General features: G+C 42.6%; 1 long non-coding RNA gene across 1 annotated transcript; it reads right to left on the bottom strand.

Annotated features, from left to right (window-relative positions):
• Nucleotides 1-39,077: 39,077 nt before the first annotated feature.
• On the bottom strand, nucleotides 39,078-48,638 carry LOC119708406. Its single transcript, XR_005259069.1, has 3 exons — nucleotides 48,452-48,638; nucleotides 41,289-41,407; nucleotides 39,078-39,332 (listed from the first exon to the last, which is right to left on the bottom strand). It is a non-coding gene; the product is annotated as an uncharacterized LOC119708406 (long non-coding RNA).
• Between the last annotated feature and the right edge of the window lie 23,451 nt (nucleotides 48,639-72,089).

Genomic DNA, 72,089 nt, shown 5'->3' with positions numbered 1-72,089 from the left:
GAACAAATGTACTCCCATACTAGTCATTGTGAAGAAAATTAACTCTACTTCAGCCAAAACCAGTATGTGTGGTCATAGCCTCTACACTAGCCCCAATGAGGATGTAGAAGCCCCACCACATTCCAGGCCTGAGTTGGCCCCTGGCACACATCTGGGGAGAGGGTGGCATGGTGTGAGTGCAATGGCTATACACCACTCAGCTCTGCATATCTAGTCCATCCCTCACTGCCTCAGGCTGTGTGTGGGATGTGTAAACAGATTCAAAAGGTCACATTGGAAAGATATCTAAAACATGAGCAAGTACACCCAAGAAAAAAGTTTTTTTTCTTTCTCTTCACTACTGTCAGCTGGTTCAAAGCGTTGCCAGTGCCTTTGCTGTGCAACTTTTTACTGTCCTCACCCAAAACACAGTGAAGAAAACATGCAGTGTTCCCTGGTACCTCTGCACTGCAGGAGCCATTCCCTCCAAACAAAAGCAAATTGTTCAGCAGAAATGTGGGACTACATAGCACCATGCATCTTGTTTCTATACTGACTTCTGCAATTCCAACAGAAAGCTCACACGTGGGATTATTGAATCATCACAAACCACACAGTTTGGCACAAAGAAACTCTCAGAATTGAATGGCAAGTCCTCAAATCTCTTTACATCAGCCAGCCTGGGCATAAACAGAGTCAAGACAGCCATCTGGATTCAGCCTTTGAGGAGGGCAAAGTGCTCAGCCTGTCTGCTGGCTGCAAGGCTCAGTAACTTCTGACTCCATCCTGGATTGGCACAATGCCTGATTATGAAAAATCAGCTTGAGGAAAGCTTGTCAGCTGAGGAAAAAGATTTGCACATTTTTTTGCATTTGCAGTCGATGGAGAACAAAAAGTTGAACAAACTGAATTCTTCTCTCTTCTGGATGGTGAACACACGGACATAGTAAAGAATTTTACATAGGAATAACCAGCAAATATGGATGCTACTACTTCTGATCACCTTCCTTTTTCTTATTGAAAGGAAGAAACTCATAATTTTCATCATCAACATTATTCATTGCATGTACCTCAGTCAGAAATCTCCAATCACATCTGAAGCCCTACAGAATGAAGTCTCAGCTACACATAATATTTAATACTTATTGATACATTATACTACATATTCTGAATGGCACCAATCACTTCAGTTTAACTCAAATTAAGCAAACCCCATTGGCCTTGGGGACTATGCCTTCACACATTAATGTGAGACTGCAAGTAAGAAATGATGATGTTCTTGTTCTTATGCGCAGCTTAGAACACTACAGAGTAAAACAGACCTTTTGCAAGCTCCTTCAGAACTGACTGTTCACTAGAAACATTCCCACCCATAAGCCTGTGCAGAGTATCAAGCCCATAAGGCTGTGCAGAGTTTATTGTGACAGAGGACAATGTCTGCAAATATCTTGAAAATAATTTTTTGCTGTATGATTTTTTCATGCCTGTCATGAGCTGTGGTAGGACAGCAGTCAGTCCAGATACTGTTATTAAAAAACAGAAAATAAAATAAAATAAAATAATATTTCTCATTTTTCAGACTGTGTTGCTTAGTTTCATTTTATATTTCTAGCCCACAGAAGGCTTACAGGAAATTTCAGCTGGTAAAATGTAAATTTACCGTAATTGTGTAGTAGTACCAGATGCAGCTGACCACAAGTTATGTGCTTTAGAAAAAAAAGTGTTTGCACTAACAGGGTAATAAATGACAGGAAACAAAATTGCCTGATGCTAGCACAGGTTTTTGAGACTGTGAGTCTCAGAAAAAAATGTGTACCGTAGCTCCAAAGGACACCAAACATTCTGCTGAAATTCCCACAAGGAGGAAGACATACGGTAGAAAAAGTTAAAACTGCAGAGAAAAATTAAGCTTTTGTTTTGTTACCCTATAGCATGCCTCTCTTAGGGCTGGTGGAACTACTGGCACAGAGAGCTAAAAGTTCAACCAGGGGCATTCCTGCTTTCCGGTAGGGCAAAGAGGTGTTTTTCCGTGTGAGGCCTCATACAAAAACCACAAGCTGAGCTCTTAGAGCTAAAAAAGCTCTATTTTCTAACTTCAGGCTCAGACACCAACACTGGGTGCAAGTATTACAGAGCTCTTCTTTGCTCTTTGGGAGAAGATCAGGCTTTGAGCATACCAGGTTGTCCCTGAAGCTGAAGATCTCATTGTTCTGCTGTGGAAACACTGCCAGTGCCATAGCTGGCTGGTGTCCTCCTCCAAGTGGCAGAGGACAAGCAGCACTATTGAGTCATCATGATTCTGCTTTCATGAATCCCTCTTTCATCCTTAATTGCACTGCGCGTGGAATCTCTGATGGCTCTTCATGCTGTTTTATCCCCTCCTCACATCATCTTCTGTGTCTAAAGCTATCTGTCTTCATGCACCAAATCACCCATTACTCATCCGTAAAACTCACTAGTTTGCTTACTTCAGCAGTCTTGTCTTCAGGACCTCAATAAAAAATACTTAGGAATTTCATGATAACAATATTTATGAAGGCAAATACTACTAATTCAGTTTGCAGTGTAAAAAAGACCCCAACAAACCCACACCACACAAATACCCATACTCCCCAATGGAATTGATAATAGATGTCACAAGACTGACCCAAGCAACTGTATTTGGGGATCAGCCTGTCCCCGCCTTTCCACACCCACCTTTGAAGGGAAAGGAATTTTTGTGGCTAAGTGCAACAGGAGATGACCAGGGAATTCAGTCACTGTCCTGCAGGATATAACCCCTTCAAATGACTTCCAAACTAATCACTGAAAGGTTTCATCTCAGGTTCTTGGTCAGGCAGAACACCTGATCCAACTGGATGACACCAGCAAGCATGGAGATGAGGGGTTTGGGGACAAACTACTATGAAGCTTTCAGCCAAAGGCAACCACGAGGTGCCAGCAGCTGCCTCATGCAGCCCTACTGCAGACTATGAGAATCTAAACTCTCAGAAAATCCCAGTAGTCTGTTTTGGTTACTTGTACCAAAGGTACCAGCAATTCATCCCATCACCTTCTGGAAAACAGGATTTCATAACAATCATATCTTCACCTTTTCAGGTGGCATCCAGTTCATCTGCTTACCAAATTTTTTGAAGCATTGGAGCATTTTTCCACTGGCTTTGTGGAAAACATAGCCATAATAAGCTGAGGAACAGCAGCAGGCTTGACCATGGCAAAACATGAAGATGAATGACATGATGACTTTAGGGAGTGGATATCTGATCAGCTGAGGCAGCACAAGGTGCATATGACAGACTAGACATTAGGGCCTGCAGGAGCTCAGAACACACTAGACAAAGTGCCAGGGCAGGTGACAATTTTTCTAGCTTGTTAAGATGGCTTAATTTTAAGTTCCTCCTCAGGAAAACATACCATAAAATTGTATAAATGTGAGACTAACTACAGCTACCACTTGATCACAGGAACAGGCTTTGCTGGTCAAAGGGGACGAGAAATGCTAAGGGTGATATTTTTCCCTCCTTTGAAAGTGAGCTCAGCATTCCTGTCTCCTAAATACCTGAAGAGATCTAAATGTAAATATATAAAATCCCTATAATGTAAAAGATAAAAAACTCCCCAAACCCTTTTGAGACAGCTCATATACTCAAAAAGAATTGGAGCGCAATTACTTTGCTTTTGACCATTTTTTAAATGGTCAAATAGTCATACCAGCAACTGAGCTTATTCCTTGTGGTAGAGCATTGTACCAGGTAATATAATGTGTATATACACATAATAGTTATACTTCATTGGAGCAAAGTAGCTCAGCTGCATATGAAGAATAATTTTTCAAGCACAGGAGGAAACTTCCTGTGTTCTTTGGCTACTTTGGATGGGCAAGTAAACTGCAGAAGGAAAACCTCATCTAGTATCTTCAAGTAGAGTTTCAAGTTACAATACAGGAATGTGTTTATCAAAAAGAGAAAAAAAAAAACCCCAAGACTTTGTCTCCAGTAACTTTTGTGTCAGTAAGTGTATGTGCTAATTAACCACAAAAAGGCATCTAGAACAGCTACTTAGGTTTGCTGAGCATTATATAAGGTTTGATATCTCTGTTAAACATTCCAGGGACCAGTCCAGTATCTCCAGATTTCAGTGAATCACATTCCCTTTACTTCTGTAAACTTTGAATCATGGTCAGAGTGAAGATACAACAGGGACGTTAAGATAGTAAAATGGAAAAGAACGGACTCCTTATGCTTAAATTTAAAAATTTTGTAACTTGTGTCACTGACATAGGAGATCATAAACTCCATGCCTACACTCAGAAATTGCTTCTCTCCAGTCAAGTAAAACAATACCTTTTTGGACTATCTGATATATTCATGTTAGAGTATCACTTCTACGAGAGGAATATCTATTGTAGTGAAAAAAAATGTAAATAAAATCTTAACAGCACAAACCCTGCCAGACAAATAAAGACTTCTAGTGTATTTCTCAGATTATTGCCAGTGTTTCATAATACTTTTTCAATAATTTCCCATAATGCCTTCCTTGCAGAGAAATGTGTAAAGTATGCAAACGCCACTTTTGTCAGGCACTCAGCTCCTTCAGCCTCCTTTAAACCTGATTTAAAACTCCTCAGCTGATTTTGCAGCATGCAAAACCACAACAGACTAATAGGAAATTGTCTAAAAGTCGTTGTGGATGACTACAGGCTCAATCAACTCTTGCATAAGTCAGGCAATTTCAACAGGAAAGGCAAGCATTTGAAGCCTACCTTTTTTTTAGAGAAAGGTGTGAAGATTCTTGTAGAGAGTATAATAAGTTCATAGTTCATCCCTGAAAGAGGAAGTGTTTGACTGTCTTATTCAAGGAATCTAAAAGTGTGGTTGATTTTACTGCCAATTCTTTCAAGGTGAACCATATAAAATCCCACAGACTTTTGACCATTTTTTACCAGATGTTAAATCTTGAGTACCTTACACATCAGATTTTCTTCAACAGACATGCTCAGGAAATAAAACCTTCTCATTCAGATGCTGCAGTTTGATTTGCCAGGTTTCCCAACATTTTACAGGAGATGGTAGGGGATATTATCTCTGTCTTTAGCAGGAGAATTGAAAAGAGAAAAGTATAAAATAATTGGCAAAAGGCATAGAGGAAAACACAGAAGAGGTCATGAGGCTTGCTGATGTTACCGCCATCAAAATAAATACTGATAATATTTTTATTAGCCTTCTTTAGTTTTTTTCCCTCGTTCACATTTCTATATTAATGAAAACCAGACCCTCTACCAGAATAGCAAAAGAAAATTAATTGCCCAGGATACCAGGTGTGTAGTATCATTAAACAAATTTGCTCCATATTATTTTTAATAAACTCAATTTCAAATTAAGTGAAGAACCTTCCATGCAGAAAGTCTATTGATTGCAGCCCCCTTGCCATGGACAGGGACATATTTCACTAGATCAGGTTGCTCAAACCTCTATCCAATCTGGTCTTGGGCAGTTTCAGGGATGGAGTACCCATGATTTGGCTGGGCAACCTGTTCCAGTGCCTCCCCACATTCACAGCAAAGAATTTTTTCCTAATTACTAATATAAGAGGTCTGCTATTTTTCAGTTTGAAGCCATTATGCCTTGTCCTGTCACTACAGGCCTTTGTAACAAGCCTCTCTCCATCTTTCTTGTGGGCCACCTTCAGGTACTGGAAGGCCACAATTAGATGACTCCAAAACCTTGTCTTTTTCAGGCTGAACAAACCAAACTCTCTCAGCCTTGCCTCACAGGACAGGTGCTCCATCCCTCTTATCATCTTGATGGCCTCCTCTGGACTATTTCCAACAGGTTGATGTCCTTCCTGTGCTGGAGACCCCAGAGCTGGATGCAGATCTCCAGGTGGGGTCTCACCAGAGCAGAGCAGAGCAGAGGGGCAGAATCCCCTCCCTTGCCCTGCTAGCCACACTGCTTTGGATGCAGCCCAGGACACCATGAGGTTAATTGAAAGAAACCCCTAAACACCAACATAAAAAAAAACCCCAATAAAACCTTCCATCCGGCTTTTTAGCTCCCTCTTTAGGAGAGAAAAGGAAAGCTGGAAAAGTATCCCACCTGCTACTTTCGTTTTAAGCTCTCTGGCTCCTCCAGAAGGAAAATGAGTGAAGAGATATCTTCCTGCTGCCAGGTGTAATGTATTTCCTTCTGTAAAATTCCACAAAGCTTTGGGGGACATTTTTCTCATATGATTTTATACAGGGCATCTTAGGGAAGAACAACATAGATTAAAATCTGCATTTGAACTGCTAAAGACAAGAAGAGCAGAGGCAAATTGATCTAGCAATGTGCGAAAAAGCTTTGAAGGAACAGTTTCAAAGCCATTGTGGAGTCTTGCAAGTTCAAAGCTTGGGTGTGCAGAGAGGGCCAAGCACAGGCAGGTTTAAAATGAGCAACCATACTTTCCTTCAGAAACCCAAAATTTGTGCAACACTGTGGGATGAAAAATATTTCCTTCTGCAACTTTCCCATGTTTCTACTTTGTGTTTTGTCAAGTTCTAACAATAGCAGAGGAATAAGCAAGAAGCTGAATCAAGCTGAGGACAAAAAGCAGGGGCTTTGCCTTCCATGGCAATTCTGCTATGTTGGGACATCTATTCCTTCTTTACTGTAAAATAAAACCCACTGAAAAGTGTGAAAACCTTCTGGTTTTCCTTTGGTATGCTTTTTTTGTAGAGCTGCTCAGGAGCAGAAAGAACATGCTCTTAACATGAAATGGGGTGCTTGCTTCCTGTGGTTATGTATTTCTCTTTGTTGAGAAGACCAGCAAAGTAATTTATACCTCTGTGGCTGCAACAGGTCATGTTTGACTGAGGTGTTTCCTTGAAAACTGCTTTGTTTCAGCTTACTCATCATCTGTTTCACTGAAAACTAGCTCCTGCTTCATCATCATAATAAAATTATTCTCCATAAATTCAAAGGCTTTGGACCAAACCTGCCCTCAGGTTAGCAGATGCAGAAATCATCTTTGCAGAAAGACAGTAGTTTACTGCAAAGTACAAACCACCTAGATAGTTCCTGTTGTAGTCTCCATCAACACCTTTATTTTCATTAGTTTTAAATTACTCTCCCTGAATTCTCCTGTTTTAATAGGGGCAGGATGTGTCCTGTAGACAGCACAGCCTACAAATATTTTGTACAACCTTTTATTCTGGAGGCATCTTGTGTGCAAGAGGTGCAGTCATTGCCTGAATATTCCCTTCTGACTCTGATGGTGTTATTGCACCAAGAATCAAAAACTATGTAAAGTCAGCTGAAATTAATGGCTATTTGTGCCTCCGAGTGGATATGTGAGATGTGTGAGAATTGGATCCTGTCAGGCAAGATCGCAATAGCAAAAAGGCTCTCAGTACATTCATGATTATGTAGGTAAATACTTTTGGACTCACTCAGTTACAGAGATGACTGTTTTGCAGCCTTGTTGTCATGGTTTGACGCTGGCCCAATGCCAGTGCCCCCATGAAAACCCATCTTCCCTGGTGTCTGCTGTGAGATGTGATCAGAGACAGAGCAAAGCAGGCCTCCACTTGCAAACAAAAGGAAAAAAAACTTTATTATCACACAATTACAATAAAATTAACACACAGAGCAGAATGGAAACCTTTCAAACATTTCTCCTCCCCCCACTCAATTTCTCATAGAATAACACAAAACCTTAGTTCTTTATCCAGTCCATCACTCTTCAAATAATCAACACAGTCCATCTCCACCCTTCCAACAATCGCCTCTCATTTCATCAAGGAGAGAAGGAGCCCTCCTTGTGCCACCACAGGTAAATCCCCATCACTCAGCAACTACACGTCGTGACTTCTTCCTTCCATGTTCAGTGCTCTCACCACTGCACATGGACCAGAGCTGCTTTTAGGGTTTCCCCTTTCAAGGATGCCTTGCCCAGTTCCAGAAGAGAACGACAGTCTCTCACCTTTTCGGGACACCAGTCCCCCCCAATATTTCACCCCCTGGGGCCGAGGGGTCTCACCAGCACTTCATCACCTGTCGTCTCCACTCGCATCACTCCTTTGGCGCCGCCTCCCCCTAAAATGCAGTCTCTGTATTACAGGAGAGGTTCTATCCATAGCTATACAAGAAAGGTCCAGCCAAAAGCCACTCCATCATCTCCTCCACCTAGGATTCTCTCAACTTCTCTCAATCGCTCTTCACTTACACAGCTTTCATCACACCTGCACATTTCTTCTTATCCGTTTCTCTCTCCTTCAACTCCCGGAGGATCAGCATTTGCCAGGTTTCCACCGTCCCACAGAAGGGTTAAAATCACAGTCTCTGCTCATTTCGAACTCCCACACTAGCTCTCCGCTGGGCACGCTTCCCATTGCCCCCCTACTTGTCTTCCTCGGCCAGGCCGGTACTATCAAGTTCAAGATAGCACTGGCACCTCTCTCTCACTCTCTCTCTCTCCTGAGGAAGGGGGGGCTGCCCGCTGCCTCTCTGAGTTCCTTCCATCTCTGTGGGGAACTCACTCTTGACTGAACCATCGCCTCCCGTCCTCTGCCAAGGCTCCGGCCTACCTCCCTCGGCCGCATGGCTTTCCCCCTCCCCCGCCCAGCCTGAAGCTGGGCAGGGGAGGTCTGAACTCTCCTCCGACCGGAACCAAAAAAGAGGACGATCCCCTGGGAGCTCCTTGCTTTTAATCCCTGTGTTCTCAGAGGCGGATCCATATCCTCAATGGTCAAACCAGGTGCCAATATCCACATCTGGGCACCTATTGGTTTGACCACTACCACCTCCCAAAAACTCATTTCCTCTCAAACCACGACACTTGTATATACAGAATTGCCACTCCTAAAAAAGGTCACAGATTTTGCAGTGAGTTTACAAAGCCTCACGCCTTGCTTTACATGAATTTATCTTGACGTGCCTGAATCTTCATTTTCATTTGCTTATACAGAATTTTTTTCTGATCATGGAGTAACACGCACCACAAGTTTTTATTTGCCTCAGTTTTCAATGGCAACTGAGGTTCAACACACTTTGAGCCTCTGAATCTCAAGGCATGAACTGGGACAATGAAGACTTGCCCATGGAAAGAGAAGATCATGTTTGAGACCATCTGGGGAACTTGAAGAGGTGCATCCCAGAGTCCCAAGTGAACTGGCAGATTTAGCACTTAAGCTGCTTTTTCACTGTATTTGAAAAGTCACAGCAGTCAGGGAAAGTCCATACTCAGGAAACATCATATCCATGCTTTTGAGAGGGTGAAAATAACAACCCTGGGAAATATCAGACAGTCAGCCTCACCTCTGTGCTCAGAAACATCATGGAACAGATACTCCCGGAAGATATGTCAAGGCATATAGGTGACAAGGAGGCAATTAAACACAGCCAAGTGGCTTCAACAGGAGCAAACCATGTTGTCAGTGAACAAGGAAAGAGCTACTAATGTCACCTATACGGACTTCTGTAAAGTCCTTGGCGTGGTCCCACACATTCTTGCTGTTAAACTGGAGACATTTGGGTTTGAGGGATGAACTATTTGATGGATAAGAAATTGTTTGGATCGTCACACCCAAAGAGTTGCAGTCAATGGCTCAGTGTCCAAATGGAGCCCTACAGGTGGTCTTCCTCAGGACAGTATTTTGGGATGGTCATGATTCAATATCTTTATTTATGACAGAGACAGTGGAATTGAGAACAGCACCAGCAAGTCTGTAGATGACACCATGCGGAAGAAAAAGCCATTGACATTGGCACTGTATTTCTCCCTGCAACACACTTGGGTGGTGGATAACTTGGCACATCCCTCCCCATTCTCCAGAGTACAACCATCAATATTAGGACCCGGGGGGCAGTGGAAGGCTGAGCACAACACCTAAGAAAGAGGTAATAGCCCGGATGTGTGTGTAGGAATTTTAAGTGCATAGTTTCTTATTGCATCTTTTTCTCCGTAACAGAATTCTTTATTTACTTTTTATCTCTTTTCCCATAATAATTATATCTGTGCTAATACTGATGCCCTGATTACACTGTTAAGATTTCAATTACGTTAACAATAAATGCCATCTTTACACATAAAATGAATTTCCTGTTTTCCCATAGCATGTTGTCAAGCATGACTAGCCCACCTGGTTTGCTGCAGAAGGACTACTGCAGGAGCCTGCACTAACTCCTTTTAGCTCAGGGGAGCCATTAGTCAGGGCATAACCTAAAAGTAATATGATGTAGTGCACTAATACTGCCTGTTACAGATAATGCCGTGTTTATGAACACATTCAGTGCAGGTATCTCAGTGTGAAGCTGCCATGCCAGCAGTAGGCTGAGCTCTGGAAGCAGGAGCCCAAGCTGAGACAAGAGGCTGTGAGCTGCTAACCCTTTGCAGAGCAAAGGGCATGGGAGCCCGTGGTGCAGCCAGGGGATAGGACACTCAGAGGCACAGCAGGAGCTGAGGATCTTTTTTTCCCTGAGATTCAGGCGGGTATAAAAGCCCAGTGGTTCCTCTGTTTGGGTCCCCTCCTTGGAGGCACCTAGCTCAACCTGTTATTTTGTCATTTAATTATTGCACCATGATTAAGTTATTTTAAGGAGCTGGATGTCTGAGACTCTGCTATGGGAAACCTGTGGTCAAGTTGGTAAGGACGCTGGGTGTGGCTGTGTGAGGGTAGGGGGGAGGTGTAGCTGTGGAGGGGCTCTTGTCCCAGCTTGGGTGGTGCGAGAGTGACTGCCAGAGTGGCTTCTGGATGGTTTGACTGGGGAGTTTCCTTAGCATGGAGAATGACAAATATTTCTTAAATACTTCTATTTGATGTAGAAGTCCTTAAATCCTTTGAAAATTGTGGACTAATTTGTGGGTGAGGTATAACCTGGACATGGAAAATAAGTTTGGACTAGGAAGAAGAGAAATGGTAAACCTTCATGGTGTTTATTGGTGGAACTAGTGGGTGGATAGATGTTAGAAATCGTGTCTGTCAGTAAGTAGTATTTCGGTAGTGAAGATACCAAACCCATGGCAAACTCAACTATGAGCTGTTGAAAGCAAGTGTTGAAAGCAGATGTGCTTTCCCATATGACTCAAACTCATTATTACCCATATGACTCAAATCATTATTACCTGATTCTGAATAAGAGGAAAAGGAGATTGTTTGGTTGATATTTCTTCCTTTTTCATCAAAACCCCCTGCTGAGTTGCGAGCTGGTCTGTGCAGCTCTCCCCTGCCATTGATTCTGTGGGGCGGGATTAGAGGCTTTGGTAGCCACAGGCCCACCCCTCATGATAACCAAGCACAAGATCTGAGGAAGGAGGGAGGCACCAGAAGCCTCTCTGCTGGGCCGCAAGCAGTGAGATGATGTGCTGGATGAGTAACCATCCCCTTACCCCCTGATCTCAGCATGGCTGGGTCTGGCCTGGCTCCTTCTGGCCCAGTGCAAAGCTGATGCCTGGAGCAGCCATTTCCCCATCCTTGCCTCTGACACAAGGCATCCTGCCAGAGCCCAGCACTGCTTCCAGTTCTTTTATTTGCTGCTGCACCACTGAGGCCATCTGACACACACATGGAAATAAACAAAAAAGTCCTCAAAACTGTTCTGTAATGTAGATAGAAAATAATTAATCAGAACAGAAAGCCAAGCACAGGACAATGCAAAACAAATAGAAGTACTAAAAAACCACATTTCTGAGCTGCCTGTGCCACTCTCCCCAAAACAGAACCCAGCCTTGGCTGGCTGCAGCAGAACTGATGACAAGGGTCCTGTCATGTTGGAGTCTACTCAGTTTTCTTAGTGGTGATAAAACTACAAAGAGAGAAATGGGTTATAGTCATCACTTATCATGAGATTTGGAGTGTTCAGCACGATGTAAATCTGAGGAGCAGTTCCTCAGAGACAGGACCAGCCTTGAGCCAAGAGCACTTGGAAATGGAGCTGCTTGCCTTGTCTAAGACTGGAGGGCAGAACAACCTACAGGTATCCTCACTCTGTGTCTGTGAATGAGGAGACAGCATGGAAGGAGTGGGTGGCAGGGAAGTTGGCAGATTTCTAGTGGACATCTCACAGATGCTATTGGAATCTCCTCTGTGTTCTGCAGATTTGCAGAAGCTGAATAACTTCCTCAAATAATTTTAACTTGAAAATTTGAAACACTTCTGCTGAAACTGCTTGTTTCTGTTTGTCTGTTTCCCGCAAACTCAGACTATCAGCTGGGAGAAATTTTTATTCTTGAGCTATGTCCTATCTCGGAAAATCTGGAAACAAGTGTACAGGAAAAATCCTGCTGCTATCTTTTGAGCAGCAGCCAGGAGAAATCTGCTTAACTGGTGTGTGAGGATGGTGCATCTCCAGTCCTAGCGCCTGCAGAAGAGCTCTGAGAAGATGCATGTATGGCTGGCTTAGAGCTGGAAGGACCAAGAGGTTGCAGAACGCTTGGTGGGGAGAAAGGCTCATCAGAGCTTTTAGCTACTAAAATGGAAGTCTCCTAAAGTGAAAGAAACAGCAATTTCTTGACCATTTGTAAACCACAGTTTCTTGAAGTGTTTATGCCATGTCTATAGTTTTTCTAGCTCTCAGAGCAGCAGGAGTGAGGAATCCTGCCACGTAATGCACCCAGTACTAGGGCTCATTTGACAGAGAAGCACAAAAGCTGTTAGAAAGGTCAACAGGTTTTGTTAACACCGACAGAGCCAGGGCTTTTTTCCCCTCTAACATTTCTTTGGAAGTGATTAAATAGTTTTTGGTGAACTAAGAAAAAATAATCACCCTGGATTGGACTCCTAACATGAAATACTCAAGCGTCTAACAGGGTTATAAACACTAAAAAAAAATCTTCCACTGGGGAGAGTCCAGCCAAGTCCAGCCATGCAAACATTAGATAGTATGACCTGCCCTGCCTTAAGCATGGCACATTTTTTGCATGTTATTCCTGCATTTTTAAATGTAAAAATGTAAAGAGATTTTAAACATATTACTTTACTGGGAGCAGGAACTTCATGGCAACCAATCTGTTTGGCATTCAAACTGACTTTTTATTTAAAATAAAAAGAAAATAAGGATGGAAGAGGTAGGGAGGGAATTCAGATTTAAACTGCTTGTCAGAGTAATTTATAGTTTTAAGATGCTTCAGCTCTGTTGCAACGTGGATAAGAAATAACTTTAATACTAAAGGACAAATGATAAAATAAATACAAATATTAAAATATGAAATATAATACCATAACACAAGCTATAAATATGATGTTGCTTCCCATCGTTGACATGGAGCTTTGTGATAACCATTTTCTGGTGAGGCAATTGGGAAAAGACTAGTGTAGTTCCCCAAATAGGAGGAAAACAGTCTGGAAACTAGCTACTGATATCAGAAGGTGCCTGGAGATAAGTGCAGTGCAAATGATGATCTCTCTATAGCAAGAACTATGGCTGCATATAACTGGAAATGTTGACTGAACTGAAAAATTTGTTCAAGTCAAACCCCTCCATACCTTAATAAAATCAGAGATAAGTTACTTTCTTAGAAATCTGCAATATTGTACTTCAATGTAAAACTTTTCAGAAATGTTGAGGAATGTTTTCTATATCCCAACAAGCTGTTAATGAGGCTTTGTTTCTAGTTCGAGCTTCAATCATCTCCCTGACCACTATGAAATAGCTAGAGGGTATGAGCAGAAGCCAGCTTAAAAAGTCCAGACTTCTTCCTCTGCCCAGAATTTAATCTTGTTTTATTCAGGATATAAATATTAAATTTTTTTGGTCAAAAGTTAAAGTTTGGTGTTTTATAGATTGCTTTAAAACCATATTTGCATATTCTTCAGTATTTCATTCTGGTACAGGATGAGTTTACCGTCAAGAACAGTACTGCTAAAATGTTTGATGAGACAACATATGAAGTCAGTTATCTAAAGAAATGTGGTGTTCATGTATAATACTTTCAAAATAGAAGTGCTTTACATAAACCAAAATACTGCCAATCTTGGAGCACTTTTGTCTGATTAAAAATGTGTGGCTAATTCCCCCTGGGTGAAATGCTGTTTAGAGCTGAGATTGTTGCTGAATGAAATACAGAAATTCCAGCACAGTATGGAAGCAAAATGTTGGATTTGCTGTTAAGCAAATGTTATGCAGCATTTTTAGCTTTAAGATCTTGCTAACGTTCTTCTCTCTATGATATAAAACATCTTTCAGAGGTGACCTTTTGCTTCAGCAAATGCTCCCCAGCTGAAATCAACTTTCAGCTAACTAAAACCTAAATATTGATTTTACATCCAGCCATCGAGAAAAATACATCAGGGAGTTTTTAGACATTCATCTGGACAGATACGATGAGTGGGATTCATTATATTGTGTTTTAGCAGATTAAAAGGTTGCTAATGTTCAAAACCTTCTTGACATTTCTATCTTGAAAAGCAGGACTAAAGACTAAGACCTTCATCTCCATCTTCTAGTGGGAGAAGAATTTCTGTACCAGACCTGTGTGGTGTGACTGACTCAAACCAGTAGTCCTTACAACCCCTCCGCTCTGCAGTGAGGCGTCTGAGGGTTCTGTGCCACCAGAGCCATTGAATTTATCCTTGTCCCTCTCCCCATCCTGTCCAGCATGTGCAACCACCCCATGACACAGAGACAAACAGTCCTGTGTAGTCATCCCTGATCCAGGCAGGTAATTGGACTACATGATTGCTGCAGGTCCCTTTCGACTTTTTAACTTGGCAGTTAAGCAGTCTTGCCATAAATATGTGTGGTGTTTGTACATACATATGCACATATATATACACACACCTGAAGTAAGAGCCTCATGTACATCACAGCATACTAAGCATATTTCTAAAAGAAATTTAACCTAACCACAAAATTCCTAGCCCAGCTATTTCTGTGTTTTTAGCAAGGCTGAGGGACTCCATCCTACCCTCACTCTGCCTCTACCCCTGTGGCTGCCAGCTCCATTGCTGGGTACTGATTTTAGAGCTGGCTTTCACAGTGGCACTACACTCTCAACAGGTGTCCTCTGGGTGGATGTAACTTGGAAGGAACTCAAGGAAAGCAAGCACTGGAGGGAGTAATTTTTTTTCCTGCAGTTTTGGGTGGTGGGTGAGTGAGCTGGCATCGGGGAGCACCATGACCCAGAGATGTAGGGAGGAGAAGGAGGTGGTTGTAGGGGCAGAGGGGAGGAATGCACTATTCAGTTTGGGCCCTGTAGTGAGGAGGGAGTGGATGCCTTCTATGTTCTCTCACAAGAGGAGAAGCTTGCGGTGTTTCACGTGCTGGAAAGGTGTCAAGATCTGTAGTGGGAACTCATTGTCTTAAGGTTTGTCCCATTTGAATTACACCAGTTGTTGAATGTTCCAGTCCTGTTTGACACCTTTATTAATGATCTAGACATGGGGATTGAGTGTACCTTCAGTAAATTTGTGATGACACTAGGTTTGGTGGGAGTGTTGATCTGCTGGAGGATAGGAAGGTCCTGTAGAACAGAGACCTGGAAAGACTCCATCAATGGGCTGAGGATGACTCCATGAGGCTCAATAAGGCCAAGTGCCAGATCCTGCCCTTGGGTAGCAATACCTGTAGCACTACAGGCTGGGGGAAGAGTGGCTTTAGAGCTGTTAAGCACAAAGGGACTTGGGGGTGCTGGTTGACAGCTGGCTCAATACGAGCCAACAGTGTGCTTGGGTGGCCAAGAAAGCCAAAGGCCTCTTGACCTGGATCAAGAATAGTGTGGCCAGCAAGACTAGGGCAGTGGTCATTCCCCTGTACTCAACACTGGTGAGGCCACACCTCAAGTGCTTTGTTTGTTCCAGGTCCTGCACTTTAAAAAGAACAATGAGGTTCTGGAGCATGTCTAGCAAAGGGCAGCAATGCTCGTGAAAGGTCTAGAAAACAGGTCTTATGAGGAATGGCTGACAGAGCTGAGTTTGTTTAGTCTCAGGAAAAGGAGGCTCAGAGGGACCTCATCCCTCTCTACAACTCCCTGGAAGGAGGTGGGGGTTGGTCTCTGGGAGCTACTGTGAAAAGTTGCCACTACTTCTCTCACACTCACACAGAGGGCACCATCACAAGGCATGCACCCAGTGCCACTGCCAGCACCTCTGGGACCTGGGAGACTGCAGCTGTGCAGGATTCAATTAGAGCCCTCTGATCCTGTATTTTGGAGCTTTTCGGTATTTGTCTGTGAAACAGGATAGGTACAGTACCAAGTGATGTGCTTAGTCCCGCATGAAAAATCCGTGGACTAGCAATAAGTACACCAATTTCCTGTGTGTTTATCCACAGGGAAACAGAAATACGAGCCCAAGAGCAGTTCTAAAGGCTTTTCTAAGAAAGACAGCGTCTGTGCTAAAGAAAGTTGTGTTAGTGAAATGTCAGAGGCCAACTCGTATATATTCATTCATTCAGAGGCTGTTCTCTTTATCTAATACAGTGAGGTTTAGCATCAAGACTTAAAAGGTAACTGTGTGCCACGGAACCATGCAGTGCTGCCAGCTTCTGGCTGATGGATAGCATTGTCCTCCTTTGGGGAACAGCAGCCTGTGTCAGCTGCGTGCTGCAGTGTAGCCAGCTAAAAGCTCCTCGTGGTTTCCACTGGGATAAAGCAGCTTTTACTGCACTCTGTTTTAAAAGTGGTATTCCTGATAATGCCATTCACGTCTAAATCATATCTCAAAACATTTTCAGGTATTTGCAGGAACAGCACTGAATAATGCTTCTCCAAGGAGCGTTAAAATATATATGTATTTGTCAGAGAAAGGAAATCCGGTAGCAGCCAATAAAAATTAAAACTAGTAAAATTTAGAGAATAAGGGAAGCCAGAGAGATGTCTATACAACAAAAAAGAGATAAGTATTAATATGAAATCAGGCAATGTAGCTGATGGAATAGTAAAGAGTTTGCAAATTAGAAAGAGAAGGAAAATCTCAGCAAATATTTCTGACATATTTTAATAGGAAAGAGATGGTGCACTTGACTATATCAATATGATGAAGCATTTTCCAGGCCATAAATACCATGGGAGCAAAAAGCAGGTGTCTGAACAAACATCTGTGCCCCTGACAACATTTTTTGAGAAATATTGTAATACTCTAGTGAATTACAATTGGGCAGCAGTAAAGTGTCAATATTGTGCTAATACTGAAAAAAAGCAGAGATGGACATATGACATAACTGGCTGGTAGCTTTTCCTCTGCAAAATAATTTAAAAGTCCCTAAGGGAGTCAACAAACAAGCCTTAAAAATGAGAATATGATAAATTCCTGTCAGTTATGGAGAACAGATCCTATTAAGCAAACCAAAGTTTTTTACTTAGTATAAGTTTCTATTTAAACTTCTTAAAATAGCTCAATAATATGCTAGTAAATCTCACTGAGTGGAAAGGGAACTGACTTAAAATATGATTGTCTGCAAGGAATGTTCTTTTAAAGGAGATGCAAAAGCAGTCTTATGCCCAGGCTAGTATTTAAACTAAATAATACAGGCAGCCATTAATAGAGCTGGTTTTAATAATGGAGGCCTATTTAAGACAGATACATTTTAATACAGTCAGTGTAAAGTTTTATATCTAAATTAAGGAATTCAGACCAGAAAAATGACTGATTGTTGGAAAGGGATAACTAAAGCCAAACAAGTCCTCAGAGTGAAAGTTCAGCATAAATTTCTAGTGAGATAGTATGGAGAGAAAAATCAAATGACAGTTCTCAGATTTTCTAAATGTAAAATTAGTAAGAAAATGAAAGGAAGTGGTTTTACTTCCAGATGAGGGGTTGATAAGAATTAATATGGTGACTGCAATTTTGGTATTGGTAAAGTGAAAAGAATCATGACAAATACTCAAAATATCAAGCGAACATCTTTGAGGGAGAGAATCAGAATACAAAATCTGCTTAGATTTTCAGAGCGAAATTGAGAAGTGACTCTATAAAGATTAGTAAGAAACTTGTCAGGGGGAAAAACAGGACCATTAAAGACTTTCTTACACAGAAGAAAGTCAAGTGAGACAGACCAGTGGTTTATCTTGTTTTACAGCCTTTGAATACATGAGTTTCAATCTTCTGTGGTAGAATCTGTTCTTTTTCATTGCAGCTACTTTTTGTCCAGTCACGCATCTACTCTTAGGTCCTTAGATTCCTGTACAATTAGTGGTTAAGTATCCATAACAGAGTATGAATTTCCCTTCTTAGAGAAAGGAAACCTTCTTATCACTACAGTAGGTTGCTCTGCAATGTAGAACATTGTCATTTCATTGTGCATTCGTTGTTGGATTCAGCATAAACTCATCTATGCTGTGCAAGGCCAACACTGCTTGTGAATCATGGCCTTGTGCACTTTGATGTTGCATAGAGCAGAGCTGTCTCCAAATGATGCCATGGGATTTGGAAAACTCTTCTAAGGCAGCACAATCAAAATGACTGACCAGCCCTCACGGGCAGAGCAGCCAGATATATGATATCTGTATACCACAGGAACATCCTGATGCTATGGAATTGACAATCCTTTCCCTGTTGAGAAACCATAAGTGCATGTCTGAAAATGACTGGTGATTTGGGCAGGTGTAGAAAACATGTCTTATGAGGAATGACTGATGGAGCTGGGTTTGTTTAGTCTCAAGAACAGGAGGCTCAGAGGTACCTCAACTCCCTGAAAGGAGGTGGGGGTGGTTTCTTCTGCTGTGGCTGTGCCTGCAATGAGAGGACCAGAGGAAATGGCCTTAAGCTGTGTAAGGGGAGATTCAGATCAGACGTTAGGAAATTTTTTTCACTGTTTGAGTGGTCAGGGATTAGAACAGGCTACCCAGGGAGGTGATGGAGTCACCATCCCTGAAGGTGTTTCAAGAGGTGTCTGGATCTGGCTCTAGGTGATGGTTTAGGGGTTACAGTGGTAGTGCTGGGTGGATTGCTGGCCCTAATGATCTTAAAGATCTCTTCCAGCCTTGATGATTCTGTGATTCCTAACTTATGAACCTTTTGTTATATCTTTTCTTCCCTATCCAGTTGAGTAGGGACATGACAGAATGGCTTTGCACTTGGCATCCAGCTGGGGTCAAACCACCACATTTCTCTGGCAAGGAAAGTTCTCCAATTGCATTACTAAGCATTCAGTCTTGGCAGACTGGCAGTTGATTGGATTATAGATTGACTAAAATGTAAACTAGCATGTTGTTCTTTTGAATTTTTTCTTTTCTTTTGAGTTTACTAATAATCATCCAGTTGAGCACCTACTTCTTTTGCTTGAAAATTCACCTAATTTACACAAGTACTCTCAAAAGTGGTGATACCGTGCTGTTCACAGAAACATGAGATGAAGAGCATGAACTAAATTTGAACTTCTTCCATCAGTGGCTTTCCATTTTTTATGAAGTACTGTTAAGACTAGGATTCTGTCTCAAATGATTAGGTGACAACTGTAGCGAAAAGATGCCTTTAATCTGAATTCCAAAACAAAACTTTGCTCTTCTTCCTGCCTGAGAACCAGACCATTTTGTTGTTGGATTCAGCTAGAGCTCCAACGATCTTGAAACACAAAATGCAGCTTGTGGTGTCCTCCTTGCTTTAGAGCTCCTCATGAGACCCTGGGAAAAGTATCTTCACTGATTCCTACTCATCTCTGAGGGCTACCTGAATGACACAGCCCTAATTTCCAAGTGATCATCAGGTCAAGCCACATCTTTCTCAAAGACTGAATTAGAGTGCAGGTGCCACCACAACAGCTGTGCTGCTCTGCTCCACAGCAGAGCACAGAAACTCTGCACTAAGTGCATGAAAGTTATGAAAGCATCATTTTGGATAAAAAACTTATAGAGCAAATGGAATGAAACATGTCTGTACCACTTTAGATAAAGGGTATGATGTAATTTTAAAACTTACATCAAAAGATTAGTTTTCAAAAAGGAAACAAACAACAAAGCACCCAAAAATGCTGAGAGGTGAAGGGGTTGCAATAAAAACTTTTTTAAAAAGTTGATACTCCTTTGCACACACAGGCACCCATTTCCTAAATTGAAGTTGCAGAGATCCCATGTGTTGGGTGTCCAAGTGTTTGCTATCTATTTTTAATCTGAAAATATTCAGATATGGTCATATGGAGGATAAAACCCTGAGACAGACGGAAGAGAGAGATACTGTACTTACACAGGACATGGTTTAGTGAAGTGTGGTTATTTGTTTCTAAAAAAATAATACTTGACCTAGTTTAATTAAATGTGGGTTGTGCTTCAACATTTGAAAATTGGTTACTAAGAAATTACATTGCTTAAAAAAACCACTATAAACCAATAATTTCTGTGTTTTGAGTCTCAAAGTAATAAAATAGATGAAGTCAGTTAAACATGTGTATTGTATTTCCTTAAAAGTAGCAGTGCTGAAAATGCAGGTAGTTTAATATTGCAGTTTAACCAGAATGTGTTGTTTATATGTTACTCATATCAAGAAAGGGAATGCCTCTATAAAGTAGGTAGCATTTGAACATGGTTTCATTCTTCATGGGTAAATTCTCCTTTCATACCTACTGCAGCTGGTGAAAGAAAGTGGTGATTTAGGTCTTTATATTATTAAACTCAAATTTAAATTTATGCTTATGTACAGATTTAGCTTACACCTTTAGTTAGTCCTTTAGGAACACATGCTGATGCATGCATGTGACTTCTACCGTGGGATCTAGCTATTACTGGTCTCAAGACACAACCCTAAAGTGAAAACCCAGCATCTTTTGACCATTACCAGTGTGGGTCAGGTGTTAATTAACAATGGCTCTACATCTGTTGCCGTGCTGTCAATGATAAGTTGTAAGCAGCAACAGGGTGTTTTGGTGGTCTTTATTAAGAGGAGTACTAAATTAGTCTCTTCATGAGCTCTTTCCCTCTAAGCAGTGACATGAAAAGTGAGTCTTGGCTCTGAGGAAGAATATGGAAGAACATTGGGATGTTTCTGAACCTGTTAAAGCAACACCAATTGACTGTTAACTACTGATCAGCTCTCCCTGTCTCTGCACTGATTACCAGAAAAAGGCCAGATTTCATAACAGCTGCACTATTTCTTTCTTGAAGTCACAGGACCCTTGTTTCAAACACAGGTAATTGCAGACTTTGTAGGCAACAGGGGCACATAATGCAGGTAAGGCATCAATTTGGGAAAAAGAAATGAGGATAACTGGATAAGCATATGAACAACACTGGGTCCACAGCCCAACAGGGTTGTTACTATCACTCAGATGTTTTCCTCTAGGGATTTCCATTCCTGAGTAGTAGAAAGGGTGAAAAGCATATGTATTGGTACAGCTATGGCAGACACTGGAACCATTTGTGAGTATTTGGCCGGTGCATTTTCAAAAAAAATTACTGGTCCCTGGATCCATTTACCTGTGGACATTGACTCAACAATTTGCTACTGTTGGGATGGCAGCAAGTCCTGCTTGTCTGCAGAGTCCTCCTGATTTTTTATTATTTCTTTTTGGAGCAACCTCATGTTTAATAATGTTCTCAAAACACAACTGTTCTCATCAACTAAATGGATTGGCTGGATGCTAAGCTACATGTTCTCTGAGTTCTTATAGAGCTTTCTACCACACCTTGGCACTGATTTTTGAAGTCAAAGTTGATAAAATAATTTTTTTTCAAAAGTTAGTAAGCCGCAAGTGGCAATTGTATGCCCAGAATCTCATGTCACTTAACACTGGCACAGGAAAAACGTGCTGGAAAAAGTGAGCTATTGATGGGACTTGTTGCCACACAATGAGAAGGAAAATTCCCTACTTGGCAGACATTTCAAAATGATTGGCCTTTTTTGATTTTATATAATAGTAAACTTGAAATTATAGACTTGAAATTACAGCAATTTTAACTGATTTTGAGAAAACAAAACCAATGTTTACCAGGAAGTCCTAAACATATCTTATAAAAAATAATGGGGTCTTAAGGGTATATAATATTTGTAAGCATGTAGCTATGGATAAAGCATCCAGGCCTAAGTCATCATTCTCATGCTAGTCTGATGTGACTTTATGAGGTAATTCTTATGAATTAAACTTGCTTTGACATTAAAGCTCCATCAAGGAGTTCTGGTCCAATTTTATGAAAGTTTGAGTATTATCTCTTTGAAGAATGCTCAATGAGATGATGAATCTCAGAGAATTTGTTTTGTGGTGATAAGACTTGCTCCCTCAGAGAATAAGGGAGGACTCCTCAGGTCTCTTCAGGTCTTCTCCCTTTCCATCCCCATCCTGAAATATTTGAAGGATCAGGGAGATTTTCCAAAAAAAGAAATAAAAGGTCTACTTCTTTTTGCTCATGGTCAGGCCCACCCAAACAAGAGCAAGAAGAAATGGCAAGACTCTTTCAAACACATCAGACTCCTTCTCTGGAAATTTAAGGTTGTTGTTTACTGCCTCATATTCATCACTTTCTCTAAATGCCTTCACATATCACTTAATTCTGAATCATTACATTTAGAACACTTTGTGAGTTCCTTTCCTAGAGTTACTCTTTTATAACTGTAAACTAACTCTGTACCCTCCATCAAACCAGTGAGTCTTCTTAGCACTAGTTGTATTTTCCCTTTCCATACTTACTAAACAGAGATCCTGCCACTAGAAGCAAGAATGTCAAATCTCTTATCTACCATAGCAAATGCAATTTGAAACCCCACTTTATATGTGGGTGGAATGAGAAACTTTTCTGTAAGTCTGCAGTACACTAATAAAGCTTAAGAGTAAAGCTCTTTTAAGGTGAAATCCAAATGCAGTTTCAAGATAAGAATCTCCTAAGTGAGATAAGACTGCCACAAAATACATGCTGGTATTAGATCAAAAGTATTGCTTACTCATTTCTGGAAGTTTAATTCTAATCACAGACACAAAAGACACTTTCCTGTGTGTCTCTCTACAGAAAGAACAGAGGGTGAGGTGTGTTTGTAATCGGCAGGTTTTGGAAGGTGTGGAGCTATATACGTGTCTGAATAACCTGATGAGAATAGCTGTCTTTGGTCATCTTAAATAACCTCTAGTTCATAATCAATTAACTTCCCAGTGATACTCATGCACCACTTGTTTTACTGTCCTCTCCATTTCTTAAGGTCTATTAACAAACCTAAACACTAGGATGTCTGCACTTGCATGAGTTTCTGTATCTGTGCATGTTATAGTTTTCTTTTTAATCCCTACTAGGTGCATTTAGCTAGACTGCTATTTTAAAATTTTCATATTGTTTTTAGAAGCTCAAAGAGAAATTTTATTTGTTGCAAGAGAATAATGTTTTGCAGAGGTGTAAAGATGGTAACTCTGCAGTGGTGGCTTTGTTGTACAGAGCTTCTGGATGTGTAAAATCATAGAATCATCAAGGCTGGAGGAGACCTTTAAGATCAACAGGTCCAACAATCCATCCAGCACTCCCACTGTAACCCCTAGACCACTAAACCATCATCCAGAGCCAGATCCAGACACCCCTTGAAACACCTTCAGGGATGGTGACCCCACCACCTCCCTGGGCAGCCTATTCCAATGCCTGACCACTCAAACAGTGAAAAATTTTTCCTAATGTCTGATCTGAATCTCCCCTTACACAGCTTAAGGCCATTTCCTCTGGTCCTCTCACTGCAGGCATGAGAGAGAGCATTGAGTTCTTGACTATGGAAGTTTTTTGCTCCTAGGCAAATACAAGTAACTGTCTACATCAGGGTTGTTTGGCCTTTAAACAGATGCTGACAAAGTTACTCCACAGTTTTCTGTAGTTACTTGAAAACCTGCTCTTTTCTCCCAAAAAACACTGTATGTATTTCCTCACACAAGAAGAGATGTGACTTCTGAGCAAACACCACTCAGATGGCTCACAAGTCACCTGAAATATAAAGAGATAGTGTAGCACAAAAGACGATGTCTCTCTCTGGGAAAATCTAACTCGTGTTGCACGTTTCAAACTTACTTAATTAAGAATGTGCTCAAAGGTACAGAGGTGCAAAATTCAATTTTGATGTAACACAATTAATTGCATTATACCATCTCCATTTCCTCCTTTGCTGCCATGATAAATACACCTTATGTCCTGAGAGTGGTTGTTCTGCCAGTGGTACAATACATGAGCAAAATAAATGATGGTTCACCAAATAACATCACTGTCTGCCTGGGTGGTGACCAGTGGCTCCTGTGCCAGCCAGATTCCTTCAGTTCTAGTGTACAACAAACTTCACAAGGCAGGGCTTGCTATTGCATGCTAAGACTTTGCTGACTTTTCTTTTTTAATTAGCACTGACAGCAGAACTTTTTGAAATTTTTAAAAGAAAGGGATTAGCCTCCTGTGAAACACAGATTATTTCCTCTCTTGTTAATATGCACTGCCCTCTTGTGATAAAATATATTTTTTGTGTTCTCTCAATGTTCTGTTCTCATTTTCACTTTTTGTAGTTTCCTGCTTTTTTATTTTTCTGGTTTGGGTTCCTCCTCCAGTCCCCAGAGCTTTCTTTGAGGCTTTTTTCCTATGGCAGAAATAATTTATTGTAACATTAGAAGGATGAAAGGAAAACCTTGAAAGAAAAAGCTTGATCAAAATATTCTTAGCCAATATTTCACTCTTTCAATTAATTTAACTACACTCTTAATTTAACTACACAATTAATATCTTCCCAGGTTATTTTACTGAACATACAAGAATCAGACAGATATGTAGGCTGCAAATACTGTAGTGGAAAATGTAGACTGGAAAGGATGAGGAAAATACATAGCAGTTCATTGCAAAGGCAGTCTTGGAAGAAAGAGGTCCAGTGTGCAGAGGTGTTCTTAATTGCATGATTGCTGTCCTAACAACCTGAAGAAATGGCAAGGGAGAGCTACTTACTGCTGGAAACCTGATCTCAAAAACCAAACAGGGGAAAAGGTTGCTTCCCAAAGCTAAGCAGGCAGGTAAAGCCACCTACTTGAATACGATGGATGAAAGGCCATCACGGCCTGGGAAGGGAGGGAGGAGGCAAAACCCTTCAGAAGCAGGAGAAAAGGCAGCATGACACGCTACCCCTGGAGCTGAGGGGATGGCACAGAGGAAAGCCCAAAGAGACACCTTTCAGTTAAGTGCTGGTTGGAAAAAGTTGCCTCCTCCTGTGTTTTGCACATCAAAGATACCCAACCATAATCCTCCTGTCCTCTGTATGGAAACAGTGCACAGGGACTGTGGATGATTCCTACCTGCTTACTGTGCTGTCTTAGACACACAGGTATAAATGAATTTGTAGAATTAGCTACCAGATCAGTGGGAAATCTTCCTACACAGCTCCACAGAGGAATGGGAAAAAATAGTATGTGGTACTGTGATTAAAGACACTATGTGTGATGTGCTGAAGAGAGAAGAAGGGACAGGCTTTGAGAGCATAGACCTGACAGAAAACCTAAACCCTGGCCTTTTCTAATATCTGATTGATGGACTTCACAACCTTTAAGTATTTCTGGGATTCCTTTGATGCAAAAACTTCTTTTATATGAGAACTCTCCCTAAGCTCATTCAAGCCACAAGCTCAATTTTCATTCTGTACTGCAAATCACAAGACAGCAGAACTTGCCAAAGAAAAACTGGTTCTTTACTTTACAATGGCAAAGCAGGGAATATTTTTCGTGAGCTTATTTTCATATGAACAAGTAACGTTAACCAAAACATCTAAGAACACAGATCCCAAGGCAAGCATCACACCCAGAAAAATAACAGTTAACTCTAACAGTAATTCTCTGAGGGGAAGCATCAGGTTATCACAAATGGAGATCCAGCTGGCTGCCATCAAGAATAAACAAAGAATCCTGTGAAAATCTCCATGTCTCCATGCTTGGAGACTGTGTGCTTGGCTGCTTAGTTTAAACCAACTTCAAAGCTAGGTGAGTGTATCTGTCCAGCTCATGGCCTTAGATGCTGAAGGGCTCAAAATACATTGGTCAGTGTCAAGGAGTATGGAAAGGAGCAGCAACCTTACGCATTTCAGTGCTGTCTGAAATGTGTTCTAGCAATCAGCCTGAGCTACAGGCTGGGAAGGTGAGCATGAACTTCTGGGAAAATGGCTGTGCACAGCACTGCACTTCGACTCCAGGAGCACCTGGAGTTAGCTGACCACATTCAGTCGTATTTTTCTCATCAGGTTTTCTTTTCATTGAAGCATTTCTCCTGCCTCTTTTCTGCATTTCTTGGACAAGATCCTCTCAAGGTGTTTGCAGGATTCACTGTTTGGAAACTCCTTATCATAAGTGCTGAGAAAAATGTGGAAGAGACCTGCACAGCAATTACTTGAGGATATCATATGCCACAGTCTGCGTATTTCCATCCCTCCTACTAGCTGTTACCTTAGGGCTTGTTCAGGACCAGAGCATTCTAACTGTGCTGAGGAATGTACTGAAGATGAGCCTGGGAGATCTGCTATGTGCTTGGCCCCTTGAATCTTTGACATTTTGGGATTCGATGTCCTTGTAGATGTGAACACAGATCTACTAGGTTAATGACATAAGGTGGGAAGAGCTAAAGAACATAAGAGAAAGAGGCAGCCAACACCCCTTGAGCTATAAAGACCTAACAGTGAATAAATGACAAATGTTGTGGAGTTTCACTCCAATAAAACATTCAAGAAATACTTGAACTGTGTGTTAACTTTGTACTTTTGAATCTGTAGAACTGCCCCAGAATGGCCATGAGAAAAATCTCGCTCCAGAAATTCCTGTTCTTTCCTGCTTTCATCAGTGTAGATAGTCTTTCTGTGGTATTTTGGCACATCAGCAGTTTACTGTGAAGTGAATGATTCCTGCTTTTGCTCCAAATCCTCAGTAAAGCTGAATTGAAGCAAGATGAAAATAGCTAGTTTTCCTCCCTAATTTTCAAGGCACGTTGTAAAATAAAACACTCAAACTGGTGAAAGCTCAAAATCTCATTCCTGTGAGGTTCTCTAAATGGGAGAAAAACAAGACATAAACAAGAATTTCTCATTCAGGAAGACACACGTCTGGGCAGCTGGCCACCAGAAACATCATCAGTACAAGGAGTGCAAGAAGCACCCACACCTCTCCCAGTTTGCTCAGTTTTTGGACTGCCACTGGCCTTGTCTCACCTGCTGCCTCCCAAACTCACTGCAAGAGGGGCAGATTTGGCTGGCAGCCAAATCTCTGTGCTGGGGACCTGAACAGTGGGGCTGGCTTTCCCACAGACCCTGGGGTGTTCCATGTTCCCCTGCCCATACACAGTGCCCACACACATCAAGCTGCTTCCTGTCCCCAAAGCCTGGGCATGACATGCTGTCATGGGGAAGAGAGCTTGGGAGAGTTTGGCCACGCCACCTCAGAAACTGCCCCTGGGTGTGCAGTGGAGCAGGCAGTGCTTCTATTTTAATTTCTCTGACAGCTTATAAAACAAAGCTGCATATTTGGGCAGAAATAAATTCAAGAGAAAATTCCCAATTAGCCCCATCAGAGGCTGCTTGTGATGTGAAAGCAGCCTGGAAACATAGAAGTAGTCCAGTCATCTCCCTTAACACATCTGTTTGCAAGACTCCTGGTAGCTTTTTTCCGTGCCAATATTAGCACTACCTGGGTATTGCTACAATCAGCAAAGAGTTTGTGACTGATGAAATGGGAAAATACCATTTCCTTCTCTAGAGTGAACTAGGAAACACTAATTTATTCCCCATTAATTCTTGATGGCTTTGCAGGAAAGCATGTCTCTTAAGAGCTCAGCTGAGTTCATTATCCTGAGCAGACCTGCAGTGAGGCAGGGCTGCCTAGTGCCAAGCACAGACCTGCCCCAATTACCCTGGCAGATGTCACCTCACAAGAGGAGCTGGGCAATGATCATGGCCCTGCACAGGGCACAGGTGCTTTTGTGGGTCAGTTAGAAATTCACAAAGCACAGCTAAATAAGTGAGGCAGCAGGATTGAGTAAATGAGAATCTCATGACAAAATCACCCAGTCATTTGGCAGCTCAGTGAATAAAAATAATGAAAAGTCCTCATCCAAAAGCACAGAAAGAACATCCTGGCTTCAATTCAAGTTTTGGTTCTAGTTTCCAGAAACACTCTAGCTAAAACATTTGGACAGACATCTGGAAGTTGGGGGAGCTGGTGACTCTTTACTGCTCTTACTGGTTTTGCTGGCGGGGCACAAGCCCTGTGACCCTGGGCACTTGCTTGTGTGCATTGGTGCTCAGAAAGGGCAGCTTGCATTCATTCCAACATCTGAACTCAGTCCTCTCTTAAATCCCTCCTTCACTGAACCATGACACATGCCTGGGGTGGGGTATGGTGGGGTGGGGTGAACTGCTGCCCTCCAGGGGCTGTTCCCACCTGTGTCTCAGTGTGCTGGATCTTGCTCCCCCATCAGTGCTGGGTACTTTTACAGAGCTCTTCCACTCAACATTTACCTGCTGCACTTCTGGTCTGTGCTTTCTCTTCTCTCCAACACAAGGCAACAGATCCACCATGCATGGGAGCATCACATCTGCTCAAGCGATGCTCCTTTTTTTCCCCTACAAACACTGTTTTCCTTCCTTGCTTCTCTACAGACCACACCCAGAGCACTGGTGCCTTTGAAGAACAGCAGGGATTGCCATTAGGCAGCAGTCCATGTCTGTGCAGCTCCCATGTGCAACCCAGGTATTGCCTGAACATTGACCTGCGGGCAGCTTCAGCCAAACGTGCAGGCAGGGGCTGGCCCTGGAATTGTGCCTGCTGCAGGGCAGGCAGATCAGATGCCAGTGCTGTGTGCAGGGGTCAGTTGTGACCGTTGGGAATGCCAGTGTCCTCCCAGACTACTATGCTATGCTGCGGGGGAGTGTTGGCATCCTTGTGCCGTGAAGGGTGACATGGAGGCAGCAGTGACATGGAGGTGACATGGAGGCAGCAGTGTGGGTGATGGTTCCCTGCCCTGCTTGCTGTCATGTGACTGGTGACTGCCCACACCACCTCAGCCCACTGCTTTCCTCCAGGTTGCACAAAATGTTGGGTTTGACCCGCACAGGCTCCCTGTGCTGCCCACTGGTGCACGGACAAAGTGCATGTCACGGGGTGAGTCACTGCATGGAGTTTCTAGCAAAACTTTTTTTGTGGTTGGGTGTATGATGAGACTAACACAGTCCTGGGGTTTTTCTGATGGAGTCCCCTCCCTGGATTTGTGGGCAGAGGGATGCACATATTTCCCACCACACCCTCCTCTCTGGCCGCCTCTGCCCTCCCTTGTCACAGGCTCCACGGCATTTGCATTGGCCTTTCCACCAGCCCCAGGGTGCAGAGAGTGAAAAATATTCCTTGAGACAGCCTTTCCTTTGCACACTGCAGTGTGCCCTCTGGAGACATATGATCTTCTCTGAAGCATTTTTCTTCTCTCATGACGAGAAGAGGCGGAGTGACGTGTGGGGTTGCTCACACCTCTTCCGTCATCTTTCCATTTTTTAACATTGCATGTGTTTCCTGGGCTTGCCGGCATTTTCCTATGAGTAAGCTGTTACCACACACACCCAACGTTTTCTGCTGGTGCCCAGAGTGGAAAAGGGGCACTGACACGTAACACATGAGTACAGTGGCAGGAAGGTGTGAGAGATGGTTTCTAAAAGCTGTGGTGAACTAACTTGCAAACTTTGTATGCCCAAAGCAAGAGGATAAAAGTGAGAAACCCCTGCTGGCCCCAGTTCAGTCTTACCAGTACTGCATCACGTCGGTGCTCTATTCCTATAAATACCTGTGTCAAATCATGAGCTGCGCTTACCTCATCATTACCTGTTATCTTCTACTTGTTAACCACTTCAAATGTCACATGTTTCTTACACAGTAAAAAGCCATGGGCAATCTTTTTTAAAAATAGATGCCCACAGTCAATCTAGGAGCATGTGTTGAGGGCACTGTACAGCTTTTAGTGTCCACTTTCACATGGACATAGTTTACACTGCGATGACCTTTTTTCTGCTTGTTCTGCTAGAAATACATGGACTTCAATAAGGATAAACTAGCACCATTAATAAAAAGTGAAATGAGCAGAGCTGCTTTAATTTCAACTATATTTACACATTTTATTGAAACCTGCAGGATTAAAAATTCTCCCCTAATACATCAGGGAAAAAAAACCCCATACCTTTCAAATACAAAGAGTAACAATCTATGAGTACCCATGCCATCATTTCAAACAAGAAAAAAAAATTTCAAACAAAACCCAACAGTAACAACAAACTGGGTAAATAAATAGATCCATTTGTGCACCAGGTGCTCTTACCAAGCAGTGATGATGACCCAAAGGTAGCTCAGTTGCTGTCAAGCATTGTCATCATATGTGCAATCAGCAAGAATTTCCATGCAAAGCCCTATTCAAGACCAGATTTGGCTGACCTCAGGCACTGTCAGAGGCACACAGATTACCTGCTAGGCAAAAAAACTGTCAGGTTCCATCAGGAGCTGATGAGCCTGGCTTTTGCAGCCCTATGCATCAGGGCAGATTCTCTCCTAGGTGCTGCAGTGGAGAACTTCCAGGCTCCATAAGTGTTAGGGTGTCTCATGGCTCTTTAGTTCTGGATAAAGACACCAATAAACAGTAATCAGGGTAGAAGTGGCTTTCCACTACTTTTAATTGAGGCCATGTAGCAACAAAAAATATTTTAAGGAAAGTAGTACAGTCTCCTTCTGCATATGAAAGTCATCAAAGACTGCACTGCTACACCTCCATTCACATGCTGCTAAAGGGTTGTTGCCCCTCAAGACTGTGGGAGGAAAAAAGGAAAATATCAGAACAGAAAGTCTTAGAGGCACGATATAATAATTTATATTGTATTTAAACTTGAATTTTGGACAGAAATAAGCCATCAAAATAAGGCTTCTGTAATGGTTTTGCAAACAATGACTATATCAACCACTTCTTGGATCATGAATGAAACATGGCCTATAAATCAGATAGGTGTGTGACGAATCCTTGAGGAAACAGCAGTATCTTCAGTGGCTACATTCAGGTTAAGAGAGCATGAAAAAAACCCCAAAAAACAGGAGGAAGGACAGGGGTGTTTTGCACTCTTGATGTCCATGGGCTTCTGTTGTGGCTGTTGCTTTTCCAGACTGAGGAAGCTCTGAGGCTTTAGCTCTCCATCAGCGGAAGCTTCTCCTTATCGTTGTAGAGGATGCTTCCAGCCATCCTTTTTATTTTTCTTTCTGGTGTTAGATGACATAACCAGAGCTGCAAAAAGATTTTGAGGTATGCATACACCGTGGACTTATTCACAGGTTAAATGATGAGCCTCTTTTTGTGCTCTGCAGTTTCTTAACAACTCCTACCATTTAATTTGCCTTTTAACAGCTTCTGAGTGTTGACAGATATTTTTAGAGAACTTTCCACAGTGATGACAAAGCTACTTTCCTGAGCGGTAGCAAGGAAGGCCTGTCATTTCATACGGCTTTTTTTGTCCTAAGTATGCTGTTCAGTGCTTATCAGCCTTTTTTTATTGCTTATCAGCTTTTTCATTTATTGCCCTGTCACTCAACACCACAAAGTAGTTTTGCAGGTCTCCAAAGTCAGCTTCAGGTTTAAGTATCCTGAATAATTTAGTGTCATCTGCAGTTTTTGTCACCCACTCCACCCAGATCAGTTCACATTTCAGAAATGATGTAATAAATATCTACAGGGTCCCACAGATAGGGCCATTTCTCAGTGGTCTTTCATTAGGAAAAGTAACCACTCTACCTCCTGCCCCCAGTTTCTGAAGTTCTGGGTGACCAATTTTTAGCCCTGTGTCTGGGTTTTGAGGGCAGTGTCTGGGTTGCCTTTATTGCGCGGCATGCCCCAGCTCATAGGGGGTCCTGCTGGCATGGTGAAATAGCTAACTTTGATTTTTCAGGCAGCTCAAAAGGCCCATGGTTCTGTTTGAACTGGGCATGGTGGGTATGACTGCAGACATGTGCCTTTAAAAAGCCAGGCTGCCTGCTGCACAGCTCTCCCATGGCTGGAAGCTCACTCATGCTCCGTCACGGAGATGTATGCGCGCTCGTGCACGTGTTGGAGCGAGCAGCGTGCAGAGCCACTGATTTGATTTCATACCGAGGTCTTGAGCACTGGAAACATACCTGATCCAAAGTGTCAGGCTGCTTGTTTAAGCAGCAGATTTGCCTGAGTCAGTACAGCCGGCTTGAGTCTTTCATGCACAGCTAAGCAGTTTCTTCTGGTTGCAAATCAATTCTGCTCCCCTTCAGTAGGAACTGGTGATTTCTATCATTTGTTCTCAGGGCCATGGAGAAGTTGTAGGCTTTTTTTTTGTGTGTTTGTTTTCTTCTGTTTGATTCATTGTTAGTCGGTTTCTCAGGAAGATGCCTACAAAAATGACGACTTGCATTTTGAGTTAGTAGCACTTCTGTTTGCCTTTCATTTTGTAAAAAACAGACTTTCTTTGCAAAACATGGGGAAAAACTGTATAAAAAAACAGGAAGTGCCTTCAGACCGCTCACCAAAGCATCACCAGGCAGCAAGGTACCAAGGTACTTGTGAGGTATTTCCATCCATTCAAGGCTTTTCCAAACACTGCATGTCCAGCCTGGTTTTGGTAATTGGGCCAGTTGTGGATTTAGTGTCCTGTCAGCACACTGGGGTAGAGCACAGCACATCCTGCTGGGGTGTCTCCTGCTGGTGGTCCACAGGTGACTGCAAGATCTCCACGCAGGCAGGGAGCTGAGGACACAAGTGTGTGCTGCTAATTCAAGGCTGTGAGAGCTTTATGGATACACTTAGTCTGGGCTGGAAGGGGAGCAGCCCTCCCATGGCATCCTGGAAATAAAGCAGAGGGCCCTTGCACGGGGTTGGAAGATGGTTACTGCTGGGTGGTAGCTCCTGGGCTCACTGCAGTTTACCCCCTCGCTCAGTGTGTGCACAGATGCTTCTCTGTAATGATGCCCTTTGGGCCTCATTTGGTGAGGTGTTTTCACCTCCTCTGACTTCAGGGCCAAGCACCTCTGGAAAAACAAATCATGCATAATATTTTGGCTGTCTTACAGATGATGTAAAATGTGTTTTTACCTCATCATATGGAAAACTTCACTCCTGTTCTCCATCTTTCCTCACTGACATGTCCTGATCACCATACCCTGAGAGAAGAACTTGTGTGCCCCTGGGAGTACACAAACAGCTCTTGCTCCACACAGCTCCACAGGGAGAGCATCTCATAGAGCACAGGTCTGCTACACTGCTTATATTTCCTTTAGGAGAAAAAAAATACTGTTGTTGGAGACTCCCTTTATCTTTTGTTTTATACTTTCATTTTGACAAAGGAATTGGGAATGATATATGCAGCACTGGTGGATAAGTTAAAGCAGGAGCTGAAACATTAGCTGAGATGAGGTTCCACTGATAGGCAACTGAAAATAAGCATCCTGACAGATGGTGCCAATTGATTTAACTGCAGCTGTAGTGCTTAACAGGGTAGAAAATGCAAGGAAAAATCTAATGGGAGGCCTGCCCTAGTTAAATCAGCCTCTTATTTAACTTACCACTAGTAATCACTGTTAATAAATTCCAATTAAACCAATGGTGGAAAGAATTATCTGTTTTGTTAAGATTTCCAAGCAAAGCTAGTAAAGCCGTGGGCCTTAAAAATTAAGCATATATATATATATATATAATATATATATATAAAAATAAGTGCACACACATATATATACTGATATGTAATAGATATCAGTATGTTATGTATTTAACATACATATAGCATCTACCATGCATAATTTATATTGCCATTATTGTATTATCAACATGCATTGATGAATAGAGATAGATTTAATTTGTATTGATTTAAATGTCCGTAGACATAAAAGTCTATAAAAAATGCAAGAGAAAGAAACATTGCTCGTTCAAACTATGTGGATGGAAAGAACAGAAAAGATGGTGGAGGAAAGGAGAAAAGGTGGGAAGAGGCTAGAGAGAGCTGAGGTGAAAGCCTGGCATAGATCCTTGCAGCTTCTCTTCAGCCTCTGGAAATGATAACACAAAGCTGTTTTCCTCTCTATGCTTCCCTGCTGAAGTCCTCTTTCTGTTGAAGCATGAGTTCAGATCTTTCTGGTCAGATTCAAGGTCTCTGTTGGAGGTTTCCAAGGCTTCCTGGGCTGCAGCAGTCCCTCCAATGTCAGACACTGCCCCTCCAAGCTGCTATTCGGTCCTGCTCACAGCTGTGCTGTGATGCATCCTTGAAGGTTGTAGATGGATCATGGCTGGGAGGTGCTGTGAAATTGAGTTACCTTCAGTGATGCCACAAAGGGACAGGGTTTTCATCCCGTTGTGCCACAGTGCCAGCCCTGGACCTCCACTGCCCTTCTGGGCACAAGCCCAGAGAGGACAGAGCCATTGTCCCTTCAGCAGCCACTGTGTCTCCATTATGCAGTCCAAGGCATAGAGACCTCCAACAGCACAGGACTCCATCACTTTGCTTTACACTGGGATGCATCTTGCCTTGATGATCCCACTACAGACCATCTGATGGTAGTTTCACATAGGTTAGCAAGCTCACATGTGTAGCCATTTGAAAGCCTGGTTCATTTATCCATAGTTCATTCAAGAATGCTCTTTGCTGGAAGGTTATACATTAGCAGCTCTCTACAATTAGCCCAACTTGGCCAGCCACTAATTCACTCTTAATATCAAGCTCCCAGGTTAGAGGAACTAAAAATATTTTTTCTTTTAGGCAGCTTTGCCCTTCTACACACACAGCAGTTTTTCTATTTGAGCCTGTGATCATGCAAGAAAGATTTCTGATTTCCTGTGAAAATCATATTAATGGAGTAAACTGGGGGGGGAAACAACCTTCTCACCATGTCATTGGCTTCAATATTTACACACTACTGTTGCCAACTAGCAAGAACAGAGCACAGAGAACAAAACCCACACATGATTGCTCTGGCTTGTGGCATTTCCATAGGAACACTGCAAGAGGTGATCTGAAAAGCAAGCAATGAGAGCAGAGCCTGGCTCACGAGTGTTTCTGCATGGAGCACACTGGTCTCCTGTGAACAGCAATCCAGTGCCTCTGCTTTGAGTTTTCAGGGGTAAAGCTCCCCAGCCGCTCATAATGTCAGGAAGCTGCAACGGAAGTCTAGGGTAAAAATGATTGTTGTTATTAATGGACTGATTTCTATGGCACCCAAAGGGAATCTGATCGCTGTGTGTCCAGCAGCCCTCCCAAGCAGATGCATTTCAGAGGATGATCCATCACCTGCAACACATGACAGAGTTTGCTTTAACCTACATCTACCACTGCTATTGCTTAAAAAAGGAACCTATTTAAAAATAATAAAAGATAGAAATTTCCCTCTGTGCACAGAGAATTTTCCCCACTGCACACCGTGCAGTGTGCTTTTGCCTTCAGAAAATATCGCCTGCTGGACAGTCGCTTCTCCTTGTGGTGAGAGAACATGGGGTCCTGATGAGGGGTCATGACCTAAGGGTTAGTCTAGAGAGTGTGACCACAGGGTCATAGGATTTCACAGTACTCGAGAACCTGGAGGCCTCTTCCTCTTAATCGTCTGCTTAGTTACAGTTACCACAAATACCACAAAATCACCAATATGCCTATGATTAATAATGCAAATATGAATGAACATATATATATTTATATATGTCTCATGCTCTTACGTATTACTAGCATCAATCAATTACAGTCTCAATCAATAGGATGCTATCAATCAATGATGGCATGAATTAGTAGTGTAGTACTATCAATGACAAGCACAACCAAGTGGTGCTGTATTCTTACCTATTACCACAACTTGTCACTAGAAAACAATGAGCATATATACTGATATATCTAACATCAGTAGGAAGCGAATTAGATTTCAGAAGGAAATATCAAAAGGGGAGGGACGAATCAATTAGAGGTGGGGACTACACCCCCAGCTATCCCCAAAAGAGGGGATAACAGACTGAACTGAAAGCAAAACAGAGATACTTTCTTCCTGGGGTCAGCCAGGGGTCAGCAAGACATCTGTGGTGATAGCCCAAGATCCTGTAGAAAGTTTGTGTGGGGTTCTAGCAGAAAGCTCGGAGTGACACAGGACCTCAGTTTTGGATAAAATAAACAGAGTTTTTAAATAATATACAGACATAAGAGGGCATAGAACATCCTTCTTCATGCAGTCAATAAATGCTGCTAATGTCTGATTTCACCTGTAACAGCCAACACATTATGCTGTTTTCTGCTCTTTCAGAGCAATTTTATTTTCCCAGACTGTTTTCCACTGTATTTTCCCAGACTGTTTTTCTCAGGTGATAAGCTGGTTTTACCCTCATTTTTTCTGCTTATTTACAAAATTTCAGGACGTCTTTGGTGCCTAGGCACCTGCACTTTTCGAAGGTGTTTCTAGTTCACAAGCCCTATCCTTAGAGGGGATCCCATTCTTCAGCAGTGCCAGGCTGGCTGTCCTTCCTTTGTCAGTACTTTTCAGCAGATGATTTCTTCTCTTCAGTAATTTTCCCCTTCTAACCAGGCCATGTTTATGACTGATCACATTACAGGGCTGGGCTGGGAGAAGATCGAAATGCTTACCAGGCTGTGAGGTACCTGCCGAGCAAGCTGCATGTGGGATAAGAAATATCCCGAGCCATTTCACACCAGCAGCACTACTGGTGAGGCCTGGTGACCAGCATCACGCCCCCTGATACCCAACTCCTCTGTAGTGGGTTTCTCTTCTCTTCCAAGCCCCTGTGCTTCAAAAAGATCCTGCCCTCCCTTCAAATCTGGATGAAATTCACCATGAGTGCTAAAATTACTGTGAGAACAAAAATGATAAACTGACCAATGGGATAGATGCAAACTTTGTTTCCCTAGGAAAGTGAACCTAGGAACAGAGGGGCAGCTATGTCTGACATGCTTAATGGTGGAAAAAAGTCTTTAATTTTAAAATTGCAGTGATGTCAAAAATACAGCACTCTGTAATTGAGGCTTCCCTAAATTTCAACAAGCCACATCAGCATTTTGTTCTGTGCTTTTTTTCTCATGATTGTAATGTTCCTAGTGGAATGTAGTGAGTTCTGTGTGCTCCAAGAAGCCAAAAGAGAGAAAAACTTGGGGCTTTAGGAAAAGAGTTTCACCCTCCACTCCTGGGCCCATTGCAGGTTTTACTTATCCTCACTCTGTCCTCTCTGTGCTTCTCTGAGCTCAAAATTGTCACCAGATCTGATGCTCAGTGCAAATAAACCACATTTCTCCATAAGAGATTTGTGTAGGAACCAGGACAGGCTCTATGTATGCTTCCTGAATGGAGAGCATGGGAATGTGTTGTTTTCTCAGCTCACCAGCAAATGCAGCCAGGCTTTGTGTGAGAAGATCATAATTGACTTTTGGATACAGATTAGGAGTAAAATAGCTCCTTTAAAAAAAGGGGACAACCGGAATGAAGAGTTGGTGAGGGATGTCCTAGGCAAAGTGCACCCAAGTGACACTTAGGCAATGCAAGTTATACACATCTCTGATCTGAGGAACTGAAGATTAGCCTACAGAGATGGTCAACTTATGTTTAGTCAATAAATAATGGCAATGATAAATAATTTTTTGCTTTTAATTCCATACAAAAAGTCTTTTCTGTCTGCAGACCAGTATGCTGGCACATCTTAAGCAACCATGGTGCTTACCTCAAGCAGCCAGAGGAAGTGAGCTGGGTTTTCTTGCCCTTGCCTTTACCTCAAAACATTTCACACCTTCTCAAACACGTCTGCCCAGAGCTGCTGAGGGTGAGCGAGAGGGCATCACTCACACAGGGCAGACTGCAGAAGCACACGCTGGCCCAGGTTTGGGTAAAATCTATAGTGAATGCAAACATCTGAAAATTGCCTGTGGGCTAGGCAGCCCAAATTATGGGGACAAACCCACACTTTGCATGTGAACAGGATGAACTGGACATTGAAGTCCGTCCCTGAGTCTGAACACCTAAGGCACTCAGGCTGCTCTTCCCATGGTCACCCCAGTGCTGCAGTAGCACAGGGCAGGGAGCTGTGAAGTCAGAGGTTGCAGAATGTGCAGCATTTTATTTGAGATTTCTCCCCCTAGCTGGCTCTGTTTAGTGTGCACAGAGGCAAATTTGCCTGTGTTCAGGCAAATTTTGGGGATTGTATGTGCTGGGGAACAGCTGGAAAACCAGTGATTTATAGTAAATGGACATGGTAGCTCTCAAAGGAAAACATATCTCTCCTCTGAGTATGTGCTATGGATTTCTGCAAGTTAAAAAGCAACACCTGTCTTGGAGACCACCCAGTCTCCTACAACCAGCACTAAAGGAGACTGCATCCAACAGAGCCCATCTCCCTGCTCGCACCCATGCTGGTTTTAAGGTACTGGTTTTTTTCTGGACTGTTCAGGCTTGGGCTGTCAGATGTGCAGCCCTTATCAAAATTTTGTGGTGCTCTTGGTAGGGCTTTCAAAAGGATGATACACAGAAAACCTTACAAATATTTAAAAAATGACTTGGAGTGATTTTTATGGGGTTTCCAGTTCCTAAAAATATTTTGCACGGGTTTGCTATAAATGACTTTGGGGGATTTTACTCTGACAACTTCCAGTGAGATTTATTCTTTGCAAAGGGCAGACCAAAAAATTTCCCGTGAAAGCATTGTTTTTGAAGATAAACTGGAACTTTATTTAAATAAAATCTTCCAAAAAATACATCTTTTCTTTTAAAATTGCTGTTTTTCCTTGAAACAGTGATGCTAGAAAGCCCCCACATTTTCAGCAGTTTTTGGTGAGGAAGAGTCGTTGCCAGCTGCTAAAAAAACAAATAGCTTTTTAACATTTTGAATGGAGTTTTCATCAAAAGGCAATATTTTCTACAGAAAATTCTAATTAAAGTGATGTTCATTTTTTTGTCAGACCTGTCTGCAGAAACTCTCTCTTTCCTGTATCTCACAATCTCTATATTCCCCAGCTGGGAGAGCGTGTTAGAAAGCCCCAGCCAGCACTTTGCAGAGACCCAGCCTTTGCACAGGATTATTCAAGGTGAAGCCTGGCACAGACCTGACAGTTTGTGGTTTTCGTGTGAATTAGCAGCCTCACTAAACAACACCTGTGACTTCAACAATCTACCTCATCTCCTTGAAGGCTTTTCTGCTAAATGAAGTTTTTATCAGGGTTATCCTTCTGGTCAACTCCAATATAAAACAATCACAGAAATGAACCTCTGCAAACATACAGTGCACAATTTCCTTTCATATCTTTATTGTAGTTTATTGCAATTTGCATGCATTTTGTATCAAAAATTATTTTGCTGTTAGTGTCACATGTTGCTCATATTTAACAACAATGCAACCATTGCCAAATCTCTGTGCCCAGCTCAGCAGACTTCCACATTTCTGCCACAAATTAACTGGATGGTAGAATGTATTTTGAAGCTTACAAGGTGGAGATACTTCCCCAGGCATTTGTTGGCATGAGTCATGTTTCTCATGGAAAAGCGCTGTATATAGGAAATAATGAAGAGATGAGGATTCAATTAATATTGAATTTTTGAAAATGCCACTGCTAATGTTAATACAAACAGTATCATTAAGGTCTGGTAGGATCAAAAGGAGACCTGCCTCTTGGAAACACTCCCGACCCCAGGACTGCTACGGAGTTAATAGTCTATAATAGAATCTATTCATGCTCCTAGATTAGTCTGTCAAAGACAATTAATCAAAATACAATAAGCTTTTCTTCCCAAAATAGAAACGTATACACAATTAATGGGATAGTTGTATCACTGAAATTTTACAGGAGTTTTCTTCTTGTATTTTGCTGAAGTTACAGGTTGAGGCCAGGGACATAAGGTCAAATTTATGAAGTGTGAAAGGCCACTTGAAGGAAAAGCCAGAAATACACTTTTATATGAACTTACTTAAAACCATATACAACCAAATACTGATACTTACAGAGGCTGCATTATTTATACACTTTTCATCCTTTGGAATGTGTTTGACAAATGCAGTAAACAGGCAGGGGTGTCTTCTGCCATCATTGAAACACGTGTAATCTCATTGACTTTATTGACACTGTATCAATATCGTTGAGGACAGAGTTTGCACCATTCAGCAATCTCATTTTTGAAGGTAATTGGAAGCATCTCTGAATTGAAGGAAAGGGCTTTTTTTACTAGAATCTATTTTTGATACAAAAGTATTACTTCATAGTCTGTAGCTGGTCTTGCTATTGTTTCCTTTCTTATGCAAAGCAAATTTATAGGCACTTTTTATGAAAAGGAACTACAATGGAGTCAATTTTATAGCAAGAAATTTTAGAGATAAATATTTCTTTCACTGCTGACTCAGAGATGGTATCAACCCATTGGCAGTTAACTTACACAGAATTGATAAAGAAGAGTTTTACCTCACCCTCTCTTAAAAGATCAGGTGAATGTAAATCACTTATTTGATCACATTTACACCTAATCATGCTTGATTCATTTAACTGGAAAAGACCCCAAAGGCAGGAGTCATTCTGTGGGATGGTGCAGCATGGCTGTGCCTCCCTCCCTGGCACTGAGTAAGCAGTTCCATCCTCCTCAGGGTCCCTGCATGGTGGCAGTGCCAGATGTGTGGCTTGGAGCTGGAAACAAATGCTGCTCCGTGTCCCACAGGCAGCTCCATTGCCCGGCGTTTCTCCTCCACCTTGTGTTGCTCCCAACCTGTGATCTTCTATGGGGCATGCCTTGAAAGCCTGAAATTTACTTTTTGATTTTGTAGTGAAAATGAATGTTTAAATGTCAGGAACCCTTTGGACTGAAAATCATAGATTCTGGCTCTCTGTGGCAGAGAAGTTGGGCTATGAACATAAATGGGCCATGCGCCAGTTTCTGCACTGACGCACATGCCAATAAATTATATGACTGGAGCATGCTTTTGCAGATGATTTTACATTTAGTTATAGTCCCAGAAATTCATGTTCATTGTCTGAGGGCTTTGGGACGTAAAGACAGGACTATAATAGAGGGTTTGATCCTGCCAAATTTTTAAGTATGCCTTTTCCTTTTCAAAGGTGCTGCCTTTCCACAGGCTTAACATTTTTTTGCTGCTGGTTCTCTGATGACAGGAAGTCTTACTGCCTCTGAATACCTGTCACTGCCATGCAAAGCCATTGGCCATGCAGTTAAATCTTCCCTCTGCCTTTTCTTACCCAGCAGGGAAGCACAATGGGAGAGGCTTGGAGACAGTACAAAATTGTAGTTGAGGCATTTGTTTCTCATTATATTTGCCTTTCCCAGGAATACAAGTGGCAGCTTGCCATGAATTAGGTCTGCTCAATAATTCAGCGCCCGAATAATCAGAAGACAGCAGTCAGAGCTATGATGGATAATGGCCGGATGTCACATGTCACTGTTGGGTCTCCCCAGTCTATCACCAGCCGCTGTGACCATCAATCACGGTATTCCACTTACCTGCCTACCTCCACTGACAAGCTTGCATTGAAGTGATGGTTAATTTCCTGTCAGTAGGTCCTCCATGACCTGGGTTCTGCAGAGATGTGCCATTCAGCTCTTCTTAGGCAAGAGCTGACCTAAGGCAAGGTAGGAGTGCTGGGTTAAACTTTCTAAGTTGCAGAAAATGCAACTTCTTTGTAAGCTGAGGAACTTGGCCAAAACTTAACAAAGCTCTGTTGTCTTGATAATAGATAAAGTTGTTGTACTCTCTGAAAATATCACTGTGTTTGTAAGAGTCAGACTTGGTCTCCGGTGGTCTTCAAAATCCATATCACCCCAGTCACAGCACTTCCTAAGTCAGGATTCCCACTCTGGGAAAAGAGATTTTTCAGATCATGAAACTACAAGTAACTGGCTTAAGAAATATACAAGCTTTTGTTATCTTAAACCTCCTGCTTTTGTTGTGCATGCTTTCTCATTTTACTTCTTAAGGAAAAGAGAACACAACCTTCAAAGTTGATGAGTGAAGATGCACAGCCAAGTGTATCCTCGAACTCTTTTTAAATGAGCATGGTGGTGGTGGGATGACTTTGGGTGCTAAGGGCACCAGGCTCTGGTGCCTGGATGTTCAATACCCAGCTCCCGTCAGTGGCACTTTCTTCCTAGGATCAGCAAGATCCCCGTGAGTTTGCTTGCTAACAACTTGTGTGCTACAGTGGATACTTTCTGACTCCCAAGCCTGACATATCTCATATTTGAATGTCCTGAAGAGATTCTTTTGGATTGTCTGCCCAAAACCACCACTGGGAAACTGCTTGATGAAGGTCAGTTTTAGACGTTTCCAAAACCAAAGGATGACAATGTTAAACCACTCTGAGTCACACAGACCTATTTCAAGAACCTATATTGATGTTGTCTGTGGTGATTTCTTCAGTGCAGGTTTTAATTTTAATCTCTCATAGGCTTTATGGAATAGGAGTTGAACAGGTGTCCTAAGAAGACTCACACGTTTGGCTGTTAGTTGGGCCAGCTGAAAATAGGAATTCTATCTTGCAAAACATTTTGAGATGTTAACAGTTATTTTAGTCACACTTATGATTGAAAGGCTGTTGAAATTTTTCAGAAAAAAATCAGGGAAAAGAGAGTAAGTGTTTATTAAGGCATTTACTCACCTGGCAAGGGGAGTCACACTCAAGTGATGCTTAGTCTTGTGCATTAAGAACATCAGTCTCATTATCAGTCTCTTTCTCCATATAATCAGAAATATAACTCAGAAATATAATTCTTTCTCCTAGGAAGAAAGCACCATTGATGGGAGCTGGGTATTGAACCCCAAGATGTTACTAACAAAAGTCGGTAAAAATACTGTCGTATTTCCTTGAATAGTTTTGGTTTCAATGGAACAGCATTTTTTGGTGCAAAACATTTAATTGAAAAGTTCCTATCCAGCTCCTGTGTTTACATCCTCTTCAAGCATTACAGGCTTCTGGGCAGTCAATTGGATGAAAACAATGCTAGCTATAATTTTATTTTGTCTTTGAGTTTATTCAAGTTAAAAAACCCAGTTGCATATGACATTAATTATATATTTTATGTATTTGGTCTCATTCTGAACAACAAGCCATAGCTTGGTTGTTTACATAGGTTTTTTTTAAAAAAAACTTGCTTCATCTGGACTGTTAGTGAGCAAAAATCTACTTTGCTTTCCTTTTCCTGCATTTTAAATCAATGAAAACAAAACCAAACAGAAAATGCTCTGAGAAGCACTGTGATGAAATAAAATAGAAGAAGGTGCTGTTAATGCAGGGTATTTGTATGCGACAGTGGAAGAGGAATTCCTGCCTATATTGTTCCATGTAGAGCGTACAAGTGACAAGTGCTGTGACTCACATGGGTGCAACATCTGCCTGGACATTTTGGTGTGCCACCAGGCACTGCCTGGCTCAGCAGTGCACAGGGAGGAGTGACACTGCCCCACAGCTTCACTCTTCCCAGTGCCCACCTCCTGTACTGGCACTGTGGGTTACTGGCACCAGCATGGGCTGTGGGTGCTGAGACTTCCTCACTTCAGCCATCTGCAGGGACTTGGGCTTTCTGGCACTGCTGGATCTTGAGCCACACTCCTCTTATTGCCTGAGAAACTACAGGGGGCACTGGCAGCACATCCTTGGAAGCATGTTTGCATGCAGCTTTTAATAAGATTGTCAGGAAAAAAGGAGGTGTCTTGGTAAGGCTGCATGAGGTTGGAAAAAAACTGGAGATTTGATGGTTGTCCATTGATCCATCACTTTTATAAATGTGCTAAAAAGATGGTAACTTGACTGAAACTCACCAATCCCATTCATGTTTACACCCACTCCCTGGTGCTAGAGTTTAACCCAGCATTTAGCTGAAATCTTTCAGGAATGCAAATATTCAACAGCTTCCTTACTCTTGACTGGCCATCTCCTTATATTCTTGAGCTTTTATTTTTCTTCTAAAATATTCTGACTGTAACACCTTTTTTTCCTAGTATTTCATTGAATGAAAATATGACTAAGTAGAGTGAGAGGAGAGCCCAAGAATTATATCTTTCTTCTGACCAGCCCTGAGCAGATCCTCCTACTGTTGTTTCTTCTTTGTCTTGGGAAATTCCCCTTTAGGGGGAATGCTGGGTGTAGACATTTTCAGAAAATGCTGTCAGCACAACTCCTGCAGAGCTGCAGGAGGAAGGGAGGGGACCGGGGGAGTGTGGTAGGGGCCCAAGCATTTTTGGTAAAACAGTCAAAGCATAGAGTTGCAGTATCAGCGGTGAGATGTTTGTCAACTACAGGAAAAATGTTTCCATTTCCTACCACAGGTCACAACACTTAATAGCATCATTGACATGAACGCCACTAAAGGCCACAGCAGCCCGGTATGCAATGCTTGTCTGGGATCATCTGCAACAAACCCCACTCACCTGGACCAGCAGGAAGGCCCAGAACTCAATGAGCAAGATTCTTGAACAGGACAGAAGAGGAGAACTTCCCGATTGAGCAGAAAGGATGCAGGGACAAAAATGCTGAGCTGCAGGCTGAGACGAGTGCTGTGGGGGATGGCTCTCTCACCACACACCAGTATGAGCAGGTGCAGCAAAGCCTTCTTGTGAAGACTGGCTGTGTTAGCTGCCACACAGCTGCCTTATGTAAGATTCAGCTCAGAGCTGGAGCACCTACGCTGAAGTGTTTGCACAGAGATGTCAACACCTGAGCTCTAAGGACATTTCTCACGTTGCTTGAGATGCTACAGGAAATCTGAGACACCTACAAGGAGGTGGCAGATGCAACACAGGACCTCCCAGTACAGCACATCGAGACCTGAAATAACCTCCTGAAGCATCCAGTTTGGCACTCAGCAACTGGGCCATGTCCAAGGTTATTTAACTTCCCAATACAGTCAAGGGACTCTAGGAAATAATTTGGTTTGCCAAGAACTAGACTCCTAATGTCATGGCCAGGCTGACTGTACTGATAAGGTTTCCATTACAGGGACCATAGGTACCCAGCTGACATGAAGATAACTAAATGTAGATATTCTAGTCTTCCAGTCCTCAATCAAGAAAATAAAAATAAAAGATCTGTGCATGTCAAAAGCACACTGCCACCTCAAGCTAAGCTCTTGCTAGTAGCCTGATCTACAGCAGCAAGGCCAAAAATGTCCTGATGTTAACTACAGTTGCTGGTGACTCCATTGTCCCTCAACAGGCAGGTTGCTACCAGAGTATTTAAAAGTCAAATCAAAGGATAATCAAGGGAAATTAACTCTCTGCAAACAATAGACCTGGGCTGGTCTTCTTGAATGGGCTGAACTAGTCTTTTTTCAGTATGCCCCAAGCACTGCATGAGGAGTTGGATAAAAGAGATTAATTTTGAGCGGCTGTAGACCTCCTCCAACAGGACCAGGTTCCAGTGAGCCATCTGAGTGTGTCACAAAGGGGCTCAGTACTGCTCCTAATCCACTTCTTGTGCTGATTGAAGAAAGCATCTGATTGATGATCTGGGACCCTATCCATGGCTTGTTGGCCAAAGCACGTCTCACTCCAGATATGTTTTGTGCACACCAACCCTATCACTAAGGTATTTTCTGAAGGACTACTCCCTCCTCTAAGCCTAGGGCTTCTGAACATGATGACTTCCTTCCACCTTAGAAACTAGATTGTATCCTACTGATACCCTCATTTTTGCTCAGCTGCTTCTCACCTTTTCACCCCTACATGCTTGCCCAGGAGCTGCAGTCTGAACCAGCGCAGTGTCTTTGAAACAAGGCTCTGTTTTGGAAGAAGAAGAGAGGATGGAGTACAAGTTGTTCCAGGAAGCAAGCATAGGCTTGGTTTGAGTCTGCAATGGCAAAAAGCTAGTTCCCTCTGAAATAATAAAAGGGTATTTTAAAGAAACTCGTCTTGGCAGGGCTGTAAGCTGATTTATGAAGGCAGGTGTCAAGTGGCTGTGAAACTGCTGGAGCCATGGCAAAGCATATTTTATTGTTGCTTTTGTGGTTTTGTATCTTTTTCTAAAAATCCCCAAACCAGTCTAAGCAGAAGTACTGTGCTAATAGGGAGTTTAAACGGATTTGAGGGAGTTCAAGATTTCTGTGTAATTCCAAGGCGTGACAAGCCAGAAAACTTGCCAGTTTTATATACTGACTCTGAAAACCAGTATAAAGTTCAGCAAACAGTGAATGTTCTCAGCAAAGGAGATGAAAAATCCATTGTTAAGAAGTTGCTGCACCTGCTGCAGTGATATGTTTTCCTTAAAATGTTCTTATGTTGGCTGGGCCCATGACTTATGCACATGAAGAGCGGTCACGGTGCCTCTTTCTAAATGTTTGCATGGGGTAATGGAGGTTTCTGTGATTCAGGCAGGGAAAACTGACTGTGTTACATTTCCAAATGATGCCTGAGCCCCCTTTGCCAAGGTGAAAACAATTCTGCAAAGAGTAGGGCAACACAGCAACCAGTCTTAATGTCAGCAATGCCACCTTGTTTATTTATTCTAGATAGAGGCTGTTTACATTTTATGCTACTATAACACACATGCTTCCCTATAGGTGCTCTGCATGTGTTGGGCATAAATATGATGCTCTCACCACAGATTCTGCATTCCTTGGGTGTGTTTACAGCCACATCTGTGCCCTTCTCCAGGCAGGTCAGACCTGTGAGCCAGTGGCAGACAAGTAAAGCTGCTGTTAGTGCACACTGGGGCAGTTCCCTGTGAGGCTGTGCCATGCCAAGGGGGGCATCCAGTCCTGTGCTGGCAGGCAGAGATGCTCTGGCTGGGCTTGTATGTAACCTTGGGTAAAAGGAATCTGGTTGCATGTGCTATCCTTCCTTCAAATTCCCCATGAACCAGCATGAGAAAATGAAATCTAAGGTGTATTTTGAGAACGGGGAGCCCTTGGAGGGGAGCTGTGTAAGCAGCTGACAGTCACCTGCCTTTGTCCTGCTCACATGGAGTGCAGAGATGTCTGCCAGGAAACACTGCCCAGGGCAGGGTAGTTCAGCCTGCCTGCTAGCTGAGAGGGAATGAAGGGAGGGGATGTGGGGTGAGGTGAGCTGACCTGCTGCAGGAGGACATTTCTGGCCTTGCTGCCGTCCTGCTGTGCAGTTACAGGTTCTACCCACCCCCACGTTGGGAAGTAAAACTGGCAACTTGTGACTTTGTAGGAGTATTTCTTAAAGAGGGCTGTTGCTCCTGCCCTAGCAAAACTCATCCTACCATTCCATTGGTCTTTCAAAAAAAAACATCTGTAAGACAAGGATATCAGCTATATAAACTGCTGGACTACTTGCAAAATAAAAAAGCTCTACTTTTTCCTCAGCTCAAGCATAAGCTTTTCCTGCAGCCTCTCCCTGCCCTACAAACCATCAGACACTGCATTTTTTTCATCAGATCTGCAGCCTGCTTTTTAGATCTACAAGATCAGCATCACTGGCATGAATATTCAAAAATAATCTAGGCAGGTGTTTGGGTTATGACAACCTCAGCTGCAAAATTTCTGGCCCTGTGGCAGTGGAATGATCTCAAATCCTCACTATATTCTGATTGCAACATTAAATGTGCTCTTTTTTCTTTATGCAGTGGAGTCTTTTTCAAAGGAATGACTCCATAATAAATAATAAATATATAAATTTAAATATTATGTGCATGCCTGAAAACCATAGCACACAGCACTGAGAGGAAATATTCTGGGTTGGAAAATCTTTTGCTGCACGAGTCAGCTATCCAGATAATGGATCCTTAGAAGTATGTAGGACAAATAGCTCTATGAACCATCTGGGACTCACTCAGCAGTGGGAAAAAGACTGTTAGGCTTGCAAGATCAGCACACAAGAGTGATTGCTGATCAGTCACTGCTGCTTTGCAGAGGAAACAAAGGCTTTAGCATTTAAGCTATTAATAGATTTTACCTAGTCCAAGTGTTGCAAGATGCATTAATTTCCCCAGACCATAAATTCAAAATTTGTTAGACACTTTTGTAGATTGTGGTTTTATGATAGGCTTAATTTTCATTCACTTGTTCCCATGTTTTTCATGTGCCAGCATTAAGTTCTGTGAAGTGCCTGGCGGAGCCACATCTGGTTTGAAAACTAACCACATATAAAACACTGCAAAAATCCTTTTCAGATCATAATTTCCTGACTCAACTCATCCCACAGCTAAAGGGACACTGCTGCAGGAACAGAAGGGAACAAGGGGCTGGCATCAGGGGTTTTTTTGGTGTTAGCATCCACTAAGAACATTTTATGCTGATTGTGGAAGCTTAATCTTGTTGGGCTGGATGCTTTTCTTCAATTTCAAATTACAGTGGAATGAAAGAATAGTTAAAAAAAGTTATGATTTTAATCAGTTACCAATGCATTATTTCAGTCTAAACCTGATTTGTGATTGCTTCTAACAGGGAAAAATGCCTATTACTTCCAGATTAAAAACAAAGATGACAAAGAACAATAAAATAATGATTTCACAATCAGGCAGGTGAGATTTTGTGCATTGCCCCCATAAGGTTGCAATTTTGAATTACATACTGATGTATTTAACAATGGCTAACTAGATGTCTAAAGGCACAGCTCCTTGCAGAGCCTCTTGTGTCCCATGCTAATTTAGCTCAATCTGAGAAGCAGACCAAACACATTAACGTTTGGAAACACTTAAAAAACTCACCTCTGGTAAACTGGGAATGGAATTCAGCTCCAAATAAAGGAACATGCTTGTGGGTGTATGTAGGAGTCTGTCTGAGCACTGTGTGTGCAGGCTGTCTTCCCGCCTAGCAGAGATGGATGGTATGGTTGCAGGAAGGAGTTATCTGGAATACAGGGTGCAGTGACCTGCCAGTGGGACCAGTGGCTCTGACAGAGGATCTTCAGGATCAGTGCCCTCTGCCATTTGGGGGCTGGGGTTTATACAGCAGAATTAGAAACCTCTGCTCATATATCTAAATCCTTCCCCTAGCACAAAGTCAGCCTGGTTCAGCTGGCTGCCCACCAGAAGCAGGTCCAGCTGCCCATACACAAGTACCTAGTGCTATTCAAGGCACTTTCTAGCACCCAGAACACGGCATGAGGTTGGCAGATGTGACACAGCTCTTCTAGGAAACCTCTCTCTATGCCTGGGGTAGCAATGTGATGGTGGATGGGATTTCACTTGGTGCTGAATGCCTCTTTTGAGGCAGTAAAGGCAGCTCCCAGAACTGGTTTTCCCTCCATTCACAAGCTGAGATGAGAACACTGTCATGCTAGACTGGATTTTGGCATTTCAGCTCAAATTCAAGGGCTTCTGGCAATGCTTCTGTGGTGTAAGGTGCTTCTTGATGCCAGCCAAGGCATCACAACCAATTTGTTAAGAAATGAGGATGTTAATGACATGGATCAGCATATAAATTAGTTACTGTTTTGTCTGGGTTCAAAATACCAGGCCTTGCTAGGCTCTGATCCTGCTGTCCTGCATGCCAATGTAATGCCTGGGCTTGAGAGGGATGATTTGATTGAGCAATGAGGTTCAATGAGGGATGTCACAGGACTGAGCTCTAGCAGCCTCCTGGCTCGCAGGGCCCAGTCCTTGAGTCAAACCACCCTCTTCCTGCAGAGGTCAGCATCTGTCCCCAGTGACACACAGCTTTATCTCGAATGATGGTCCTTCCAAAAGTATTTCAACAGCTGGAAAAGCTGACGATCTGCCATTAAACTGTCCTTCTGGAAGCAATAAAGATGGAGCAAAAGTAGTATGAGTGCTCTGCTCTCTGTAATGAGTTGTGCTTTCCAAATGGTTGAGCCTGTTACTTGCCATCTCCATTTTACATTCATTTTAGTGGTTCCCACTAAGGCCTACTTATGTAAGACACTGAAACATAAATAAAATCTTACTGATGTCAAATTTACAAAAGCAAATGAACAGCACTAATGCAGTGGGGAAAATGCTGTGCAGTGTGTGCCACGCTGTGTAGTCCACTGTGCTCTGAGCTGCTCTCTCCGAGGCATGACACAAAAAATCAGGTCACCCTTGGCAGGAGATGTAGTTAGAAGTGCGTGGTATTGAAAAAAGGGAGCGGGGACAGTTAGCAGAAGTACAGCTTTTGCAGGGAAGGCTAGTGATTAGCCCACAAATTATTCAAAGCATGTGTAAATCAATCTTGAACCAAAAAAAAATAAGATGAAAGCACCAAGGAGAGAAACAGGCTGAGCAGAACTGATCAGCGTGTGGGAGTAAGATGTGCTTACAAGCCTAGGAACTCTCTAACAAGGTAAAGCCCAACACTATAGAAATTTAGTTAGCACAGTCTTTTGATGCTTTCTGCCCTTTGCAAAGTGCCTTAAAGACCAATCACGGGATATTCACTTCACCTTATAATAGAAGAGAAATGTTTTTTCAGACCTTCTCTTCACAGAGTTCAAGCAGAAGGAAAGGGAAAGCGTGATACTGGTGCACCACACAGGAGTAGGGAGAGTAACCAGGAGGTCCTGGGCAGGGATACTCAATGTAAGAACAGGATACTTGAGCACCACCAGTCAGCAACAAGGCCACAAGGGAGAACTTACACAGCAGCCTCATGTGGCAGCAGAGGAGCTTGAGAACCTGTAACCACCAGACACAGCTCCAAAGGAGCAGAACTGGCTGTGTTGAAAGCAGGCCCAGTTATTTTGAGCCACAGTGACAAAGGCCATGTATTTGAGTGTATCATTATTTACATAACATGGGTGGCTCCAGCCAAGATCAGGGGACTGGGCTGCCACAGTGTCAACATGAGCTATATCTTGCCTTTCTTCATGGACTTTTAATTGTTGGTTTTTTGTTTTTTTTTTTGGGTGGTAGCAGAATTAACAATGATTCCAATACTGAAAATAAATCCTGAATAATTCAATCCTCCTGTTTTTTATATGTCATTCAACACACAAACCTTCCTTTTCTCCAAAATTAGGGACTTTAGAATCCAGAGCCATTTTTTCCTGTGAAATTTTTACATATTTATTTGGATTTGATTTTTTTTTCTGTACTAGTCCTGTAGAAGACATGCATGCACAGTTTGCTCAAGAGGGTCCAGACAGATTATTTTATTCCAAGTGAAAAAGGGGTAAGCTCAGTATATCAGATAGAGAAAATGACCTTCATACCAAATGCTGTAGGAATCAGAACTCAACTGATTTGATTTGAGTTGATAAACACACTTTTCCCAACTGCTCCAGTTTGATGGCTGCAGACTGCCTCTGCTTTGCACTTGTTCTCCTGGCATTGTAGCTAATGGGTAATTCAACACTTTACACAGGATGCTATGAATCCAGGTTTCTGAATTCTCTCATGACAGTGGGACACTGTCACTGTCAGATTTACTGAACTATCAAGAGTAGGGAGACAGGTGTCAGCCCAGGTACTCTTTGGTGGAAAACAGTGCTGGAGCAATGCTGGGGAACAAAAAGACCTGGCTGTGCTGCTTTGTTTTAGTACAGCCTGGCATACACTCAGTCTTCATCATGCCCACTTGGACCTTCATTAAAAGCCCTGCTTTGGTTTTAATATTTTTCTGTGTTTGAAATTCCTGTTTTTCCTTTACTATTAGAAGTAAGATGCAAGCCAGCACCAATGGCACCTGACCAGTCAAGGAAGTACAGAGCCACTGAAACATAGGCAGGACAGCCTGAAGTTCCTCCCTCAGGGTGTGCTTCCTCACCATCTGGGGAGGGAGAGGCTTATCCTGCCACCTGGATGTCTTGTCCTGCCACCAGCTCCAGTAAGCTCAGCAGTAAAGCTGAGATGCTCTTGGTAAGAATTGAATTGTGCTTAGTTGGGAATGATTGTTTCTCTGGTGGAGCTTGAAAGGAAAGAAGAGGGATTTATATCTGATATTACTTTGGACTGATACAGTTAACCTCCAGAACTGGCTCAATGCTTCTTGCTCCTACTCACTATTTGTGCTGCATGAGGAGCTGCATAGTAACTCTGTGCTTTCCCTCCTGTGACTGGGTAACAAACATTTATTGGCAGAGAATAACAAATGGTGAATCATTTCATTTCAGGCATGAATTCTTAGATGAATGATCATTCATGCTAAAATTAGTAAGGCCCACAAGGGCAAAGCAAATGTGCAAGGATTGTCCAAATAGTTTCCAATAAGAAATATAATGAATTGGAATAGCTAAACTTTGCAAAGCTGTAACTTTTATTAGTTAAAAATTTATATTAGGTAATATTTTTATGTCATGCAACATTACTACCCTAAATTGATTTATGTGCTAAGTGATATATATTTCCCTCCTTCTTATAAAAATTATTTATGGTTTGTATAGCAACAGCAGTACTATTCCAGGTATTAAAATGTGAGACTCAGCCTATATGTGCTTCTGATTTGGGATTAATAAATAGCATTTATTGCATCTAAGATAGCAGAATTACATTGTTTTGAAATCATCAGCACATTCTATCAGTCTGGTAGTTCCTGGAGACAACTCTTTGCTCCAGGCTGCCTCTGTTATGCACGCTCCCATTATTTTCAGTGGAGTGGCAGCTAAAGAATACCATGCAGCATGTACCAAGACCACATGAGGGTCATCACAGCACTAAAGTGGTTAAGTGTTTATTTATAGCCTCCTTAGAATGTAAGTATTCCCAGACCAGACATATAACATTTCTGGCAGGATATGGTATTCCTCTCCACAGATTATTCCCTTTGCTTTTAAATACCTTAGCCTGCATTTTCAGACAGGATCAAATTATCCTACAAAACTGTAAGAATGTGAATACACTTACATCCACCTCTTTGAACACCCACAGAAACACATATTTACACTTCTTTTCTTGTGTTAGTGGGATGATATTTGTAAATAAGATCCTAATCAACATTGAGTGGGTCTGCTCTCTCCTTGTCACAGAGGGACACAAGGCAGGTGTTGCTGCTGTGTCAGGTACCTCAGCCAACTGCCTGAAGATATCAGGAGTTTAGTCTTCAAATTACTTAAAAAAATAACTTACACATAGAGTGCTGTGAGTCTGGATTCTTGCAGAACAAGCACTTAGGTGGAACACCTTTGTAGGCTGCTGTGCAGAGGAGACAGGAAAGCTAGCTGTGGCTTTTATTAATCAGGAATTTTCCTCCTAGATGTTTGACCCCTATGGAATACAGCGTGTTCATCCAGAGGGTGTACAATTGCTAGGGGAAAATTCCTTGGCACCCATTGCTGTTTAAAGAAAAAAAAGGCTGTCCTGGATTTGGAAATGTATATGTGTGTAGATCATCCTGCTGGAGCACCAAGGAACCAAAGCTGCAGCATGTGCAACCCAATTCCTCTTGGCAATGGGCCTGACAGATTTTTGTAGCTTGAGAAGACCATACATTCAGATATGATATTTTTGGAGTCAGTCTTTCCTCAGAACTGTGCTGGCATTAACCTCTTGCCTACAGACAACTCACCCAATCTCGTAGCTGAATTTAGAGCAGTGGCTTGCTCACTCTGACATACTTGTCTCTATATTAACGCTAGGAACCTGCCTGCATAAAAATAGGCCTGTTTCTGTGTGACAGCCCATTTAATTAAAGTGATCCACCAAAGATACCTTACCAATGAAGGTCTGGTCAAAGTGGATATGAGACAGGCAGACCTCTTTGCTTCGGCTGAACTTTTCAACCTCTGTTATGATCTGATAGAGCTAGCTCTTCCTTAGAGCATGCCTATCTCTTTAAATCCCAAATTTCACAGATGAAATCTAGCAGAAGTTCTTTGGTGTCAGGGTCCAGGCACAAGTTATGAAGGCTTCTTGGCAAACTCTTGTGCAGCTTGACCAAAACCCTTCACTTGTGCATTCCTGCCTGCAGTTACAGAGCTCTTCTCTCCCATGGGCAAAAGCTGGTAGAGTTCCCAGGTCGTGTTGGGCTGGAAGGGATCCCTGACACCCCATAAGTTTAACTCTGCACTAAGCTCCTCTAAGAGGAAACACTGCTGGCCTAGGCCAAATGGAAATGGGGCACTAAAGTCTGTGGCTGAATGGGAGAAAAGGATAGTAACAGCAGTAATGCAAAAACTGTGGTTACTTTGGCTAAAGGCATGTTTTATCTGACACTGATGGTACCTTTTCTCTGGACTAGACACTATGTAAAGGATGGGATTCAGCCTAGATAAAACAGAAACATCCCAACTTGCATGTCAAACCTGCAGAAAGAAGGCTCTTTGAGTGCCTGCTCCACTGTGATGCCTCACTTTGGAAAAAACATCAAGGACATATTCTAGTGGCAAACCCTCTTCTGGTCTTCTTGCATGGTCTCTCTAAACTACCATTTCACTTAATGTCTTCATCTGTCCATTTTATATTTGTTTGACTGGATATAGTGAAGAGCAGAGACAGGCAGAAGATAAATTGCAAAGACTGAACAAGACATCTCTTCCTCTGGTGCCCAGTTTCCTCAGATAACTCTGCTGAATCATTTGCTCAGGATTTTTTCAAAGCAACATAGACTACCCAAAATAAATTAGACCTCATAAGCCCTTTTGCCCTTTGTATCTCTGCAAAGCTTTCACATGTTAGTCATTTGATTTTTCTGCTTTCAGTTTCAGTGCAATTTATAATCACAAGGAATATACAAGAGGGTTCACAGTGGTCAGCAGGGTAATTAAAAGCTGGTAAGATCTGCACTTCACTTTGCTGTGCTACTGTGTATTAAGAATTTCCTGTTAAGAGGCAGAGCACACAACATCTCCTGTGTCATCTGAGGTAGAAGAGTGAGCTTGAACTCAGGAAAATCCATCTGACTATGGCAGAGTGTAGACTCACAATGGTATTTTTATAGCAGGGGTGCCTAAAATTTTCATGGAAGCTTTACTTCCAAATTGCCTCTCCACCTGGAAAAGTTGCGAGGGAGATAAACATCCTATAGTTTGGGATTTTGTTCATTTACTTTTGAAGCTGGAAAATATTCAGGCACCTCTTCCTGTTCCCCCAAGAAGAAATGCGAGTAACATGTCTTCATGTTGAGTTTAATTTTGAGCACAGAGCAATTGCCACAGGATGTCAATGTTAAAAGTACTTCGATGAAATTGAAGAAGGAAGTTCATCAAGGTCACAATAAACTCAACAAGACTGGCTGAAGCTACTGAGGTGACAGAGGGCTGGTGACAGGGGAGGCTGTGGAGGAGTGAGAATTATACAACAGGGGAAATTACAGTAGATAGAGAAAACCCACCTAAATTAGAGGCCTTTTGATTAAATCTCAGGCGTACTCAATAGAGGTTTTTTTAATTATCTGGTCATAAGAACTCAGCCTGTTTCAAACCATCAAATGTGAGTTTCTTATAATTTTATATCAAAACTATGAGTGTTTCTTCATCAGCACACAAACTCACTAATTGATTTGTTGCTTCACAGAAACTGAAAACATGTTTTGAGAAAAGATGGCTTCATCTTTTATTTTTCTGGGGTTCATACTTTTCCTTAAACCATTGCAAATAATGTGAGCTTGCTGATATTTTTCTCTTTTCTTCCATATAACAAAAAGGATTGCTACATAATTTGTCTTTGCTTTTCACTCTTGTTTCCTAGAACTGCCTTCCCAGATGGGTTGAAGAGCATGAAGTTTGGCCCAGCATCACTTCAAACCTTTCCTGAAGTGACTGTTCTGTGGAGTGCTCTGAACAAAACTTCATGACCAACTTTGTTTCTTTTTTTTCCATTTATTGTATTACTGAGGTCTGACCAATGTTGTTTATGTTTACTTTTTCACAGGGTTTAATGCACAAAACATAGTGCCCCTAATGCATTGCAAGTCTGTAAGCTGTGTTTTACTTTCAACCTCTATGTTGAAGGTACATAAACAAGCACACACTTGCACATGCATATACAAGGCCAAAATAATATCATCCTTAATTGTGGCTGTAGTGAAGCAAACTTCTCAAAGCCAGCCACTGTATTTTTTTCCCTAATCAAATATTAAACAGCTTAATTTTGAAGAAGAGGGATCATATTTCAAACTTTGCCTTCTAGAGATGACTAAATAAAATTTTTATAAGCTCTAGGTTTTTTAAGAGAGCAAACTCCAAAGATGGGTGTGAATTGCATTTGTGTTTTTGCTGGGTCTGTTTTTTCTGCCAAGCATAGGTGTCCAGCATTCATTTTCTATTTTGCTTTTATCTATTTTGTGCTCATTATCAAAATACACCTTAGAGTCTTCCCAATTTTCTTTAAGGCCTTGTCCCTTGGGTGTACCTGCCAAGCCCTCCTCACCCTCTAATTCAGCTGTTTAAATTGCTGTTCAGCTTGAAATGCAAGTAAATAAATTGAGGGCACTGCTCCTATTTGGCATTGGAAAAGACCCATAGGGCAAACACACCCTGGAACTCTCCCAGCTGCCACAAGCTGGGGTTTGCACAGGAGCAGCTCCATCAAGCTGGAGGTGCCCTGGGAAGAGGCACTTTCCTGGTGGCAGTGCCACCTGCATCCATCGGCCACCGATGGACTGCAGGGACAGCAGCAGGGCTGTTACCAGAGTTTGTGCCTTTTGGTGCTCAGCTCCCAGAGGCTCATCCACAGCGTGCTGAGGTGCAGAGCTCCCAGCCATGCAGCACAAGCAGCATCTCCCTGCAAGGCTCCCCTCTGCCCTGTGGACATCCCCACTGCCAGGGAAAAGTGACTTTGTAGCCCTTACTGATGGGTTGTGCAGCCAGGGTCACACATGGGCACACTTCAGAGCCCCAAATCTTGGCATCACAGGGAGCCCTGGGTCATTACCTCTGCCTTGGAGCAACTGTGGATAATTTGCAAAGTTCCCCTGGAAGAGAAAGTCTTAAAAATTGTCTGTTCAATGTAAGGGAGTGTCTCAGAAAAACTTGCAGTATTCCTTCTGAAAAGCACACAGACACACACAGACACACACACACACACACACATATATATATGCCTTTTAACATTCTAATGAAATTTTTATATGTTTAATAACTTGGAGATGGTTTATTAATGTGCAAGACTTAAAAAAAATCATTACAGATGACTCCTGGTTAGTTCTTAGTGGAATGATTTATTTTATTTTCTATATTAAAGGTTTCATGCATATTATAGCTGAACAATATTTTAAAGAAAAAATGCAAATAAGCCATTCTTATTTTGTTAGTCAAATTTTCACAGAATTTTCATGTTGTCTCCATGTATTGGAAAACACTATGGTATGTAAAGCAGGTTGTTTTATTCCATGTAAAACAGCAGCTGATTATAATAATTTTGAAATAACTGAAGTCAGCAGTAAATTATTCAGATATTTAGACTTAGTTATTACATTATAATAGAATATTGAATTATGCAGTAGTAATTCTGATATCAATAAATAATATAGAAATAGTAATATAAAGTCTTACATTTGGCTGGAATATGAGAAGCCACAACAACATAAAAACAGTTTGAACTTAAGTTTCTTTTTTAAATTTAAATATATTTTTTAATTTAAAAACCAAATGCTTTCATGGAATATCTTTCAAGATAGGCATGATTTTGTGACTAAAACAAAAAAGAATGTTTTTGTCAAAAGGGCTTTTTCCCAGAGCAACGATATTGGCAGAACCAGTCAGTCATCCCCCTCTGCCAGACAGAGGCAGAACTGAGTCATTTACCAGTGTGTGTATTAAAGTCAAGGAATTTATTTCAGATGGGCACGTTTCCACCTGAGCTGAGTGCCTTGTACCGACACTGTGCCACCCCACACCACGGTGCCCAGTGACCCATTGTGGGCTCGTACTGGCCAGGCGGATGCACACTGTGGAGCTCACGGACCATGGGCCCCACTTAACACTCACCCTTCAGTGCCCACCTTCAGAAAAGGTGCAAGGAGTGGAGCAGTCCAAACCCAAGAGGTTAGGGCTCTGAGCTCCACACTCCTTAGCTGTGTGACGTTGCTGCAATCACCAAGCTTGTGCTCCTCGTGCTTGTGCTCCTCGCTGTTGAAAGCCCCAACATTTGCCAGACTTTGGGCTGTTCCCATGGCAAAAACTGACAGTGTGCCTTGGCTCCAGCCCTGCTGGAACACTCAAAGCCCTCCTTCCAAAACAGACCCTAGAGATGGCAGGCACAAGCTGGAGGAGATAACCTGTGGAGAGAGCCACAGGTTATTTTTAACACAAGGATCAGATCAGCCTGAGTTCCGGCAGCGTGAGGTGAGCTGAGAGCGTGCTCCTGCCATCCTCGGCCTTGCGTGAACTGCAGCTCAGCAAAGACCAACCCCAGGAACATGATTGACAGGGTGCTCCAGTGACTGATACTTACAGATTCCTTCCCAGTATGAACAGCTTTGAAAGTGTTTTTGCTAGCTGTGAGAACACAGGCACTGAGCACACTGGGTTAGAGAACTCTGCTGAGCAGCACAATGTCAGCACAGGATTTATTTCACATTTCTGTCTCCAATACACTCACACTGTACATTGTTAACACTCCTTTCCACAGACATTTGTGCTTATCAGTAGCTAAAAGCTCTTCCTAACTTCTACCATTCTAAAATTATTAATTCTCATTAATAATTCAGTTCACTGAAAAAAAAAAAGTGTGTTGTCCTCACCTCTTATTTCTTGAAATTGCAGGACCATAGAGCTAATATTCTGGACTTGTTATATTTCTAACTTGGTAGACACTGAGAAAGTGAAGTCTGTAGGTCTCATTTCTATGGCAGAACTTCTTCTAATTCTGAAGAACTGGGAAATAACAGCCTGGCAATAGAATGTCTCTTACAAAAGCACAAGTCCAGCGATACAGGCGTTTAATCTTAGGTCACTATTCGTTTACTCTGCAGCATCCACAGTACAGAAGGAGTGTCAGAGAACATGTGATATATGGTCCTCAGCTCAATGAGCTGTGCAGTGGTTGTCCATCACAAGTGGAAAGCCTGTTTTCAGGCCTGTATGAGATGCTGTTTGGACAGCTCTCCTCCTGGACATTCTCCCAGACATCTCTCCCAGAGGTGCTGACCCAGCAGCGAGGAGCAGGGCAGCAGCATCTGCAGCTCTCCTGGCTCCCCTGGCTCCTACCTCCCAACAACCCTGGGAGAAGGGGGCAGCAGAGAGAGATACTAGAATTGGACCCTAGAAATAAAACCATTTTGAAAGCACTGGTAGCTAATAGCAATCAGGAGAGGAACATATATTTAGCAGGCAGAATATCAATAGTCCACTCAAGGCAGCCAACACTTCAGTGTCATGGACATTTGTAGCCAGGCTGTAATTTTCTTTTCTATTGCAATCAGTGGTGAAGGAAAATACAATACACAAATATTCCTCTGAAAGTGATGTGCTCAATTCTCATTGGAATGAGAAGAATAATGTGCAACCTGTGGCCATTCATGACTGCAGGGGTCTAATTAACCCCAGTGATTAACTGGCTTGCTTTGACACCTAGGCTGCTCTTCTTTGCTGCAGTCATCCAGCATAACACGTACAATTTTTAAGGTCTGCTTAGAAATGCTCTCTTTTTGCTACAATCGAAAGAGGAAGGATGCTTTCTGCACTTTGCCAAGCAGAAGAGTTTTCAGAGACTTTCATCTGCAGCACTGGAAATGCCAGACCTCTCCATTTCCCTCCCAGCTGCATTAACTGTCCATTTCTTCTCAATTAGGGAGAAGGAATCAGTTGGCATTGTCTGTTCCCTGTGCAATAGACTGAGAAATATCACATTATTTATTCTGTACAAGCTGAATGAGGCTGGAAAGATTCATTTCTTCTCAGTCTGCTTTGACAATGTAATTTGTTACAAGGCATTTAATTCTACAAGCCAGAATTAAGCCAGGAAAATGCAGCTATCAGAAACTCTGCAAGAGAGTTTGGTGCCCGAGGAGGACTGGGAGCCCCGTGGGGTGTGTGCTGGCCCTGTGCACAGCACCAGGGATGAGTGCATGAACCAGCAAGCCTTGGACAGCATGGTGTGAGCTGCACCCACTTGTTTTGTGAGTGGACATGCCTTACTCCTATATGATAGTTTTATGGCTCTTTCTGTGGTTGTTGCCACTTCTAGCACCAGAGATCAGAGATGTGAGTGTTGCAGACACATCAGTACCAAGTCTGCACTGAATTCAATGACAGCCCATACCTCCATTAGTCCAAAGAAATCCCTCAATGGCTGAAGCAACCCACAAAAGGTCTGGAGACCTGGCTAATGTTTCAGGCCTTGCCTTCAGGCAGGCTCATTTTCATACTTGTCAGCTAGTCTCTATCTTCTGTATCAACTGTAGTAGGTATGGGGCAGAATTATCCCTAGGAAGGGTCTGTACAGCATCTGGAACACTCTTCTCCTCTCCCCAGTCTGTAGTGCAAGTGTTTGTCCTTCCACCATGAATAATGAAAGTAGTGCTTTATATATTTTAGGTGCAGGAGAGTAGAAAACTTGGTCATTTTTTTTCTCTGACTTTGCTTGCCAAATCTATTTTTACGGTATAGAATTGATGCAGAAAAGTCAAGTTCATGACAGGACACTGCCCTTTACATAACCTTACTTTAATAATTTCCTAATTCCTTCAGGTTTTACTGGAATATATTGAACAAAACGTTTTTATCTATTGTTCTTTCTCTACACTTGGATTTCCTCTCTGCTAGTGCAGTTGGAGTTGATCCATGCTAAATGCTTTGGGCCAAATTTTGTGTGGATGTACATGGCAAAGCACAAGTCCCTTTCAAATGGTGCAGAATATGCTTCACTGTCTCTCTTAAAATTTGCTCAATTTAGGCAGTATTCCTAGGTATACACAAAGAGATTGACTGTAGTTGCTAGGATCAGACACAGCTCAAGCAAGCACCAAATTCTGCATGCTGCTTTTGCATTTCCTTTGTTTTCTTCCATTAAAAAAATCTTCAGGAAAAGAAGAACCTGTGCAGGATGCTGGTACATCACCTGGACATCCCTGAAGGCCCCAGTCAACTCACCTCTGCATAAAACATCACTGATATGCGCTCATCTGACTTTGCACTTCTTATAGAACTGCTCCCTGCTTTTCCAGACCATTTCTCCCATTTTTCATGCTCCTATTAAAGTCCAAGGCTTGCCTTCAATTTGCTTGCAGCTCCTCCTGTCCCTACACCAGCTACCTCTTTGTAACCTTCACCTTTTTGCAGCCTCTCAAACACTGGAGAAAATACTGATGTGCCCTGGACCATGGACAGACCTCTGGGCCCTCATGTGATCTCCTTTTCTGGATTGACATGAAACATTTGCCAATTATTTCTTGAGAGTGGATTTTCAAAAATTCAAGCAGCAACCTTCCCATTTCTCCAAGAACATGTTACTATAGTCTGCTTTTAAAAATACCAGGGTCAAACCCCCTATTGCAGTCACGCTATCAGACATCTTTTGCTTTTGTCCTTTTCATCAGGCTTTTGATACTGTCTGGGAAAAAACACACTCACTTGGGTTGTTTAATTTTTGAAAAATTCATTGTGGAATCTTGGTGCTTATAGGCCGTTTGTTTCTCCTTTTGATCTAGAAAGCAAATCTAGGCTGGTAATCTACAGTTTGTGCAGATTTTCTTTTCCTTTTAAATGTATAGAATAATTTTTCTGCTTTCCAGTTTCAGCAACCAATTCTGTTCACCACAATTTTTCAACAACACATTTATTCCTCTGAAACCACCCTGTGTTTTACCGTGTCAGATTTGACAGAAAGTGGTGTGAGAAATTCCTCCCTCCTACCACCACTGCTGCTAATGCCTTCCTTATCTCTCTTCATCCTGTCTCTGCATCACTTTTCCTAGTCCTGAAACCACCCCTTGCCCCCGATCCCCATCTGTGTAAGTAAAATTGTACTGTGATTTTGTCAGTTAGAAAATAATGCTCTTCCTCTTCATCTTTGAAGGATTATTTCAGCCCAAGGTACATCATCAGTCCAGTTGGTAGATCATTCCTAAGGGAAGGCTGTACAGGGGGCAGAGGTGAGGATGAGTGTGCAAGAGGTACTGCCACTGGGCATCTTCAAAGGTGCTGTGGAAATGCAGCCTCCTCCAGGCACTCTGAGGGCCTGGAGGTGAACATTGTCAGGATAACAGTCTCAAAGAAGCTAATTACACTAATCTTTAAAAATCCAAGTTCTTCCTCTTTTGTCTGATGGTTTTATTTGTCCTCAAATCATGATTAGTGAAGACTGCTGGATATTTTAATTATTTGCTTCATTCTTGGTCCATTCTATTGCAGACTATCTGCTTGTTGGATGATGAACCCAATTTTCTCCTAACTGCCCTCTTGCCACCAGACAGCTTACAGACTGTTTTGTTACTAACTTCTATTTCTCTTGCAAGCTCAATTTTGGGACTTGATGTTTCTTCTTGTTCCTTGTCTGAATCCTTCTTAACTTGACTGAGTTTCTCCTTTCTTTGATTCCCTGCCAAATATTCCCAGGGAAGCCCTGAAGGGGGCCCAGGAAAAGTAGTGGACAACATTCTCTACATAATAATTCAACAGATTAGGGTCAGAGTGTTGTCCTGGTTCCCTGGATAAATGAACTTGGTGTACCCCTCTGCTGACCTGCTGAAGGACTGCAAAGGAACCCAAATCAACCAGTGAAGCTCTCTCCAAGTTTGCAACCCTACTTGTAATTAGAGCAAAAAGCATTTTTAATAGGAAGAGTGGGCTGCCTTTTAGATGAGAAGTAGGATTTGGTGCTGGGAGGGAAGCATGTCAAGGAGAGAAAGGAGCTGTCTCTTCCTCCAATCCTGGTCCCCTGTCCAGAAGAGCACTTGAATATCTACCAAAGGCTGGCAGCTGGGAGGACAAGCACTGGGCCACTATAGCCTGTTTGTGAGGCCATTAAAAAACAGCTGTGTGGGAAAAGATAAACCTGGAATGCTGCCAGGTTAAGTGACACCTGTGGCATGATGAATTTCCTCACCACTTATTTATAAATTATTTTGAAGGTGCCTGTGATGTGACAGCTTTGCTCTCTTTTCTGGTGTAGTGAGCTATTACTGATGAGAATATGAATAACCAGCTTTTCTCTTTCTTACCCTTCCATTCTTTCTTTCTAGAACCGGTGAAAATGTTCTGAAGATCTTGTGACATCAAGGCATTGTGCTAGTCCCTCTTTGGTGCAAACTGCTGGTGTCAAATGTGCTGCTTCAGTTTACAGCAGCTGCAACTCTGCACTCTCCAGTGTCAGGGATGGCACATGTCCTGCAGCAGGAGGCAGGAATGAATGTGGCCACAGGGCGCCAGTAACCCTGGCAGATACACACTGCTTCCAGCAGCCATGCTGCAGAGTCTCCATGTTCCAGACCCAGCAGAGCCTGGCCTGGCTTGTTTACTGAGGTCACGGAGTATCCCCACTGTGCTGTGCTGGACCTGCGCTGATCTCTCTCCCCCAGACTGATGTGCAGAAGACAGCAATAACTAGCTTGGAACACACAGAGCCAAGGCAGAGTGACAATGAACTTGGTCTTCCTTCCAGACTTGAGCTGACTCCATGCAGAATCAGTTTGCAGAGCCCAGTGAATTACTGTGCAGAGATACATCCACTGGTGTGGGGAAGAGCTGCTTTATGTCAGCTGAATGTAATAATCTGGGCTAACATGCTTCCAGATAAGTCAAATACCAAATTGATCAGAGACTGCAAATTGATATCCACACTGCTGGATCTATATCCAGTGTATCTAGTTCATCCACAGTAGATAGTAGTCTGATTTCTGAGAAATCTGAATTAACTGGACCTTAAAAAAGCCAAAAAACCCAGCAAAAGAAAACATTCCCTAAGGTATTTGGTCTTATGAAAAGCACAAATACTAGTTTGTTCATTTTAGCTGCATTTTGCTTGCAAGATAATCTCTTGCTCCTTAAGTCAGAACTCAATTTTAAAAAGGGGATGAATAATGCATGTTTTACATTGATGGAACATATTCTATTGGGAATCTCAAAATATTTTGCAAACACTAAAGGATAAATCTTTCCAATAGACCTCAGAAGGAGATAGCAATAAAATTCTAGGTATTTTATAGATGGCAAACCAGAGGGACCAGTTTTGTTCTAGGACCCACAGGACAATCTGCACAAAGCTGAAAATGCACACAAGGCTCCTCAGATTTCTAGCATTTTCTGCCTTGCTTCAGGTTGACACACTACTTCTCTGACATATTTACGTTGCCATATAATACTTGTTTTTTCCAGATGATAAAGAGCTCATTCTCATTTAAACAAACTGTTTTTCCTATAAATCAGGAAGCAGGCAGCGTTTCCCCCAGCTGTCATTCAGCAATTACACCATTTGGAAATGGTACCCAGTGATTTGTCATAGTGTAATCCCTTTGGAGTATGAAAGTAGCTCCAGAGTCAGGCTTGATTAGAAATGCCCACTTGACTGCCAGGGACACATTTCAAACAGGCTGACGCTGGATTGCTGCTATAGTTGTACACATGAATCGCACAGTCAAACATACAAATGACCCAATCTGCATTTACAAAACTAAACTTTGCAGCTCCAAACCCATTTTCTGGCCTAAAGAGCTCTGTACATGTCAAGTACATAACCAGAAAAACAGGTGCCCTCAGAACAGTGAACAATATTAATGTGTGGAGCTCATGTGTATCTGCAGACTGTCAGCTCTAAACTCAGGGCATTATTGTACCAGGAGCACACCTCAAACATTTTGAAACTTACAGACATCAAATGTTTTGCATACCCACAACATAAACTCAGTCAGAGGAAAAAACTAGTATTTAAAACCTGTGCCAGGGCACCTCAAAGTCTCTCCACTGACTTGAAATCAGGCTTTGAACTACAGAGCTTTATTTCCACCCTTGTTTAACATGAGACAAAGCTCAACCAGACTGAGGAAGTGATACAGAACAATCTCCTTGTGTTATCATTCAAAATCTTATTTGTTATCCAGCCATTTTCTTCTTAGAGGGAGAAACCTGAGAGGTATTTTTAAGACTGAAATCAAAATTGTTGCACATGTGAGCAGCTGAGAAATGAAGCAGATTCCTTGTCAGACAATTGGCCTGGGGACACTGAACCTGATGAGTGTGATTTCTCTCCTGAGTTGAACTCTGCTTTCCCAGGTGCTCTCCAGCAGAAAATCACACCAGGTGCCTTCCAAAGATCTGTGTGCAGCTGATGTAAAACCCTCTGGCCAGACACCAAAGAACACAGCTTGCTGAAAATAAACCGATTATAAGCTGCTGCTCTATCCTGGCAAGCAGATACACAAGATACCCCTCTGCAGAGCTATAAAATTGATTGGACGTGTTTGGAAAGCTGGAGCAAGAGGACAGTAAACATTACCAAATCTCACTGAAAGAACATGAGGGAGAGATGGATACAGAAATCTGAATACAAAAAGTGCAATTTAGAAATAAGTGTTTATTCATTTTACTTGTGCAGACATTACCTTTCTACCTCCATTAGAGGGATCAGTGTGACTGTGGAACACAGGAGAAAGGAATGCTGGATGTCTGAGTCACATGTGAAGTGGGGTTCTGTGCTGTCCAGCAGTGATGCTCAGCCAAGGACCCTGAGCAGACTGCCAGTACTGAAACTCATCTTGGTGCCCAGTGTGAGCCCTCATGCACAGGAAAGCAGCTAATTTCAAATAACTCCACGGCCGTGCACAGATACCCACAGGCCCTTTGGCTGTGGCAGCTGCTGCTGCCTGCTCTTGGATGACCTGGAAGGGCTGTGATCCCAGGGTCCCAATAGCTATTTTGTTGTGACAAGAAATGGCTTTTAAAAGCAGGGCAGCTCTGCAGGTCCTATAACAAACTCAGTGGAGTGGAGAAAAAAAAAAAAAGGAAGGATTTTGTTCCATGTCATACGATAAGAAGTGCAATATATTACCACTAATAATAATGTCTGGATCACGTTGAATTATTACCTTATGCCTGGTTCTAATTTCCATTTCAAGTTTTCATTTATTTTTCACTTCACTAAGTCTAAAAAATTAATATGGCATCAGACACATCCATTAGAAAACTAATTCTGACTCTGAGGGGAAGTGTGACAGGACTTTTGGGAGGGGCAAATCTCCTTAACCTTGGTCTACAGGTATGTCAGTACCCTGTCAACTTTACTTTCAACAGCATTATATGCCTGATGTGCATCACTCTTGGAAATTGCCCCAGCTATCACACTGCCTACTCACACTCACTCATTTAGAGTAATTTCTTTGGAGAGCTGACTTCTGAGTTGGCAGATATTTCAAAGGGTTGCTTTGATTCAGTCCTCCCTCTTCAAAACTGTGTTATTTCTGTTTAATCATTCTTGGAGGTAGGAGGCAGAGGCAGGTTTTGCCTCTTAAAGGGTGTGTTGCATGTCTGATAGAGCAACACAAGGTCCCTGGGTTGAGTTATTCCAGGGCGAGTCAGGTTAATCAAAAGAGAATTTTCCATTGTGGAGGTGAAAGAGGTATTTGTAATCCATTAGGATGTTAGTTATGATTACTACATGAAACAAGTAATCTCTTCTGACAGAGCTTCAAACAACGTGCCGGGCAGCCCAGACCTTAGTCTTGGTAAAGCTGGATGTGTGTCTTCACATGCAAATAAACTTTGTTTCTCTTTTGATGAAGCTCCTCATATTTTCATCTCAAATCCCTTTTCAGAGGTGCAATTATGCAGAGCCTTGTTTACCAAGTTCCTTACCTGAAACAAGCAAAAGCTTTGCCAAGAGTGTTCTCCCTCTCAGGAATCCTCCACATCAGGAGGATTTGGTCTTTCCCTGCTGAGCTACAGCGAGTTTTCCAGGGGCTTTTCATGAAAGGTAGCTCTGGTCCATCCCCAAGGGCAGTTCTGTTGAATATGTGTATTATGTACATGAAAGTCACTCATCTTTGAGGAATCCAGCCCAACCCATCTTCCTCTCAGGCTGCTATTTAGTGAGGAACAAAAGTGAAGCTCAGACTTCTCTGCCCCACAGTGAGCAGCTCAGGACCACATACCCTTCCAGTCCTGCTCAGGCTTGAAACTTGGAGCTGGATGCATCATCTGCACATGTCCCGAAACCATAATAGATAAACATCTTCCTGATACTGCATAGCAGAGGTACTACTGCATCAGGGGGGCCTTGAAACCTCTCACACTGAAAAAGGGAGAGTGTATTTACTCAGATTTCATGCATAGAAAGTGTCACCTCTTTTGCCCATTCCACCGACAAACATATCTCAAATTGAACCTGCCACCGGATGGAGAGGTATCACAGCTGCAGGACTGATCTCTCACATCTGTCCTTGCAAACGAGAGATGTTATTCTGCTTTTTTCCTACTGCTAAAATTTACAGCCCAGTTAAAGAGATCACCTTCTGAAAACCCTTACACTTGGACTGAAGTGAGCCCAATGAAATAAAGAAAGGAATTTTGCTTGTATGGCAAGTGATTTTTTGTTCTAGCTTGCTTTTTGATTTATCAACCTATTCCTGCTTTACCTTTTCATTCCCTTTTTTTCCTTTTCCATGTGTTTCTCCTCACTCTTCCTTATCACTTTGGTAGCAGTCCCTTTGTATAGATTTTCAGGTTAAATTTCATTCCTTATACACAAACACAAGTAATCATGGTTTTCTCCTGGTCTTGATACTACTTGAAGGGTAGACTAGAGCTGCTGCTTATTCCTCAGGGATTCAGCCTCCCTCGTCTTTGCTTGAGCAGGATGTTGGTGAGGAAGAGAAGAACCAGCAGCATGCTGTGGTCACAGCACACAGCTGAAGCTATGTTGAAGTAGGGTCAACGTGGGAACACTTTTTGGCATGTGCTTCAAGGTGTTTCTAGTAGACATGTTCAATTAATCTAGCTTTATTTATTCTTATTGTTCATTTTGCCTACAATATATTGTGATAAACTAATGAAATGATGAGGCAGACAAAATTGCATCCCTAAATTAAACACAGCTGATCTTCCCACATCCACTCACACAAAGTCACTTTCCCACCTTGCCCAGGTCTTGCTGAATATGGGCGGTAGCAATCCAAGGGAAAAGAGAAGAGCAGACCTCTCACAACTAAAACCTCTTTCTCCTATGCCCTGGGGAGGGAACTGTAGAGCCACAGAATAGCTGCTCACTGCACAGCACACTGGTTTCCACCAGAGACTTGGTGGTAGCAGTGAGCAAAAGGTTCAGGTACCAAGCACTTAGCTCTTTTCCCTATAACTCTCTCCTCAGTGCCTGGTCATCCAGCAAGAGCAAGGTTCCACAGGTACATTGGGATGTGTCTGCACGAGGAAAAGGAGATGTAGATGAACAATGCTAGCTCAGACACACTTTGCTTCAGGGCACATGCAGCCAAATGGGAGCACTGCAGGGGACTGCAGAGCCCAGCCTGTCTGCCCTTGCTGTTCCTGTACAGCTCCTAAAAGAGCTCTGAGAACAGGATGCTGGTGATGCTTGGGTTATTTAACTCCTGGCATGGCACTTGAGGTGTCAGAGCCACAGACCACTGGTGTAGCCCACAGGTGTGAAGTCTGGTGACACTGCTCTCCTGCCAGCACACCACCCCTGTGCCGGAGCAGACACCTGTTCCCCTCTCAGCTGGCAGGCAGCAAGGCACAGCAGTGCAGCCTGCCATCAGCACTTGGGTGCAGCTGAAACCTTTCTTGTTTCAGTTTACACACCTCGCACCTCCAGAAATCTACTTGCCAGTTGGTATAGACTGTTTTTACAGCTCCAAAACCTCAAACTGCGACTGCTCTGAACCTATTGGCTACAAAGGGTTACCTGATCTCATATCAAAACCATGTGAAAGTGCTGAACTTTGTCAGGTCCCTCCAAACAAAAAAAAACAAAAAAAAAACAAACAAACAAAAAAAACCAAAAAAAACCAAACAACAAAAACCAAAAAATCAAACAACAAATACAAAAACAAAAAGAAGCAAAAAAACCCAAAATAAAACCCCCAAAACCCCAAACAAAAAGCATAACCCAAATTTCTAATTCATGACAATTTCTAATTCAGAGTTTCAACCAAAGTTAATAAATTTTATTGTGAAACTTGAAATGAGATGACTTTCTCATGGGTTCATTCAAAAATATCTGTACGGCAGCAATTACTTGTAGTTGTTCTATAACACATCTTTATACTTTGAATTTATCTGCTGCTGAGTGAAGGGCATGTGACATAAAAATGTACTATTAAGTCTAGCTTTTTAAATATCTTCTTAGAAATTTAGTTACTTATTATGGCTTTTTGGACAAGTAGGATAAGGAAGAACAACAACAGCAAAAGAGGCAGCTGGCAGCTGCCTGGGGCGGAGCTGCAAAGCTGGGAAGAGCATTAACAAAAGTCGGGGAGAAGGGGCAGACTTTGCCTGGAGAAGACATGGGAAAATGAAAATACAGGATGGTGCTGTACAGTAGCCTTTGACCAGACAAAAGCCAAAATTCTTCTTCATCTAGCACAAAAGTCAGGCTGGAAGATTTTCTTTCTGCACTTCTAATGAAATCAGTCATTCCTTCATTCAGTTGCAAGAAAAGAGACAGCAGGATAAAGAGTGTAAGTGAAATGTTATCCTGCAGAACCTCAGCAGCTTCATTATTCATGGCTTTACACCCTGCTTTCTGTGGAAAACATGGCCAGTGGCTCAATTTTTATTGAAACAACTCTGTAAATGGAGGTCAGCACGGAAAGAGAAATCTCCTGATGGAACCAGAAGCACTTTAGATGACAGCATCTTCCTTCATTTTGACTGAGAGGCATTGTAAAGGAGTGGAAGCTTTCTTCTTGCTCATGTAACACTTGTTATCCTGCAGTGGAGGGTATCTTGGGCAGCAGTACATCACCAAGGGGTACTATTCAGAGACACAACAGGAATATTTTTGGCAAAAAGCCACAAGGGGTTGGTTTATGGTGCCTGCTCATTTTCCTGGGCTGACCGTGTGCCTCATTGTGCCATGCTCAAGCTGCCTGGCAGAGAGGCTGCTGTACAGCAAGGAACGAGGGAGGAGAGGGGGACAAGACATGATGCTGATGTGGAGTCTGCTTTCCAAGTGGCAGAGCTGGAGCCTGGAGGCAGGGATTGGGACCATGTCCCCACAGGGAGCTGCACTGGTGCCACCTGGTTACACTGACACGAAAGGAGCCCTGCCATTGTGTCCAGTTGTCTCTGTGGAGGCAACCCATGAGTTTCCCCTCATGTGAGAAGAGGCAGCAGTTTCACCTCAGCAGGGACAACCCTGAATGTGTTTCTGAGTCCTGAAGGCTGTGCCACGCTCTCAGCTGCTTTTCCATGCCTTCACAGCCAGCTCCAGCCAGCAGCTCCATTTGCCCAGGTGGCACTTGCTGTGCTGCAGCCCTGCTAGCCAGATGTTAGCTCTTAGGAGGTGTCCTGGAAAACAGCCATGCTCTGTCTTGCATGCAGTGGAGGGATCAGCATGCCTTTCTACAGGCGTGCACAGGGAGTGTGATTTTGCAGAGCAGTGCCCTGTCAGCTCACTCTCTGCCAGCAGTGCTGTGTCATGGCCCTCCTCCACTCAGCCTCCAGGGAAAGGCAGGAGACATGAGAAACTCCCAGAGGATGGGCACAGAAATGCAGAGTCCTTAATGGCTTTATGATGGCACTCTCAGGGGCCATGAGCAAGTCAGAGATCTGGGCTGTACAGAGAGTCCTACAGGTGGGGTAAGGCAACCCCCAAATGCCTGGCAGTGACACAGCTGAGTTTTGGCAATGGTTTCCTGTATAAACTTGTGTTTCATCTCAGACACAGCCAGCAGATAAGAGAGCACAATGGCAAGTGTGTCTAACCCAAGAAGGCATGCTCCTCATTTGAGACCTCACACAGACAGACACACACTGACCTGTAGCCCCTGCTCCTCTGCCAGCATGGCTTGTGCCAGCACAGTGTGTCTGCTGGGCCACTGCTAAACACTAGAAATGTTCTTGCATGCATACTCTACATCCATGCCACAGATGTAGAAAACTCCCTCTGCCCTGCTCCCAGCTGCTGCAGAGCAAAAACATCCTGTGAACATGCAGGATCTGGTTCAGTATGTGCCAGGCAATGCAAGGCAGCTCTGTCAGCCCCGTGTCCACACCAGCAGTCACCACCAAGGTGTCTGGATCAGTGCTGAGGTGTGCTGTCAGTGGTCTCAAGCATATCCAGGTTTGCTGGATATGGGGTTTTGGGACACTGCCACTTATGCAGCAGCAGGCACCCATTAGGCTTCCTTTTGGAGGCAAGGGATCTCTCTGTGCCATTTACAGATGCTGTCCTGAGCCCACAATTGTTCAACAGTTGAACCAGACACTTAATTTGGCTACAAACACAGGTACTCTGATCCTGTTCCCCTGATGTCCACTTCTTCTCTTAACTTGTATCTTGCAAGTTTAAGGTAGTTCTTATCCTCCTGAACTCATATTTATCACTCTTTACACTTCCTTACATTGCAGAGGACATGAGGAAAACATTTGTCACCTTTTCTCTGCCTGACTTGCTATGCCCAGGCCTCCTTTGGAAGAGCACTCAGCATAACTTGTCTACCCTCCATTAGGCCTGCTCAGAGTGACACCTGTGCAATCCTGACTGTGTACAGACAATTCAGCCCGTACTGAGGCCAATGCTGCTCCTCTACTTCAGCCTCCATGAGACGAGTTTGAAGACAGAGAAGTTTCCCAAATCATTGCGACCAATTTTGTCTTGGAGTCATAGCACCATAGAATGGTTTGAGTTGGAAAAGACTTTAAAGATAAGCTACTTTCAGCCCCCCTGCCATGGGCAAACACACCTTCCACACTAGACCAGGTTGTTCACTCTTCTTACTGTCCTCCTGCACAACCACCATCCATGGATTTGGGAAATGCAGCACAAGACTCATCTGGAATAGCCTGTTAAGTCTTTGCATGGTTCAGCTGCTCCAAAAATAGAAGCTTTCTGGAATAAGCCACTGCCTGAACTTAAATGGCCGTATCAGAGCCCTTCTAACTCATTAGCACTGAGCCGATTATGTGCTGAAGGATAAGCATTAGCCACACAAGCCAGCATGCAAACTCACTGATTTCCACATCGAAACATCCAAGCTTTATAGTCTCTAATTGATGAGTGGGAGTTCGTGAAGGATGTCAAGAGTTACCTTTGTTTTACTGTGAGTCACTAACAATGTTTGCAAGCATAACAAACGCAGAGGAATGTATTAGGCACCGAATATTGTACTTGTAGTAAAAGACACTAATCACCAGGATTGAGATGTTATGCTGCCTGCGCAGATTGCTGTCCTGGCAATTTGATCACTTCACTGCTAAGTGCTGTATCTCATATGTCTCACTTGGTCATGCATTTTTGGGGGCAATATTTAATATTACAAGTAAGAGAATCATATTGATTTTTTCACTTGCCTCCAGATGAGGATAGTAAAGCCATACACTTATATTTTGAAGAATCTATGTGATCAGAGGTACCTACCTCT

The sequence above is a fragment of the Motacilla alba genome, chromosome 1A, assembly GCF_015832195.1.
Source record: "Motacilla alba alba isolate MOTALB_02 chromosome 1A, Motacilla_alba_V1.0_pri, whole genome shotgun sequence".
Taxonomy (NCBI): Eukaryota; Metazoa; Chordata; class Aves; order Passeriformes; family Motacillidae; genus Motacilla; species Motacilla alba.
Note: the sequence above shows the minus strand (reverse complement) of the source record. Positions and strands in the feature narration are given on the sequence as shown.